This window comes from Tursiops truncatus, chromosome 1 (assembly GCF_011762595.2).
Source record: "Tursiops truncatus isolate mTurTru1 chromosome 1, mTurTru1.mat.Y, whole genome shotgun sequence".
In the NCBI taxonomy this organism is placed as follows: domain Eukaryota; kingdom Metazoa; phylum Chordata; class Mammalia; order Artiodactyla; family Delphinidae; genus Tursiops; species Tursiops truncatus.
Window position 1 is genome coordinate 69,414,532 of NC_047034.1, and position 70,258 is coordinate 69,484,789.

A 70,258-nucleotide genomic window follows, 5' to 3' on the forward strand; every position below is an offset into this window, starting at 1 on the left:
GCCAGCTCAGTCCTCCTCCCTTCTGCCTGGATCCTCACCTCCCCACTCTTCTCACCTAGCTAGTCTTTATCTGCCCTTAGGTAACAGACGTATCCATTTCACTCTCTCCAGGTTGCTTCCAACCATCAACTGAGTACAGGTTCTTGAACTCCTCACCCAATGGACTGTGACAGAGGAAAATTCAAAGCAATCCTTTCACCCCCTCCTTAAGTGATCAGAGAGTTTCTAAAGATTTGAAGTGTCCAAGAGCTTTGCTTGGGTGAGAATCCTCAGTATTGCTGGATGTACTGCATTGACTGAAGAACTGTGGATGGCCTCTCTGAGGCAGAGACAGATTGCATGCAGTGACTCTGAGTACCCAGAGAGCAAGAATGGTCAGGGCTCTAGATGTAGATGGCCAGCTACTCTTGCAGGAGGATTGTCCCCAGCAGCCACTGCTGGAGTGGTCCTCTATGTAGGTGCTACATCCAGGCAGCCTGCTCTCTTGTCCACCAACCCTGGCCTTTCCTGGCCCAGTATCTCGCCTCTATAAACTGCTCTCTCAGGGACTTAGGACCCTGACACTTTTCTCTCCTGTGTCTCCCCCAGGTCCTCTCACCTTTTCTCTCAGATCTTCTCCAACAAGGGGTGATTCCACCATCTTTACATAATAGGGGTGTTGACCCATCAGGACCCATACATTTTCTTAAAAGCCTATTTAGCAGGTTATGATCTGGGCCATCTGGCAATTTTTCCTGTCCAGTCTTTAAACCCAAAGGTTGATCATTTTCCCAATGAGGGCAAGAAGGTGTTTATTTTGTGCCACAATATTATCTCTCTAGTTAGAAAGAAATTGGTGACATTTATTTACAACAGGGCATTTTGCTAAGTTTTGAGACTTAGTTCAACATCACCACTGACCAGAAGTCACTCTAACAAGCAGTATTTTCTCCCCTCCCCTCCCGCTGGGCTGGGTGCCTCTCCTCTGTGTCCCTTAATAGGCAGAACAATATCTCTCTCGTTGCACTTATTGCACTGTGTTGCAATAATCTGTTTATATGCCTATCTCCATAATGTCTATGAGTTTCTGAGATAAGACGAACATGTCTTATTTGTATTCTTTATCCCAACACGTGTCTGACACATAGTAGATGCTTAATAAATGATTGTTGTTGTTTCACTGACCTCCTTTGCTAATTGGAGTAAATCAGAGAGCTGGCCCCTGCCCTCAAGGAACTTACCTCCCATTTAACATTGATTATTACTGCTATGAATGATGATCTCTTCCTGATAAGAGGGGTAGCTGAGACACCAAGAATTACTATGAAGAAGGGAGACACATAGAAATACATTTAGCTAACCAACAACCATCAGATCAGCTGAATGGCTAGCTGTGATGATTCAGCATCAGTCAGAGGCCTATGATAAGAAGTCCACCAGGAGCCCAGGTATCTTACATTCTCTGCAGGGTTCTGGATGAGATATACACTTTGTGGAGGGGTGGCGGGGGCTCTGACCCACAGAGCACAGAGTCAGATACCAAAGGGGTATTTAACAGATACTTCTTCCAAAGAAGCTCCATGTCGAGGAAAAATCCTAAAGTCTGGAGAAGAGCTGATGAAAAAAAATAAATAAATCTAGCAGAGTCTTAGGAATGCATGAAGGGTGCTTAGAATAGGAAGTCTTATGGGAACTTTCATTCTTACAGAGGAGATGAGGCAGGTCCTTGTGCAAATGGCATATAGATATCTTTCTAACCTCTTTTCTCCGAATGGCAAAAATTGGCAGAGAAGCAAGATCTAGTGGTGATGAGGGACTTCAGCTAGCAGGACATCTGCTGGAGGTCTCATGCAGAACAGCTGATGAATTCTTCCCTTGCCTTGCTGACAACTTAATCTCTCAGTAGGTAGAAAAAGCAATGAGGGGGAACTGCTACTCAGGACTTAATTATGACCAGTAAGAAAGACCTGGATCATGATGTATATGTTGTAGGAAACTGGGGGAAAGTGACTATGGCATTTCTGAAAACTAATAATAAATGATAGGGTATCCTCTTATTATAATAAAATATGGCAACCATCTCAATACCTTTTGGGAAGCATTATATGAATACATTTGTTCAAATATTCAGATCAGTGTACCCCAGACACCAAGAGAGCAGATTTTTGAAAGTTCAGAGCAAAGGATTATAATCTTATGATCCATGATGCAAAATAAGAATGGAGCTCCACTCTCTAATGGGATGGGCACTTCTAAGAAATGAAATTCAAATAATATAACCATGAGTCATCCTGATAAAAAAAGGAGAAGGCAGCTAACAAAACCCATGGGGCTTCATAAAGAGTTCTTTGATGAGCTCAGATTGAATAAAGCCCTGCACAAAAGATATAAGGAAGAATGTGTAACTCATAACAAATCCAAAAGTTCATGTGGTCCTATAAAGACAGTAATAATATTAATGCCCAATATTTACTGAGGATTTGCTGTTGTGCCAAGTATTGTTCTAAGCACTTTACATATATCAACTCATGGATTCCTTGGAAGAACATTATGAAGTAGGTGTAAAATTTATCTTGCTTTTACAGAGGAAGGTTCTAAGACAACAAAGTGATTAAATTACTGACCCAGGGTCAGAACACCAAAAAGTTGGGATTTGAATCCAAGCAAGCTGGCTCCGGAGTCGGCACTCTTCACCCCTATGCTCTACTTTTATCTACTTCACAACTCTTCTCAGGCCATTGTAGGCAGGTTCAAGAGCAGAATGCATAGGTCTTTGGCAAAATAATAATTTGATATGGCTTTTAAAGGGGATACTCATGTAACAGGAAGAAGAAGGAAATATAGACTTAATGGAGGAGACAAAATGGGAACAGATGTCAGAGGAAAAGCAGTCTTATTAAACTCTTCTTTTGTTGCCATTTAATTTGAAGCGAGGATTTTTTTAAGTCGGAAAAGGTAGATTAAACATGGTTGTAATATGGAAGCCAAAATAAAAAGGAAAAAGTTTCTCGTTGCTCCAAAATAATAGCTGTCCTGGATTCTGGGGATTTTAGCTGGCCAGAAAGGAAACAAGACCCATTTGTGCTGTGATGGCATACAGGATTCCCCTGTCAGGAGGGGTAAAGGGGTGATAGGCATGGAACCCAGGACCCTAAAGACCACCCAATTCAGCTCTTTGTCTCATTTCACTCCATATAGTTGACTAGATTTTGCTCAGTTCTGGGCAGACTATTCTGTGGGAAGCATTCATCAACCATTCCATCCATGTCCAGAGGAGGAAAAGCTGATGGTAAAGAGTAGATGCTGTGCTGTACGAAGATCTCCTGATGGAAATGGGGCCCCCTGTGACTATAGATGTAACGTTTGCATGGTATATCACCATTCCGAAAGTGCTTTCAGGTGCATTATCTTCCTTGATCCGCACAATATTCTTCAGCAGTAGATGCTCCTGGCCTATTTGATAAGAAGGTTAGAGGAGGAACCCAACACTCTTGTAGAATTGGAAATTAGTTTACACCAAAAGCTCTGCCCACTATCCCAGACTCCTTCGTGGTTGCTGTCTTCAATCATCTGAAGGGCAGTTGTGTAGAACAGGGGTTATATTTGTTCTCTTATCTCTATCTGGGATCCAAAGGCAAAGGAATTTCCCAGCAGGGTGGCACCCTGATCCTTGAAGTGTTCAAATGGAACCCAGAGATTGGCTTATAAGGTTATGCTACTGGTTGGAGTTTGGTCTGATACCATAGTGGTCCTCAGGTTTAAATTTCATGAACAAAACAGCAACAACAACAACAACAGTGATAATAAATGGAGGACCGACATAGGATTAACACTCTTACCATCTGCCTTTTATCAGCTCGTTAAAAAAAGGAAACTGAACACAGAGAGAATAGTCTACTGTTACATTGCTTTCTTTGTTTTCTCATTTTGCTGTAGACTGGTAAAAAATTTGTCACAAATTGGCAACAGTCCACAGCCCATTATTTGGGAAACATTGGATTAGAGGGTTTTTAAGGTTCTTTCTAATTCCAAAAATTGTACACCTCCAAATCATACATTTTGTTACCTAATTATGCCTCTCTTATATTTTAGCTAACATCCTGAAAGCATTCTCAGTGCCGAGAAATGTGTTAAGTTCTTTACATGTCAGGCAACTTAATCCTCTAAATAACCCTATGTCATCGGTAGTTGCTGGTCCACTTTCAATGGAGACCGACTCACAGAAGTTCTATGACTTATCCCAGGTCACACAACTGTGAATTGAACTTTGGTCTCTGCCTTCAATGCCTCTGCTCTCAACGACAATATTACATGTTTTATTATTAAATACAAACAAAGTATTTCAAATATCATCCTAGACTCTGAGTTACTAGATGGCAGGGTGTGTACATTTTAGCTTCCAAATCCCATGATTGATGTTAGCACAGTACCTCTACTGCATTCAAAAAAATTAGAAGTATTTATTAAATACCTACTGTAGGTATTTAATAAATACCTTCCTGAGGTGCACAGAAGATATTTGTTGATTAGCTGATCAGCAAATTAGTATAGGAGAATGTTGAATCTATGAAATTGGTGAAACAGTTCTCTCATTTCACTTATATGCTGTCTGAGTATTCAATTTCACAGAAATCACCAGCAAGGAGAGTCTTTTCTCTGACTTACCAACTCAAAGGAGGAAAGTCCTGATGTTCTATTGCTTCTCAAACTCTCCTCCCATGCCAAGGAGAACAGCAAGGACCCTGTCCTTTATTTCCTGTGTTCTCCAAGCAGCACCAGCTGCCTGCCTTGCAGCCTGAAAGACCAAATAGACTCCCTTCTGGGTCTTTTTGAGCCTCTGCACTGTTAAAAGGCTGTTGGGAAGAACCCACTGTGAGCCAAATAGTGGGAAAGGCTGGTTCTCTGAGAAAAGGGGAGAGGACTTGGGATAATATGGTGAAGAGGAAAGATTCTAAAGGGACCAAGAGCCCGATGGTTGACTTCACAGTTTATATTCATATAATGTTCATGATGTGCCCACTGTCCTGTGTACAGAAGGGGTTTTATTGTATTGCACTGCCACCAGAACAGTGAGAAACCATGTAACTTGCCAAGAACGTCCAATCAGCATAGTTGTTATCTTCGTCTGAGTACAGCAGATGTGACTGAGCAGCCTCCCCTAGCTTGTCCTGAGGACAGGGACTCAGGAGAGGCTGCTGGAGCTGCCCTTGCTGCCCCTCTCTCTGCCACCAAGCTGGAGCTGGATGTTCCTGTCCCCCTGTCAGCACTGCCCTTCCCACAACACCTGTACACAGTCACCCGGTGTCAAGGCTCGGGGATTGTGAACAGATGAGAAGGAAAGTGAGAAGAGCAAAATCTATCCATGACAACCTGAAGGTGGCAATAATCATATTTACTTGAAAATTGCCTAAGAATGAACTATGCATTCTTGGGTGGGTATGCAAATGTATGCAAATGAACCCAAATGAGAGACCCTCTTAACTAGTTTCTACATCTGGATGTGACCCTTGTGGTGAAGCCAGAAGGAAGTGGGCTCTAAGTGATATATTCTGCCCAGTTCTCCCTTTGGGCTGGGGGGCAGGGGTGGCTGGATAAACATATTCTTTGTTCTCTAGGCCACCTTTTTCCCATAGCTGGGATTTGGGATTTGAGATTTGGGCACGTAGCTCTTGATCAATCAATATATATTGCTTTGCTTCAGTGTGATCTGATCTGGAGAAGATGGGCTTTGTGTTCTCTGGCCCCTTCCTCATTCCCCAGCCCCTCCCATCCCAACCTGGCCCAGACCATTATGTGATAATATGACAACATTATCATGTTGCTCTCAGTACCAGAATAAAAAGGAAACATTCTATACCCCTGAGACTCAACCTAGAAAACAAGAAGGCAGAACCTGATTCACTTTAAGGTCCCTCCCAGAAGGTCAGATCTGAATGTCTGGAATCGCTGATGGAAAATATAGCTACAGGGCTGTGCTGTGATGACTCATCACCAGCTGGATGCAAGAGAGGAAGAAGCAAGGGCTTTAAAGTTGAAGTCATTCTGAAGCACAGACCCGGGTTCAAATCTTAGATTTTTCTGGTTCCTAACCATTTATGCTTGAACAAGTTGCATAATTTCTGATTAGATATTCCCTTTTGGTACTTAACCTCTGTCCTCCGTACATGCATTAATACACACAACAGACATTTCACATTTAAAATGCATACTTTGGGGCTTCCCTGGTGGCGCAGTGGTTGAGAGTCCGCCTGCCAATGCAGGGAACACGGGTTCGGGCCCCGGTCTGGGAAGATCCCACGTGGCGCGGAGCGGCTGGGCCCATGGGCCATGGCTGCTGAGCCTGCGCATCCGGAGCCTGTGCTCCGCAACGGGAGAGGCCACAACGGTGAGAGGTCCGCGTACCGCAAAAAAAAAAAAATAAATAAATAAATAAATAAATAAATAAAATAAATAAAATAAAATGCATACTTTGTGTCCAGTACTGGGCTGGGTTATAGAAATTGAAAGATAAGGAAGCCATATACTCTGTTCTTAAGACACCTAGTCTAGTGGCAGCAACACACAGGGACAGAGACTAAATAACACAGGGTAAAGTAACTATTGTGCCCAAGATGCTTTGGGAGCACAGAATAGGTGCACTTAATTCACCAACCCAACCTATGAGGATAAAGAGGATAGTTACAGGTTAGGGGACACTTGAGTCAAATCTTGAAAGACAAGTTTAGGCATTGACCAGACAAAGGGGAGATGTAGAGAGCTTTTCAGTCCAATGGAGCATTCCCATGCAAAGGCATGGGGTCCCGAGAGAAGGTGATTTGATTTTGGGGAGCTGTGCGTCATGTCTGGAACTCAGGATGCTTGGCGAGGCTGGAGAGGTGGGTTAGGGGAAGCTTAGGGAGGACTGTAGGTGCCAAGCTAAAGCTTGGCTTTCCTCTAGGATGGTGGGCCCATCAGAAGGCTGGAAATGCTAGTTCCTCCACTTGCTCCAAGGAGCTGGATCTGTGTAATCCCAGCCCACATCCTACACCGTGGACCAGAGCTACTCCTTGGCACAATTGTGAGGCTGGGAGAGTCTATCTGGGCTCCCCCACCTCTGCTCCTCCTTGCATTTGGTTCTTTGTTTCTCCTCAGCTGCCTGATTTTCTGCTGTTGCCCTCGACCCTCCTTGCAGCAACATTTCTGATAAATTAACTTGCACTTAGTGTCTGTTTCTTAATTCGTTGCCCCTCTTAAGGGAATATATATGTTAAAAGAGGAACCCGGTTGAGGACAATGTTTACCAGTGAGAGAGAGCTTTCTAACAGCAGTCATTTCGGGAATCAGCAGAGTGGACATGGGTGGCAGGGATTAGACTATGAGGCCTTCCCCACACCATCCCGTCCCATCCCCTTCCCATCCCCGACACTCTCAGACCACACAGTAGATCCGAGACAGCCTGCTGGGGTTACGTCTGTGCCACCAAATGCAGACAAGCCCTGGCCAGTGAGGATGGGGCAGCACGGCCTTTGCCTAAAGGGCATGGTGCCCAGACAGCATCTGGAATGGGAATGTGATGTGTGGCTGTGCCCACAGGCAAGTGTGCCCTGCCTCTGTGTATGGTGTGACCCTGTGCGGTCCCCTCACTACCTAGAGGGAGTGATCTTTTTCCATTCTGTGGCTGGCAACCCCATCAACACGTGGTCACTTCTTATCCTCTCTTACCTCATATCTGACTTACTGACAGTTTCCCACTGTTGCCCTTCCTAGAGATCCCGCTCACCCAGAGTAAGAGGAGAAAATAAAGGTAGAAAGACTGTATTCCCCATTGCCCCACAGCCCTCAAACCTGTGCCATTTGGGGCAAGACTTGAGGAAGATCTATCCTTCTGGGGCAGAGGGAGCCTGGGAAGGAACCTGGGTGTGGTTTTTATCTCACTTTGTCTAAAGCATGGAAACAGTCTGTGCAGGACCTCCCCCCCGACCCCGCCCTGCATGATAATTCCTGAATTTTGGAGTGGAGTCTGGAAGGCAGGGAGACTGGAGAAGTGAAAGGTTCAGGGAACCAGGTCTCCTACCTGCTGGGGGTGGGGTGGTAGTTGGGGGATGCTGGATGAAAACAGAGCCCAGGTTGAATATGCAACAAATTGTGCGGTGCTCCCCAGACTTCCATGAGCCAACAAATCACCTGGGATCTTGTTAAAGTGCAGATTCTGATTCAGCCGTGGTTCTGGGGTGGAGCCTGAGAGTCTGCATTTACTACAAGCTCCCAGGTCTTGCCAATATTGTGAACCTTGACCCACACTTTGAGTGGCAAGGGTGTAGAATATGTAGCATTAATCTTTCCCAAAGAGTTGGGGGAAGCTCACCGTGGGCTGCTGAGCAGGCAAGTTCTCCCACAGTAAGGAGCCTCCAAAAGATGCCATATTCCAAGGGACAGAAACTATAGGAGAGAACATGTGAGAAGAGCTGGAATGTGGCCATTTTAGGGTCCCTGGGGAAAGGTTGGGTATCATAAACGGCATTTAGGTGATATCACTTTTTGGCAGTCCAGGAACACTTTGTGCTCTGCCCTAAATAATACTGTAATGCAGCAAAAGCCAGCCCAAATGCCAGCAAGATGCCTGTAACAGTCCCTATTATTACCACCACCATCATCCCCACTGGCTCAGCCTCTCTTTTAAAGGCACACTTCCTGGGAGCTTCCTATTAAACTGTCTCAGACAGATTCTGTTAGCCCTTTGGTCACAGGGTTAAGTGGAGACAGAAGGACAGAGGTGGAGGTGAGTCTCAGCAGTCCAGCTCGTTCTATGTACTATTGCCTTTGTAAAAACGTTTCAGGGGAATTGCCCAGAAGGCAATGGACAATTTAACCAATTGCCTGCCCGGCAAACTTTAATACTAATTGCATTGTATTTCCTCCTAGCTGTAACTCATTTTACAGCTTCCACATCTGCCAGTTCATTTACTCTTTATGTCAGATCTGTAAGCTAGGCAGGCCAATGTCATTACCTGCCTTTTCTCAGGTGGGAAAACTAAACCTCGAAAAGCTGGTAAATGACATGTTTCAGAATGCCATGATCCCTGTCTTCCAACTCAACCCAATGCTCTATCCAAATACCCATTTCTCATATTTTGTATGTTCCCAGGGAATTGAAAGGACCCGTGGAGTCCCTAATTGATGGCCTGGTGTCCTGGGGAGTTGTCAACTCTGGTTTTTAGAAGTTACCTAAATTGAGATCATCTAAGACATGGCAAGGGGCAGGAGGAATTTGGTAAGCGATTTCTTAGTTTTACCATTTCTATTTATTAACGTTAATTCTAGTGAATAACTTTCTAAAATATGTGTTTAGGCTTCTCTGCTTTATTTTCGTAAGGCTCCTCATCATCATAGAGCCTGTGTCAGAAAATAATTCTCTGGCTAAACGGGGGTCTGGAGAAGTGGAGCCGAAGTGATAATTTCTGACCACTAGAGGGACCCCAGGCACCAGCTACAATTTTTCTGCAGCAGCTGGTGCCTGGAATGGTACCCACCGCCTGGAAAAATTCAGGTCAGGTGCATATCTGGCTAAGAATCCCTTTATTGTTCTACAAACCAGGTCTGGAAGAGACCAAAGCATCCCAGCTCTGAGCCAGAGGACTTTAATTCGAGGATCCAAGCAAAGAGATTAAAATGGTCACAAGTGAGACCCAGACACCAGAATCAAAGACTATGCATTTTAGTCTATAGCTCTTTCATTTAACATATCACCTTAGGGTTTTCAGAGTCTTCTAGTCCCAACTATTCGGGTTCAGAATATCCTGACTTGAGTCAAGGGCTGTTGAAAAAAATCGCTTCCCGGGAGATTCTGACGCACTGCCAATTTGGGGAAAAGCTGCTGGACTTGTCCTGGCTCTATCCCAAAGCATGGGATATCCCTCGACTATATTCTGATGATTTGTTACTGTCCAGCCTCAGCTTGAGTCCTTTCTGTTACTGTGAAATCCTGACTCAAATCAGTTCTATCCTCTTATTCTTTTCCATGGCACCAGTTCTTTTCTCTTATAACAGCATTTGTAATTTATCTGTGTGTTTAGTGTCTAATCTCTGCCTCTCTTATGGTCTCTAAAATTGACAAAAGCAAGGCCCTCATCCTCTATGCCCATCACTGTGAAACAAGAACACAGAGCAGTATAGAGCACATAGTGTGTGTGTGTGTGTGTGTGTGTGTGTGTGTGTGTGTGTGTATTATTTTTTTACATTATCAAAAAAAAAAAATGCCACAGCCCATCCCTGTAAACTGCAACCTTGTTGAGGAAAGCCTTTCCTAACATTCAGTCAAAATCAATCTCTGTTATTTCTCCACATCCCGTGTTTCTAGTTCTAAAGCTCCAGCTACATATATGTTTAATGCTTCTCTCAAGGACAACTCTTCAGTTATACAAAGATAGCTGTGTATTTTTCTACATTTTCCCAGTGTCAATGCCCCACCCACACTCAACCCTGCTCTTCCAGCCCCTGCTTATAGAAGAGGCATGGTCTCTGGAGTGGCATCATTTTGGCAACACCCCTTGGAAGACCTCTGATTTGTTAGTGGCCAACATTTGGTACCCAGAGCTGAGCCGTTTATTCCCCAAATGGCCTGTCCTGGGCAGGAGAGGACAGTGTAGTGCCCTCCCTTGTCCTGTACACCACATCTCTTAATGCAGCTGGAGTCTGCATTAGCTTTTCAGTCTGCTACACACACTATTGAATCATCTTTAGCCTGTGCCCAAGCGAAACCTCTAAATTTTTTTTTTTTCATAAGAACTTTTGTTGAGCCAGGCCTCTTCCATCCTGCTTTTATGCAACTGATTTTTTTTTTTTTTCTTGCGGTACGCGGACCTCTCACTGCTGTGGCCTCTCCCATTGCGGAGCACAGGCTCCGGACGTGCAGGCTCAGCGGCCATGGCTCAGGGGCCCAGCCGCTCTGCGGCATGTGGGATCCTCCCAGACCGGGGCACGAACCTGCATCCCCTGCATCGGCAGGCGGACTCTCAACCACTGCGCCACCAGGGAAGCCCATATGCAACTGATTTTTTAAAACACACGTTTTGTATTAATCTCTCAAACTTTATTTAATTTCTGCAAAAGTTTTTTCTATCTCAGTGACCTTCCCTCCAACTTACTCCTTTCACACTTCCAGAGTTTCCATAGATCTCCCTGTCAATCAGTCAAGAATGTGAAGTGAGCAGCCCTCTTCTGGGGCCTGAAGGAGTAGGTGTAGAGGAGGAGAAACATGGTCATATTTTTGGAAGCTTCCAGGCTGATAGTCAAGAGAGTCCACTTCTTCCTCACCTCTTTCTCAGGTCACAGACAGAAAAGGGCCAACTGATTTGTTAACAGCTTCCTTTTCCAATGCTCCACACCCATCCCCTCTTTTCTGAGTAATTGGCCTTCACTGCACTGGCTTCCAGAATCCACCACATCTACCTTATAAGAGTGTGAAAGGAAAAATGTCCTTTATTCTTGTATCTTCTCTGTATCTGTACATAAAGAACATTCTGGATGTGACAGAGAGACAGAACTACCCATTGGCCAGGGGCTTTATGGTTTGCTAAGGGTCTGTAGTTGTGAAACAGAGGCCTGGACGGAGCGGTCTACATGACAGAGGGCCTTGTAGATTTCCAGTGTGTCCTGGGATCTGGATATGTCCAGGGTTATTAGGGAGAGGCTTGGGAAAGCCTGCGAACCAAGGAAGGAAGGGGACAGGAGGGGACCAGATGAGTCCAGAGAGATGCTGATGTCCAGAATTGTGTCTGATTCACTTCTGTGTCTTCTGGGACCTCTCACAGTGTCTTGAACTTAGAAGGCACTCAATACATCCTTTAAATGAAATGAATTATACACCCTTAAGTGCCTTAAAGGGTTAACCCGACCAAGTACCTAGAACTGCAGAGAGATGAATGCCATATTCTGGCTACAGGGGCCAGAATGGGAAAGAAGGAACCAGAGTTCAGAGGTTGGGAAGGGCTAGGGGGCAGGGGCACTAAGCTGGAACTAAAGAAGAGGAGGAGGGAGAACAGAGAAGAAAAAAATCATCAAGGAGACGGAAATGACTTTTAGATCCAAGGAGGGTGTGGGCTCTCCCGCTGAGTGTGATGAAATGTGAGGAGGTGGCTAGGCTCCAAATTTGGTTCTGAGCCAATGGAAAACTGTCTCCCAGAACTCTGGTGAGTCTCCTGGGACTCACTTTTCCGCAAATAAAGATGAAGAATGACAGCCCTTCCCAGCTCTCCCCTGCTGTCCAAAGCTCGCAGCTTTGTCCCAAAGGAAAGCACGCATTATTCCTCCGACATGGCTGGGGAACTGAAGTGGTGAAGTCCCCCAGCTTCAGCCACCTGAAAGTTGATCCAGAAATCAGGTTCCCAGAAATCGTGTGCTGACAGCCCTCCAGTCTCTTCAGCCCCCAGATGCTTGCATGGTGCGGGAGAGATGGCCTATAGGACTTAGGGAGAGGAGTTCCGTTTTCTGGCAGTTCTTCTGTGCTAATTCTTTGCTTACTTGTTCCTCTTCCCCATGGGACTATAAACCCTCCGGGGTGGGGATCATGCTTTATTCATATAAAATTAACTAATTCCCATATTTAGCACATGTTTACTGAGCTCTGACTATGCTCCAGTCACAAAAGGGGAAAAGTTCTTGCACTCTTGGTGCTAGTTTTCTAGTGGTGGGGGAGGAAGGGTAGATTAGAAATAAGCTGGTAAGCAGACAAATGAAGAAAGAGACGATTTCAGTGTGTGATACACGGTACACTGGAAACATCTCAGGTGAATTGGTGGGGAATCAGTGGGTGCGTGAGGTGGCCGGGGGCTATAGCCCATTGGATGTCAGGGAAGGTCATTCTTGGAGGAGGCGAGATTCGCATTGAGATCTCAAGTATGGGAAGGTGTCAGTCACAAAAAGCACAGGAAAGAACATTCTGGGCAGAAGAGATGTCAAGGGCAAAGACTCTTAGAGTGGAAAAAGGACTTGCCCATTCAAAGAACAGAAAGTCCCCTGGGTCACTGGGCCTCTGGCTTAGTGAGCAGGGAGGAGACTTATGGAAGTCCCAACAGGCAGTGCAAAAGCATGTGAGTTTAGCTCTGGGTACAGCAGGGGAGAACTAAATACCAAATTTGGGCTGTAATATTATATTTTCCTGAAAAGAGACTTCACAACGTTCATCAGATTTTCCAAGAGACCTGCGATCTCCCCTCCCCCATACGTTGATGATACCTGATGTAGAGGGAGAAGAGAAGGCCCAGGCCCTTCAGAAACATCCAGTTTGGAGCCACATGCAGTGAATTCTTCCAGGATGCAGAGAATTACCCAGGAGAAAAAGTACAAAGAATGATCCTTGAGGAGGTCAAGGGTGGAACTTGGGACATTATCTGTGACATCTTAGGGAGTAAACAACATCTAAGTGTCCCCCAAATATGGTAGGAACATACCCCAAAATATGGGGAGAAATGGCAGGGTTAGGAATTTTGGGGATCTCATGGAAGACATCAAATTTGCAAACAACTGGACAATGAATCAGAGATATTTGAGCATTACAAGGACCTCTTTCTCTTGTTTCTACAACTGTGTCTAAAAGGTTTCTAAAAGTCTAAGGGTGATGTAAAGATGCCTAAAATCCCCCCAATACTATGCCCCTAAATTTCCCTAAGTCAATTTTTTTCAAGGACCCCTTTCTCCTGGAGATTCTCTCTTCCCTCCACCAGATAGTTATAGGGAAGATGAAAGCTGACACACATTTTGGCTGAATGGACTTCTAACCGCCCTGCACACCCCGCGTGCCCCACGCCTCTCCTGCCCAAATCATTAGAAGATGTGCAGAGATGATTTGGAAGGGCTTGGACTTGTTTATTAACCTAAACAGTCACATTCGTCTGCAAGGTGCGCTATTGTTAATTAAAACTGCGATTCTTCTTGTGCCCAGAGAGTAATTGGATAGCATACAGTGGTTTTCAAGCAAATCCCTGGCAATTAGAGTTGGCAGTGAATGGGGTTTGAAACTCCAGTGAAGTTTTCAATCAGAATTCTCTGAGGGTGGTTTCTGGAGGAAGGTGATGAAGGAGCTGGGGGTTTACACAAATAGGAGTAGATAAAAGGGTGTGAGGACCAGGTATTTGCTTCCTAAATCCTTTGGGAGGAGCTGCAGTTTGAAATCAATGAACTATGGGCGTCCATGTGATCTTCCACCTTCCCTTAGGAAATAAGTCTCTCTCCATAAGGAGGCAGTGCAGACTGACCGTACCCAGGGCGTGGAGTGCTCCCAAGAGCTTGCTCCCTGGCTGTCATCTTTCTGAGAGGGTATTTTTCTTTAGACCCAATAACTCATACACAGCTAAAGTCTCTGCCTTCCCTGAGATTAAATTCTGAAGGGTTCAAAGGAAATAGGATTTGTATTCCTGAAGGGTTTCAGAAAACATGCCAGAGTTAGACTAGTTTGGGAGTGGTTGGTGGCATTCAGTGGGTTAAATGGACTGGTGTGACAGGACCCCAGGAAAACCTTAAAGAAATGACTGAGGCCAGGGTTAGACTTACAGAGGAACTCTCCAAATGCAGTGTAGATAACACAGGGAAAGGCCAGCCCCCTAGGGGACTGGGGCAAAGCTGTGGAGATGGAATGGGGAGGAGATAGCCATGGGGAGGCGTCTCCAACCCATCCTGACCTCTTATCAGCTGCAAGCTTCTGCCTCTGCCTTTCTTTTGTGAAAGATGTGAGAGCTGTGGAGCTATCTGAGGGTCTCTCTAACAGGACTGAGCAAAGAGGGATTTCTATCTGGAGGCATGGCTTGGGGTGTAGATAAGACAACCCCAGTGGTCTTAAATTAAGCCTCCCTTGCATCAGGTTGACACTGGAAGATTCAGCAAGTCGAAAGTGCCCTCTCCTCCCCCTTAACTAGGTCAGCCTCTGAATCCAATAGCTTGTAAAGGAGTTGGCCAATGTCTGAAGGATTGAGAGTGGTCAGGTGCTGGAGGGGGCAAACTACGAGAATAGGCGGGAAAGGGAGTAAGAAAAAAGAGAACACTGGGACACATGCATAAACTGTGGTTGGAGACCTTAGCATAATTTAGGTTTGTAAATTATGTCTTTTTTCTTCATTTTCTCTGCCTTCCTTTCTGTTTCAGAATGTCTCCCGCCTCTCAATAGGTCCCTAAATCCCGCCTTTCAATTTAGGTTACACCAATCGGCAGCTAAGCTGGTGGTTGCTAAGAGACAGGAGGTGGGGGACTGAGAGGATTTGTCACTGCACCCACCCAGGAAAATTCCCCAAGCCTAGGATGCTCTAACTCACCTCTGCTCCTCTCCTGCACTCTCCTACTTAGCTCCAAAGTCCAGAGTCAAGCAGAAACGGTTTAGGGGAGAAACCAGTTATAGCACATCTTTTTTTTTTTTTTTTTTTGAGGTGCGCGGGCCCCTCACTGTTGTGGCCTCTCCCGTTGCGGAGCACAGGCTCCGGACGCGCAGGCTCAGCGGCCATGGCTCACGGGCCCAGCCGCTCCGCGGCATGTGGGATCTTCCCGGACCGGGGCACGAACCCGTGTCCCCTGCATCGGCAGGCGGACTCTCAACCACTGCACCACCAGGGAAGCCCTATAGCACATCTTTGAAAAACGAAAGACCATACCTAGATTCAGACAGATATAAGGTACCTCTCAAGTCTCCCCAGCTTTTTAACTGGGTTGGAGGGAGAAACTCATTTGTGTGTGTGTGGCATCTTGGGTAGACGGTGAATTTGTTGGTGCAAGTAGAAGTTGTTCCCCTTATGAAGTGGGGCTTATTCATGGTCCTTCCCATCATCACCTGAACTTGGCTGAGAAATAGCCCTCAGGATCATGACTAAGCATCCAGAGAAAGGGGGGGCGGGGGGGGGGGGCGCCCAGAGTGAAAGGGTACAGCGTGGAAAGCGGAAGGGTATGTTTGTGTAGCAAACAAAAAAAGGTTTATTTTGAGAGCTGAAAGGTGTTTGAAAGGGAAATTTGGGATCCAAATTCTTGGCATCCAAGAAGATGACCCAGCCAGATCAGGCCCTTCCCCATTAAGTATCTCAGGCTTCACAACTTCTTGGTTTGTTTAGTTCCCTCTACACATCCTTCACGGAGAAGACTAGATACAGAAACCGGAGTAAGGAAAACTCATTTGGTAAGGAGTGAATTACAAATCCTGATTCCATATCCTGAGAACAAGGAAGGAGAACAGAATGAGGTGAAGGGAGAGGCCTGAGAGAGATCGGAGCATACACAAATGCAAATCAGACACTGACGGAGAGGCAAGTATACACGTAGACATCTGTTATTACATGCATTCATCTAACGTGGATGTGGGTTCTAACAGATTGAGGACAGACAGATGCACACATGCACACACACACACAGGGATGAGGATTATGCTGAGAAATAAACCTGGGAGAGATGACTCCTGGGAAGTGGCTTTAGAATTATCTTGATTTGTTCCCTGGACTAAGCAAGGTCCCTCAGGATGCTTCTCTCCACCTTCCCGATCTCTAAGCAAAGCCAACAGGGAGACAGACGGCAGGGAGGAAGGCTGGACAGGCTGAGCCGGGAGGAGGAGTCATGCTCTGGCCTCATCTTCAGTCTTCTCTGTTTTTCTCTCTCTGGCTTCTACTCTGATTTCATTTGCTTTCTGCAACAGCTTCTCTTCTTTCTTTACTAGCTAAGCCATCTCTTCTAGTTTAGGTTTAGCTGCTCTCCTCATAGTCTGATCCCCCTGCTCTTCCCCCTTGAGATGGCAGTAACCCCACACTTCAAGAGAACATCTGTGTGCCCCGAGGATATTTGCACATCATTCATTTTCTCCCCAGGCCAGCCAGACACTGCCAGGAAAGTCTGCTGTGAAATCTCTCTCTCTCTCTCTCTCTCTCTCTCTCTCTCTCTCTCTCTCTCCATTCTCCTCCCTCTCTTCTACATCCCCAGACAAAACAAGAAACCACCAGCTTCATAAAAACAGCGTACACTTTAATTCAAGTTGACAGGTGGGAAGAGAGCTAGGATTTGCATCCAAGGATGTCCAGATGAGAAGACTGTGTTGCTGAGAGGGGCAGGGAGGGCAGAGAAGTTTGAATGGCCTGGTAGCAGACCTGGGCGAGGAGCAGGGGTGTAGCCACACAGTGCAATATTGTCAGGGCTTCTGCCAGGTCCAGCAGCACGTCCAGGGTCTGCTGGGCCAGACATGTTGACACCACCATGGCCCTGGACCTCACCAGGGAGTCCAATCCCAGAACCATGCCCTGAGGCCACCAGAAAATGAACCAGACATATAGGATATCAACCCAGGGACATGGCCCCCTGCCCAATGCCTTCTTCAGCCCCTTGGCTCCCAACAAACCCAGTGGCAACAAGACGAAGATGGCAAAACAGGCTGCAGCATGTATGTACCGCAAAATTTCCCATTCCCCGCTGAAGGTCACTGTGCAGAGTCCATGGGAAGTGTCACTGCCCAGCGTGATTGGCAGTGACAATAGGGCAGCCACTCCCCAAAGTCCCACACTGATCCGCAGCCTGAGGCCTGGGACGTGACCTCTACCCAGTTTGGGGCCCAGGCAGGCATGGCACCCTATCAGCAGAGCTTGGGCAAAGGCTGAGCCATACGAGACCAAGTGAGCTAGGTGGCACAGGGAGGCGATGAGGGCCCCACTCAGCCCCCGTGCCAGGACGGGCACCATAATGCTGAAGAGAGCACTGCCCACAGCCAACTGCACCAGGATAGACCAGTTCTGGTAGACCTGACGGGGGAACAGAGGTCTGAGAAACGCGTAGAGGACAGCTCCACTAATCAGGATGCCCAGGACGCTGGCGAGGATGAAGAAGGGCAGCGAGGAGTCGTCGAGCAGGATACAGGAGTGGCAGGGCGCAGCTGCTTCCACATCGGTGAAGTTATAGTCTGCATCGTACATCTCAAGAAATTCACTCCAAATCTTGTCTTCAGCGGCCAGTTTAGTAGAGTTGTCATCAGCCACCTGGAGGACATTCTCAGAAGGGGCAATCAGAACATCTAGTTACCTCACTGAAGGGTATCCTGGGAACTGAGGGCAAGAGGTGGGGAGAGAGAGACAGTGGGGAAGTGGGGGCTGGAAGAGCCGGATGGAGTGGGGATGGCGGGAGAGGACAAGGCAGGGCGACTCAAGAGGAGCAAAGAGTCGTAGAAAAGCAAGGGAAGGGCCTCCCCTGGTGGTCCAGTGCAGGGGGTGCGGGTTCGATCCCTGGTCGGGGAGCTAAAATCCCACATGCCTCGCGGCCAAAAAACCAAAACATAAAACAGAAGCAATATTGTAACAAATTCAATAAAGAGTTTAAAAAATGGTCCGCGTCAAAAAAAATCTTTAAAAAAAAAAGAAAAGAAAAACAAGGGAAGGGGAGTGGACAGGACTGGGAGAGCGGGGAGGGGGGAGGTCTGGATGGAACAGACAAAGATGAATGAGGAGGACCTAGGACACTGAGGTAAAAAGGGGAGAAGGAAAACGAGGGAAGGGACAAGAGATGAGAGAAGGATAGAGGTATACAGACCCGAGGGGCAGACAGAAGGAGTGGGGGGGCAGAGAGGGAGGGGCTGTGGGCTCAGACCCACACTCACCGGGTGCAGACAGTTCCCCATGACACTGCTGGGCTCAGGGCAGGCAGAGAGATGGGCTGGGATAGTTCTGTCAGTGGCTGTGGTTCCCAGATAAGTGCCAGGGACTAATGAAGGCCATCGGCTCTGGGCAGGGCTATGGGGCGGGCAGTGCAGGATGGGGATGCATTCAGGAAGCCTTTACCCCACGCCCACTGCCTTCCTGAACCTCAGGACCACTTGAGGCCCTGGCCCAGGGCTTCCTGTTTTGAGGGTGGATTCCGTTGGTGGGGACCTGCGCTCAGGAAAGGAAAAAGGTGGGGACCAGAAGGTGGGTATTTTCCCGAAGATGGAAAGGGAGACTTACTGAAGGTGGAGAAGCCAGGGGGTTCCCAGCATAAAGGGATTCTTCAAGCACAAGGAAGGAAGAGGGGGCCAGAGGTGAAGTGTGAGACAGAGATAAGAGATGTGCTGGGAAGTTGGAGGGAAAGGGCAGCTGATGGCTCTCACTGCTTCTCTGTCCCCTTGAACTTGATCCAAGGAAAGATAGTTCAAAAGGGACGTGTTTGTGGGAGGTGGTGTTAGTGGTGCTTGTGGCTGGATCCACGTGATGCTGGCAGCCTGAGCCACATGTGTGCGAGCAGGGGCTCTTTGTGTATCCGTCTGGGTGTAGGAATGTACTTACTTATCTGTTCTCGTCTGTGTGTGTGGCTGTGTACCCTGTGTATCATATCTTAGTGCTAGGTTTTAGGCAGGTGTCTTGGTGTGTGTACTGCTATCTCCAGGTCTCGGTGTTTCAGTGTGCGAGGAGGGAGGGCTTGGGGGCAGCTGTCAAGGTTGCATAATGAAGCTACTTCAGGGAGCGACTGGGCACTTGCCCAGCCACCTATGGGCACAGCGAATGCATCTTCCATACCGAGCAGAACACATGACGTGACAAGTTAAAGCAGGCTCTGGGGGACAATGGGACAGCATATTTTAATATGGGACTGTTGCCTATGGGGTAATCTCTATTCATATTTCTGTTGGGGGACATAAAAGCTCTGGAAATGCTACACTGGCCTGGCATCTTAGCAAGATGTAACGTTTCTTGTGGCGGGGGAGAGCTATTTCTCTCCAGTTGGCACAGGGAGAAAAGGCGTGCACCCTGCAGGAGGATGCCCCTAAACCGACACCTCTGCTCCTTGGTACCCCCTCTCCCCACCATCCCACTGCTTTCACGTGATCTCTGCTCTTTTGTTCCCTCCACCCCTACCATGCATTTTATTTCCTCACTTGGGGACACTTAGCCTGGACATTGGGAGGGGTGAGTCATGGAGTGTCCGAGCTGGAACGATGAGATAAACAGGGTTGGTTAGGCGACACTGTTTCATTTGTCCAAGAAAGCGCGGGATGTGGTAGTCAGTTCTGACCAGTGGTCTTTCCCACTCACACAGCGCCGCCTGGAGGTGGAAGCAAAGGTGCAGAGGGATGGCCATCTTGCTAAGACGGTCCCCTTTCTCCCAGGACTCTAGCTTCAGTTTCAGGTTCAACATGAGGTGGGCTAGAAAGGGAGTTTGGGGGGTCTGCTGAAGTAGTCCCGGAATGGTGTTGGGAGGTCTTCTTCTCCAGCACAGCCTGGCACAGGACATGGGGAGCAGTCAGGTGCTGTGGAGTGAAAGGACCTGGCCAAAGGGGATGAACACACTTCTCTCCCTTGGAGAGTTATATCCATTCCATACAAGATGCCCTGGGGCGAGCAGCACGGCAAGGCACACGCCACCCCTGGAGGCGCCACGTGCGGGGGGACCAGCAGAACAGCCCTTACACACACGCATCCCAACAGGAGCAAGGGCGGCAAGAAGGAGGCAGCCGAAGGACACGGATAATCCAGATATATTGAGGGTGGCCCCTCTGAGATTAGCACAGGAGAGTTAGAAAGATTATAAAGATACACGATGCCCTCCCTGCTCCCTGCCCCGCCCCCCCCCCACCGACAGACACACACACACACACAGCACAACGGCCCCTCCCCCTCCCCCCGTACAAATATGGCTTCTGTGTAATATGGACAGAGTGGTTCAGCTCGAAGAGGAAAAGTCATTTTCCCAAAAGCGAGTGCTGGGAGGCAGGGAGCCCACAGGCCTGGGGCCCTAGGCTGCCTTGCTGCTGTAAGAGGAGGGGACCCCGGGCTCTAACCAGCGGCTGGAAGATTCACAACGGTATTACCTGAACGGAAAGGGGTGGCAGATCTGCTGGCTGCAGCTGCCCCCACTTCGCACGCCCCTGGGTTGTCAGGGCAGGAGGACATGCTGGAGGAGGGGCAGAGCAGTGCCCAGGGGCACCCTGGGTCTGAGGCAGGGCGGCCGGCTGGCGGGGAGGGCGAGCAGTCTCGTCTCCACGGCAACCGGCTCGGCCACAAGTAAGACAGAAAATCAAAAGCAGGGGTGGAGATGGGAAGGAGACAGGCAGCATCACTCCCAGCCCTCAACGCGCCGGGTACAGACTATGGGAACAAGAAGTGACAGTGGTCATTCCAGGGTCAGCGCCAGGGAGAGGCCTGGGGGATGCATAGCAAAGGCTGTGGCACTGACTCCTTGGCTGTGAGAGGGGAAATGGAGGCGGGGGTTGAATGCCCTGTGTTTTAGGGAGAGATGAGGTGGACGACTGAGCAAAAACACACGCTGGGACTGTTTTCTCCATGACAGATGGGCGCTGGGGATGGCATGGAAAATACCAGGGTGGAGCAGCGTCCCAGGTGAGGTACACAGCCTGCCTAGGGACCGTCAGCTCCCAAAGCCCTCCTTTACAGGAGCCGTCCTCCCACAGCCCGCCCACATGCCCAGGAGCCCCTCTGCCTCTCACTCACACACATATGTGCACAGACACACACAGACACGCACTCACATTATTCCCTTCGTTTGGGCAGGAAACAGCTCAGTGCAGAGAAGCTCCTTTTAGTATTTTTGTTGTTATGTCTGCCTGGCTGCTGAGGGAGGGAGGGAGGACTAGGGACAGCTTCGGGAACAGGAAGGGCCACAGGGCAGCACAAGACGGGGAGGAGTTGCTGAGCAAGGCCATAAGATGAGTGGTTGCCGTGCAACAGGCCAGGGGCTCGGGTGAGAGTGAAGGGCCCCTCGGCGGGGAAGCGGATGCAGTTTAGGGCCCAGAGCAGTGCCTCTCCCACAGCTGCTGGAGCAAGGAGGGGCAGCCTTGCTCTGCTATTCCCCCCCCCCCACAAGGGCGGTTCCTGGGAAAAGGGCCTGGCTTCCTTCATTGTGGGGAGCCATCTCCGCCATCCTTCCTCTCCAAATCTGCCCCTCCTGCAAGGACCTGTGTCCTCCCCCATGGGGAAGCCCTGCCCCCCCCACACACGTGTGGCTGCATGCCACCTGCAGGTCACATCCCCTCGGGGACCGCTGTTCACTCCTTTCCTGTTGGGGTGGAGAAGTGGTGTCAGGTGGTACCTGCTCCTGTGTCCAGAGCTCGAGGTGTGCGACTAACAGAGGAAAAGCCACCTCCAGCTCCTGGTCACAACCTCCCCGTCCCTGGAGAAGTCCGGGAAGAGCCCCTGCTGCAGAAGATGGAGGGCTGGTGAGAGCCCCCCACCAAACTGACCCCGCTTCTTTCCTGCCCTTACCCTTTCCTCATTCTCCTCCTAACACTCTGGGTTCTTTTTTATTTTGTTTTTGTTTTTTTTGTTGTTGTTTGCTTTCCTCACCCCAGGACCCCCTGCCCCTCCAGCCTGGAGACGGATTTGATTTGGGATTGTTACAAAAATAATAATAACCCAAACGCAGAGAAGCCACGGAAAGGGCTGAGGGCAACCCTCCCTCCCCCCGCCCTCCTCCCTCCCCATTCCAAACCGAGTACAAAACCGCACCCAAAGCAGACATTCTGTACAGGGGGGGGGGGGGGCTGGGGAGCAAGCGGGAGGGGCGGCCCTGGGGTCGCTCTGTACAAGTCCAGGTTGGTGATGACCCCAGCAGTCCCCACGGGGTCCCTGGGGGGCTGCCCCTAGATGAAATATTCCTTCTTGTCGTCCCCGCCCGACTGCCCGCCTTCTGCGTTGATGATGGCTGTGTCTGCATCTGGGGCATCGTCAGAGCCTTTCGCCTCGTGTGTCAGGTAGGTTCCTGGGGAGAGAGAGAGAGGCTCCTTCTTTTAGGAGCAGCTTCCAAACCTCTGAAGCCCCTCTGTCCACTTTCCCACCACCCACCCACACCTTGCTTCTGTAATTTTTCTCCTGCCTAGAGCTTTATTCTTCCTCCCCACCCGCCCTAATTTGCATCTTGCTGCCAACATCCGTCACCTGACCACACCCCCAAGAATTAACGAATCCTGCCTTTAACTAGAGTCTGATCTATAATACAGGCCAAAAAAAAATGGTGTGTGTATGTGTATATGTGTGTGTATATGTGTGTATATACGTGCGTGTGCATGTAAGGTGGTGATAGGGAAACTGCTAGGTCAGCTCCATGACAACGAACCTAAGATCTGGCTAGCATTTGCCCAGTCCACGTAAGTCCAGCTGCTGGCTAGAAGGAATAACAGAGGGGGAGGTCTGAGAGGAAGGCATGTGAGAAGAGGGGAGGGAGAGATGGCAGGGATACAGGAGAGGAGAGAAAAGTAAAGGGGTGGTGCAAGGACAAAGCACAGGGAGACCAAAGGACAAAAAAACATGAGGCTGAACAGAAAGGAGGAAAGTGCAGGAAGGAATGGGAAGAAGAGGCAGAGTTTCGGCAGTTCTCTGTCTTATGGCAGGAGACCCTGGAGGCAGAGCAGCACGGGAGCAGCAGCTGACTGAGTGGGAAGGTTTGATTTTACTTGGATGGCCACCAAGGGATCAGGCTCTACTGTGGGGTTGGAGGTGCTCAGTTATCACAGGGTTGGCTGTGTTCTTTCTTCCTCAAACTCTCCAAGGGGCTGACTGAGTCTCCAAAGGCCCTTCCTGCAGCCTTCCCTTCACTGATCTCCCTACCCACTCCCAATCCCTCCTGATGCTTCCCTCATGCCTCTGACCTTTGTGCCGGATCAAGTAGTGGCCAAGGAAGATAAGCAGGACGAGCAGCAGGAAGACGATGAAAGCTACGATCCCACCAATGATGGCGTGGTAGGTGCTGGAGGATGAGGGCACCGGACTGGGATCTGGAGGGAGGTGGGATGCACACAGTCAGATGTGGGAAGAACTTTTATCTCACAGCATTTCTGACCTGGCCATGGGTCATCTTACACAGCAGACAACATGGACTAACATCAGGAGAATGGAGTGGCATCTTCCAGCAAAAAGGGATATGTCTTCTTTTGTACCTAGTTTCTTACAGACTATCTGGAACATAGTAATTGCTTTAAAAGAATGCAATCATGAATAAATAGATACATCTGCTCACACTCAACCTCTTAAGTTGAGTTTGTGAACCTGAAGCTTGACCTTGGTCAAAGATCATCACTTTAATGTCTAAATCATCTCTTGTTCTGTGTGTGTGTGTGTGTGTGTGTGTGTGTGTGTGTGTGGTGTCTGTGTGTGTGGTGTGTCTGTGTGTGTGGTGTGTCTCTCTCTTTCTTTCAATTTCTGGGTTAGCAGAGTATTTCTTCCCTATCACCCATGCCCTCATACTCTCCCATCTGATTTATATTCTGAGCTGGCCTTTCTAGGGGAGCTTCTCACCATATTCACCCATTGTCCTGATATCAGATAGGGAAGGAGAAGTGAAAAACTGATGGAGCCAGGAATAGGCACTTTGAGAGCACCTTACAAAAGACGATGGGCTGTGACTCCCTGTATAAAGAACAGTGTTCCTTCTTGGCAGGGGAACTTAGAGTTCCAGCAAGATGCAATCCTCCAGCAGGTCTCATCAGAGAGGTCTGGGACTCCATCTTCACTTCCCCACCAACCAGAGGTTTGTGGGAAGGACAAAGACTGAACTGCTTCCTCCCATGATGGCAAGGTCTCGGCCACTGGATATAGAGAACCTGTCCTCCATAGCAGCATCGATAGAGGATAGATTCCCAAGCACAGGCTTGGCCAGGCATGTGAAGGAGAGCCGCAGCCTTAGTCAGGGTTCCGCAGATCTCAGGAGACAGTGCACGGGCCCAGGGCACAGTTCTGATGTGTCCCAAATTACATGAGCTCTCGTTGCGGCTCTCCCACCCCTGGGAGAGCTACTGTTGTTTCATAGACTCAGCTTGAGCCTTGATGCCTCATTGACTCCTCATACATTTTGTCTCTCCTACCTTCTGTCTCCTCAGCCTTGACTGGACCAGCTTTTTAGTTCCTTGCCTGTCTCCGCCTTATTTGGAAAAAAAAAAACTTATGCTCTGGTTTTTATGCTCTGCTTGGGAGGGAGGGAGAAGAGGGTCCGCGGGGCTCTATGATAGGAGGGGTGGGTGTGATGTTGTAATCTGGAGGGAGCACAGTGAGGTTATCCACTGTTCTTCCTTTTCTCTCCCCTCTCCCCCAGTCCCTGGGAGAATGTGAGACACAATCCACATTAAAAATCAGTCCTGGATAATTATCCCAGAGGCTATGGGAATGTAAATTCCCTAGAAGAGCATAGGTCTGCACGACCAAAATGAACTCTGGGGTCATCAATTACATGTCACTGTCTCTAGGTAGAGCTCCATTTAATTTCACTCCAGGTAGTTGGGAGTCAACTCGGTTTAGGATGATTTCTGGAAGGAGATGCAGTAACTCATTCTACCACCAGGCGTCAGCACTGGCAGAAGATGCAGTCAAACAGGACGGCGCTTTCTAGCACAGGGTGGCGGGGGATCAGCAAGAAACCAACCACAAGGGCACAGGAATTTTCTCTCACTGCCAATCATCGTCAGAGATCTGGGGGCAGACACAGGACCTCAGTGCATTGTCCTCGCTCCTGGCACCCTACAATAGCTTTGTTTGTTGTGCTGAGGCAGCTCCCACATGCTGAGGTCTGCTCCTGGAGTTGGAATCTCCCCATCTAGACACTTTGGTCCCAAGATCTCCAATCTCTTATTCCTGGGAGGCCTGGCTGCTATCCCTACACTGCTTTAATGGGCATTTCACATAAGGGAGTCTCTGATGTTCCCCTGACGATGCATTTCCCCTGTTCTGAGGAAAGGCTTATGAAGGCTTTCTGGCAGGACCCCACTGCTGTTGGGGTCTTCAAAAAACCTCCTGCCAACTCTGCATAAAGAGGCCTCTGTCCTAGCCTATCACTTCTCCTGAAGCTGGATTGTGTGGTCACACCTTTGGGAAGAACTTCAGAGAAGGAGCATCATCTAGTCTCTCTAGAAAATATGGCATCTGAGAAAAGATTCTGACTGTCTCTCAGCACAGTATGAACTTAGCTCTATTTTCCACCTGAATTCTGTATAAGGGGTCCAAGGTCTGCAGAAAAGGAGATGACAGCAGCAGCATGTATCCTGTACTAGTCACAGGAGAAGCAACTCTGAGGACAGCCTGTTGCAAAGGGAGACGCATCTACACTCACACTTGAGCAGCTCGGGGGCCTCTACACACAGAATTCTTATTCTTGTTGCCAGGTGAGTGCAGGGGCTGGAGGATGGTGTTGCCTGGGTCACCACTGCTAAACAAAGGCAGATGAAAGTCCACCATTCCACTGGTTTTTCCTTATTCCACATTCTAGAATGGACCTGGAGCCTAAGTCCTCGGGCCCTCTGGTGGTGGGCTGTTGCCCTACTAGCCCACTCCCAACTATGGTCTGGGGATGCTATCGGGAGATGGAAAGACCGGGGCACCAGATGTGAGAGGGGAGGAGAAGGGGTTTGCTGGAGGAGAGCTGCGGAGGGCTCACCGTTCACATTGAGGGTGTAGTAAGCCTTGTAGCTGCCCATGTTGCTGGTGGCTGTGCAGCCATAGGTGCCGCTGTCACTCTTGTTGAGGAAGGGGAAGATCAGGGCGCTCTCCTGGGTCATCTTTAGCGGTGGCACACTGCCCTCCTTCTCCCATAGGTACTGCTGGGGGCTGTTGAGGCAGAGAAATCGAAGGGTTCAGAAAAGAGTAGGGCAAGGAGCTAAAGAAGGACAAAACAAAACAAAACAAAACTGGGAGCAAGGAAGTCAAGGACAGTTTGATGAAGGCTTGAGCAGTTATAGGGGCCAGAGACACTGAGCTGCTCAGAGGCAGGAGGAGAGGGACTCCTTGGGGTTCAGTCTGGGGACGAGGAAGATTGCCTAGCTCATATCTAACTGTGACTTGGTTCCTTACAGGAACCTCAGAGGCTCAGCCAGGGGGCGGCCCCTCCCCACTTCTGCTGCTTTGCAGGAGAAGCAGTCAGAGTTTGGGTGTTGTTAGACAGTGTCAGGGAAAACGAGAGGCTCAGACAGTACGAAGGAGATGGGAAGACTTCAGGCAAAGTCTCCGTCTGTAGAGGTGCATTACAATCCAGGAAGTGGATCTCCTTACGCGGGGTTGCCACGCCCCTCGCAGTGGAGCAACAGCTTCTGGCCCTCGCGGGGATGCGGAGGGTCTGGCCTAATCTTCGCTGTTGGTGTGTCTGTGGAGAAGGAAATGGGGTCAACGTGAAACTCAAGGTCACCTCGATCTCAGAATCATCCAGGTATGCATTTCAGCCGCCACCCCTAAAGGCCTAGGAGCCCAAGAGGCTGTGAACAAAGACCACCCCCCAACCTCTGTGAGCAAAGACCACTCTTGCTGTTGGATGTGTGAGGGAGTCACATGGCAACCTTGCAGCGGTAGGATTATGGAAGGTCTGTCCTTGCTGGGGACCCAAGGGGTGTCTTAACAGAGAGCTGAGAAGAGAGATCACTGGATCATCTGTGCCTAGCACATAAATGGAACTTAATACATATTTCTGAGGGAACAAATAAACTTGAATTTGATCACTGATTGAGTTCACAACCTCTCCATCCTCTCTGCAAGGGAGCTTAAATGGGAGGCAATGCTTTAATGCAGAACATCATTTTTAGTAGCTGGTCCAAAAATGAAGTGAGAGCTTTGAAACAGCAAGAGATGGAGGTCATATTTTGGCTGCAAAAAGGCCCTGACACAATATAGATGGGTTCTGGGAAGGAATGATGGCATCTGCCACCGATGCCGAAGGGCTGCTTAGGAGGCTGGGTCCAGATGGCCGCACAGAACAATACAACCAGATGCCGGTTTAGAACAACAGATAAAGAGGCCGAGCTTCCCCTAAGGAAAGAGCCAACCTGAACATCCGGTTAATGAACATGTTTCAGTCCAATCAAACGGGACGAAGAGAATCAGGCCAGGTGAGAGAACGGGTGTTCCAAGGCCTCACAGCCAGAGAAGCCTCTAGTGCAGCACCTGTAGTATAGCATTTGTTGACTGACTGCTGATCACAGTTGGGCCAAAATGATCCCTGGAGAGTAACTGCCAGATGGTCCAGTACCTAATGAAGGAGTCTTTGGGGCTCAGACAGGGAAGGGCCTTCTTTAGCCCTGGCCAGGGACCAGGCCCTGGACAAGGAGACCAAGGCCAGGGGCTTTACATTCAGAACTAGTTATCAGAGAAACACCTTATAGCAATACAGAACTTTGAAGTTTACAAAGTTCTTTCATTATATAGTGTTTCTTTTACCCTCATGAAAATTCACTGAAGTAAGAAGGGACTGCTACGAAATTGAATGCTTTGGTGAAAGTGACAAAGCTAGTAAGCAGTGGCTCACTGTGGCTAGAATCCAGGTTGTCTGTTTCCAGATTGAGAGTCTGCTAAACGGACAGTGACACCACCCCAAGCCTACCTCATGGTCAAGTTTCAGCAATGGGTCTAGCAATTGATTTAAAGAGCATTGAAGTCAGGCCTGGATTTTCCATAAGGAAGAGATGAAAGGTTTGAGTCATTTTAGAAAAACACCCAGCCTTTAGATAAGTTAGGACAAGAAGTACATTCTTTTATAACTCATTATCTTCTCCCTTTCTACTTTATTTTTTTCCCCTTGACTTTTTTTTTTTTTTTTTTTTTTGCGGTACGCGGGCCTCTCACTGTTGTGGCCTCTCCCGTTGCAGAGCACAGGCTCCAGACGCGCAGGCTCAGCGGCCATGGCTCATGGGCCCAGCCGCTCCGCGGCATGTGGGATCTTCCCGGACTGGGGCACGAACCCGTGTCCCCTGCATCGGCAGGCGGACTCTCAACCACTGCGCCACCAGGGAAGCCCTCCCCTTGACTTTTCTACTCAGAAAAGTTCTTTTTGAAAATTTGTCAATTTCCTCAGGTGAGTGGGTCGTTTCCCACCCATATTCAAGGCAGATTCCATAGAGGGATGAGGCTCCTTGGAAAGGTTGGGAGTAGTGATTTTGACAGTGGCCATTTCAGGTCAGAATCCCAAGAAAAATCATAGACCTGGGGCACACTAGTGGGGGGTACTGTAGGAAGAAATCTGGGAATAATGATGCCAGACAGAGAGAGCATGTTTTCCTGCCACCTCTTTTCTTGAACTCATAGTATGTTAGACCAAGAAGAAGCCTTTGTGATTCCATGTCCATCTTCTCATTTAGCAAATAAAGAACCAAGCTCAGTGGGGTAATTTCCTTAACATCACTCAGCTAGTAAGCGGTGAAGGGCAGACTAGAATCTGTCTTCTAATTCTCGATTTGCTACAGTTACTGCTACAATTTACAATCTAGGTGCATAACACTGGCCTAGCCCAGGAGATGGTAAATTTACCTATCGGGCCAAATCCTGCCAGCTACATTCTGTAAATAAAGTCTTATTGGAACACAGCTACGTTCATTTGTTTACATGTGATCTATGGCTACATTCCTGCAGCAACTGCAGAGTTAAGTAGTTGAGACAGAGACCACATGGCCCTCAAAACCTAAAATGTTGACTATTGGGCCATTCATAGAAAAAGTTTGCTGACCCTTGGCCTCACCCCGGCAATTCTTGTCTTATTTTTTTTCACCTATTTACTTATCTGTGCCTGGTCCTTCATATGCAGTAACCCGCACGTTTCTCTTCCCCACTCCCCATCTCACACCAGATCCTCTTCACTCACAAGCCCATGACATACATAAAACTTCGATGCGTTGAGCGGTGGATCTGTCAGCTCCCTTGAGAGATTCGTGGTTCACAGAGCATACAATGTCTGCCCCATCGTCCTCCCGGGTGACCTGGAAGGTGACTGAGCTGCTCACGGTGAAGGTTTTGCCATTGGGATCTTCCTGTATTCGGGTTGGTTCCCCTAGAGAGCAGAAACAGACACACACTCGCACACACACATAGACACAGAGTGAGCCCTAACATGCAGAGATTGTGTGGGCCCCACTGTAGACATACAGATGGTGCGTCTCAACTTAGGCAGACTTAGGAAGTTGTGAAATGGATATGTACACACAAGGAGGATGGAGTCCCCGACGGGCGCGCGCACACACACACACACACACACACACGACTGTACACAGAATATCTGTCATCCCCCTTTCTTCTTCCACACCATGCCTTATGTGCACATACACAGGCATATAGACATGTGCCCCTCACTCCCTCTCTTCTCCCCGCTGTCCCAGCACCACTTCCTTCTGTCACCCCCAAAGCAGGAGGAACTTACCATGAAGCTCTTGGTCACCCTTCCTCCAGGTGAGCTGGGCTGCAGGTTTGCTCCCAGAAGACTGACAGTTTAGGGTAGTTGTATCCTTTTCCCGTAACGATGACTTGTAGCCAGTGATTATGGGCTTCTGTGGGATTCCTGCCATGGATAGGGGATGGCCAGGATAGGAAAGAGAAGCACCCTGAGGTCACACCTCATCTCTCCCTGCCGAGGTAGACTCTCTGAGGGTTAGGATATCTGAGTTCTAGTTTGGTTTATGCTGGGTAGAAGGCTAGAGAAATTATCTTTCTCTTTGATAAGAGAAAGACCACCCCAGGGGGAGGAGATATGGTGGTGGGAGATTTACCATACCTGAGATGATACATGACCCAACAACCAAAAAGCACAGCTGGGTGGCCACAGATATATGTGAGGCTCAGGGGAGCAAAGAAGGAAATTAAAATGTAGGATCAAGATGAGAGCATGCAAACCACGGGGGTACTCATCTTGGAAATTATAATCATACACTGCACATACTTCTCGTGTTTCCCTTACACAATCTTGGGAGGTAAGTGGAACAGACACCATCATCCTTTTGTTACAGGTTAGGAAAGTCAGGCTCAAGGAGAGTAAGAGATTTGTCCCAGAGCAAACAGTAAGTAAAGGAGAAAAGATTAGACCCCAGCACTCTTTGCATTTCATTCCATTGCAACGGAAACGCACGCTGAACTTTCCCCAAATGCTTGGAGACTTGCTTGGCTCTAGGCTGCTTCAGGGGCCCATGCAGGGAGATTTGTTTGCAAGGAATCACGCTGTGGAGACACTGGGGTTTAGGAGCCTCACCGAGCACGGTGACGAGGGACTTGGCAGTTCTCACGGGCATAGTGAAGATGGAGCAAGTGTATTCACCCTCGTCGGCCAGGGCCACGTTGCTGATGCTGATGCTGAGCTCATGGGGCGTCGATCTAACCAGCTGAATCCGATTATCTCGAAGGGCTGGGGGAAATTGGGAGAATTGGAAGCAAGGCTTTAACTGGTGACTTTCATCTTTATCTTCCAATCCCGGGCCAGCTTTTTTTTCAAGAGAGGGTCTAGTGTGGTTTTGGGGCAGGGGAAAAAAAAAAAAAAAACTGCTCCTGAGTTTGATTAGTCTTTAGTTTATTCAGTTACTTTCCTGGGCCACTGGGCTCAGTAGCCTCAGAGATACTCAGAAAAGTAGGTTGGATTTGTGGGCCACATTGGGGCAACACTGACATCAGCTGTCTCTTAGGGCTCCTTTGGGGTGAGTCACTCCAGGACCCTATAAAACCATGCATGGCCTAGGTCAGAGCCGTAATTATGAAGTTTTCCTGGAACCAGCTGAGGAGCCCATGGCCTGTTGCTTCCCCAAATAGCATCCCTTCACGTTTCTCAGCCTCTGGACTACAGGGACATTTCCTCTCAGCTCTGCAGCCCCCTTCCCTAGCCCACGTTTCCTATGGAGGCAGATAACTCGTGGGACACTACCTCTCTTCTCCCCAAAGTAGAGAGTCTGCTGGGCAGGGTTAGACCATTGCAGGGATGAATCCTCATGATCTTTGACTTGGCACTTGAGCACCACGGTGCCACCAGCCACCACTGTCTCATCAGATGTCCAGGGCTGACTGTCTGCAGGAGTAGAATTGGGTTAGTTTCCTAAGGCAGCACTAGCCCCTCCACCCATTTCTGGGCCACAGTCCACCTCATCTAATTCAGACCATCCAAGGCCCATGTCTCTGTATTCTCTTAACACATCATGGGGGAAGGAACAGAGGTGGGGTGAGGCAGGGGAAGACAGACCTTACTTCCTCTTGCTTTGAATGCACAGAAAAAGAGTCACTTGTTGACTATTTGCTGAGTGAACTGACAGGGCCACAAACATTTAGAGGGATAAAGGCACCCCAAATCTACACATACCACTCCCCATGTATCTTTTCTGAGAAGAGTTCTACCATTCACCTTTGAAAACACACATACGAGTCTGTCATTCTGTTTTACCTTCTTGCCACCACCTGCATATAAGGGCAAGAACAGAAGAGGTTGTAATAATGTCCAAACTAAAAGCGAAGAAAAGGCCAACCCCCAAGAATGTGGGTTGCACATTCGTTTACACAAGAGGTAGCTGATAAAACTGCAAAATAAACAAAAAAGACTTTTAAAAAAACCTAAAACGTTTTGACACAGACTTTTCAATTCCTCCAACAATAACTTGCCTTCAATCATCAGCTCCCTTAACATATTCCTTTCAGTATCAGTACTACCCGCCTCCCAAATCAACACACAAACCCAAATCACTATCCTGACGTTACTTTAAAGAATAATGGATTAAAGTTTTCCCTTCGATGTGATAGAAATATGGTTTCTAATCCCTCTCTACTTAGTCAAGTTAAACAAAAGAAGGACTAGTAAGATAGCGTGAGGATGACTCATTTGAATCCCAAACGTGCCTTCTAATCAGGCCTAGCTGTGAGCCCCTCAGTCTGTGTGACACTTGCTTCCTCCACCCAATGTTGTCCCATGTTCCCCAAAGCATGGATTCTGATTCCTAACATTGATTCCCTCATCTTCAGGTCTGACTTCCTGTGACCCGATGGCACTGACCCCTGCAGAGCTAAAATAACACATTCTAGCTCTGATTCCTGAAACATCCACACAATTTCTTCTACGGTACTAAATTACTTAACCAGCATTGTCGCCTCTGAATCAGAAACCAAGAAACGTACTTCCGACACTCCCTGATGGAGCAATTTAAAACAATCCCCATGCTCCCTATGGAACCAACCTTACCCCTGCCCTCTCTGTTTATTCCTGTCTTTCCTGGTCACCAGAGCTCCATTTCCAAGGAATATTCAATGAGCGTTGCTAGCAGAGAAGGGGCCCTGAAGAGTGAAGGTGGCACCTGCCAGAGCTGACACCAAACACCAATGCTTCTGAGTGGCTGTCTCCAAATGGGAGCCCAAAGCCTTGCTGCTAGTTTTAGTGTTTAGAATCCTAAAAATTAGAACTGACAGGGACCTTAGGGATCATGGAATCCAATTCCCTCATTTTACAGATGTAGACAATGAGGCAATGGAGGCGAAGTGATTGCTTAAGATCATTCTACCCATCAGTGACCCTAGTTAGGACTAGAATCCTGACTCTCATGGCAGTGCTCTTTTCACTGGAATGCGCCTCAGGTAATCATCTAACTGGAGAATCAAAACCACGACTTCAATGTTAGCAAGCCAGAGACCGAGCCGGCCGAATACAGGTGGAAGTGATATCTTCCTTAAATATCTCAACGAAAGGTTTGGGAAACCTATCATTTACTGCTAGCCATATGCCGATTTTTGACTGGTAATCCCATTTTCCCTGGTTCCTTTTGAAGAATTCTATCTTGATTGTGTCTTTCCAGAACCTCTTTATTCTGAGTAATACACTCCTCCTGGCATCATTTTATTTTTGGAAAAAGGTGTAAGGGATACAGAGGTCCCTGTACCGGAGTGAGGGAAGGAGGAGTAGGTGCCAAAGGAGTTGGTGGTGTAGAACTAAGTACTAAAATGTCAAATGGAGATGGGGAAGAGTTGTGTGGTAATGAGTGGAGTTGAGAACACAGCGTGGAAGCAACATGAGTGGGGGATGATGTGAGGATGGCGGAGGGAACTGCGGGACATTGAGATGAGGGGGCCTGGATTCTCACCTTGACTGGCCAGCATGTCAGGGCTGCTCCAGACTGTGGAGCTCATGGCCTCTTCGAGTGGAGCCAGAGTCCCCAGCTCCAAATTCTGCTCTTGCCAGTAGCCTGGGGAGAGAGTCTCCATGAAGGATGAGCCCTACATGTAAGCTGCTACCGTTTGGGATCTGTACTTTCATTGTTGAGGATGGGGGAGAGGACTGGCCCCTGTGAAAAGCAGGTTCACCAGGGTACCTAAGAGAAGGTGGCTTTCTCACAAAAGGGGGAGATAAACTCAAGTCCTGAAAAAGGAAGTGAAGTCTTCCTCCGAAGGGGTGAATTAAAGGAGGATGCTAAGCTTTGGCAGTCAATCACATAATGTTAGAGCCAACAGAGATCTTAGAGGTCATCTGGTCCAGTTCTCCCAGTTCACAGGTGAGGACACTGATGCCCACTAGGGTTAAAAGTGACTTGGCGAAGGTCATACAGAAACAGGAAAGATAACCCAAGACTTTTCATTCCTGATCCGGGATTCTTTCTGCTACACCAAATTATCTACTAAAATAATGACAGGTTTAATAATTAAAAAGTACGTTCCCATTTAATCCTTTTAATAAACCAGTTAAATAAGTACGTTGGTATTATCACTTCTACCTTGAAGAGAGGAAACAATGAAGTGACTTGCCCAAGGTCCTACAAACAGAAGAAGAAAGACTAGAAATTAAATGCCTGATTCTAAATCCAAAGCTCTGTTTCATGGTGACACCCTTAGCACTGAAGACAGAGGCCACAGCTGGGGTTGAAAGTTACCCCACGCCTTCCTAGATTGTTACCTTCTATCCGGTGCTACGACTCTCAAGCTTTCCTCCTCCACTCTCAGTCCCACTCACCATTTTATATCACTGACTCTGCTCCCTCATCTGGCACAACACACGCCCAAGACTTGAGTCACCGGCTCTCTTCCTAGTAGGTAGCCCCTAAACCCTTTTGTGAAGTACTGTATAGTTTCCATGGTCTATTTTCCCCAACTCAACCTGAGAGACGGAGGGACAAAGAAACCGGCCCTGAGAATCTTTACAGGATCTCCCATTGCAAAGGCAGTAGCCAATCACACGCGCAAAATTCAGTAACGTCATCGGCTGCTGAGCAGAGTCCGGAACTGCTCCTTGTCCCGGGCCTGGAGTCAGGCAGAACTTCGCCAATTGTCCCAGCGCGCCAGCTCCAGAGGCAGCGGGGGAGGGGAGTGGGAGAGAACAGGACGAGAAGGGGGCGATGGGACCGAGGAGGATGGGTAGGGGAGGTGGGGAGGGTACGGGGTGGCAGGGGTGTGAGACTAAAAAGATAAGTGGGACGTGGTCTTAGGGTCCACGAGAAGAAAGGGGACGAGGAAGAGAGTTGCAGAATCAAAGGGAAAGAAGGGTGAGGGAGAGGAGAGAGTGGGGGAGGGAGGGAAGGGAGTACCGGGGAAGGGAGAGGGATGGGGGAAGGGAGAGGGTGTTAGAAAGAGTCCTAGCCTCGGGACAGGGCTCTAAGATAGCTTCAGAGGTTCACTGGCCTTCAAGGAGACGCCTCCCCTCTCCACTGTTCCTCAGACATGCTCCAGGAGGTTTGAGAAATGACTCTGTTCCCGAACAGGAGAAGCGCTAATGCCCAAATGGGGAGGGGGAGTAAAGCAGTGGAAAAAAAAAAGAGTATCTGTAACAGGTAGAAGTAGGCAAGAAAGCGAACAAGGAAAGTGTTGGTGAAGAGAGGCAAGAGGATGGGAGAAGGAAAGGCGGCCAGGAAGAGGACAAGGGCGCTCAGATCCAACAGAGAGTCCCCCTGGGTGCCCTCGCCCTGCTGCCTTCTGTGGACATCAAGAATGGAGGCAACCGGAAGATGGTGAGTGTTTCACGGTATTTTGCAGGTCGTCTGTTTGTGGGCGCTTCCACACACAGTGGGAAGCCAAACTGGTTGTGCTGAAGCTTGGAATGGTGGAGGGACAGGGAGAAGCCAGAGAGGGGTCAGTGCCCCACACCACAGTATTGGTACCTAGCGCGCAAAGTAAGCACTAAATAGACCTTTGCTCAAACGGATAAAATAGCCATCTCCTACGCTGGCATAGGGCTTTCAGTTGGCAGAGTGGATTTTCAATCATGAATTCATTTCATGTCAAAACAACCTTGAGGGAGAGGCAGCCAGATAGAATCACTTTTTAGAGATGAGGTTTAGAGAGGTTCAGTGACTTACCTAAAGGCACACAAGTAACACCCTCTCAAGGATCCTCTTTCTCCTGCTGGTGGTGCACTCAAAGCTTTTTCAACAGCTTCTGTTTCTTGTAGCATTTCAGTCCATTGTACTGCAATTTACTTGTTTAGTTATCAGCCTCCTCATCTAAACTCAGAGTTGCTGAAGAGAAGGAGCCTTCCCTTCTTCATCTTTGTATTTTCAGCACTTAGCCCAGAGTGGGCTCTCAGTGCATTTAATTGGCTCTGGTAAAATTCATTCAGTCACGACTGGCGCTCTGCTGTGTCCATTCTTATTCAGGCAGAGCATGTCTTCTGTCCAGATAGCATAGGTTTAGTCTTCATTCTCTTGCTCCTTATTTCATTTGTGCTGTTTTCTGCCTTCTTCTCAGTTGCTTTTCTCCTTGCTTATATTCCTTTCATCCCTCCCCTCCTCCTGCATTTTGCTGGCTTTTTTTTTTTTTTTCTGAATAGGATGAATAAGTGAAATGATGATGTCGGTCATTCAAACTAAACTGAATTGTTTAGATGAGGGGTCTGATAACTAAACAAATAATCTCCAATAAATGGCATATTGGGGATATGCTTGAGATACAGTATTGTCTCTGTAGGTTTACAAGGAACTCACTCCGGTTTGCTGTGTTTTAAGAAACTGATTAAGAAGTAGCTGGGTTTTTTTTTTTCCTCCTGGGGGTGATACTTTACCTTGTAATTCTCCAAAGTACTTATGATCTCATGTCTCCTCTTGAGAACTGTCTGTTAATATGCCTGAAAGTTATCTTGCTGGTTTTATAAAATTGTATACCTGTAATGATAAATTCCGAAGAGCCACTCCCCTGGGTGCAGATGAGCGATTATAATGTTATTCACAGAAACATGGATAAATGGCAGAAATTATAACCTGGAATGGAATGTGAAAGCCTTGTTCTTTGGATTTAGAGCTTGCCAATTGTTTGTGACATCAGCATAAATTCCCTCAATGGATTCAGACTCGAAAGGGAAACTTAAGAGCGCTCTGAAAAGGTGGCATGCACTTTGAAGTGGAAATAATGACAGTTCTGCTCAGGCAGGGTCATTGGAAGGAAATGCAGACTTTGAGTCCACAAGACCTTTAGTAAGGGGAGGCCCAGGTTAGTCACATTGAAAAACAGATAAAGAGAGAGAGCTCCAGTCATATGGGTCATATTGTTTCCCTGCTTAGAAACCCTCACTGACTTCCCATTGTCTGCAGATGATATCCAGATTTATTAGCCTGGCTAATAACATCCTGCATGGTCTGATGCCAATATGTCTTTCAGCTTTGTCTTTTCTTTACTTCACTCACCCCATATCCCAGACATATGACGCTGTTTGGAATTCTTTCTATAAACCCTTTCCCTTCCTGCATACATTCCCTTTCCCACAGTCATTCTGTTGATAATGCTTTTCACCCATCTTCACACATCTAAGCCCTAAAAAGCCTATTTTCTGTGGCACTTCCTTCAAGAAGGCTCCCCTGATTCCCTGATTGCCTCAGATGGAAATACTTTCTGATTTTTTTTGAGTCACAACACTTTATCTACTTTTCTTAAATTATGCATCACTCTTTACTTTTTGTACTGCAAGTTTCGCTTTCTTCCTAAATTTTGCTTTCTTCCTAACGATTCTGCAGGTAGGGTTGGTATCTGATTCGTCTCTGTATCTGGTACTGGCCCCAATACAGTACACTGCACTTAGAAGGTGCTTAATGAGTATTTATTTAATAAATGAATCAAAGATGCTTAACATCTTCAACTGTGAGAACTAGGTTCAAAATCTGCCAGTGAAGAGGAAATAGCAAACCAAAAAGGCTAGGAAGAAATGGGCCAAGGAAGAGGGTAGATCATCTAGGAGCTGAAGCTCTGTAAGTTTACAAGATGGGTGGAAATCTCTATTTATTGATTACCCTCTGTGTGTCATGATCCAAGCAAGGTGCTCTATATTCATTATTCCAGAGTAACCCTTTAATAGGTATTATGACGCACATGCTAAGGATGTGTTAACTAAGACTCAGAGACTAACTAAGACTCAGAAAAGTTAAGTAACTTGTCCATATGATGCATCCAATAAGTGTTGGGATAAACTTGGATCTCTCTGACCACAAAGCCCAGACTTTCTGCATATCTTCAGTACACTGCCTCCCTTTGCAGGAACATGTGCTTCGTGTGTGTGTGTGTGTGTGTGTGTGTGTGTGTGTGTGTGTGGTGGGGGAGGGCAGAGGTTATAGGTGGAAAGATTCCTTCTTGCATTGCTGGCCTGGGGGTGCTCACCTAAACAAAATTCACAACGCTAGCCTGCAATATGGTAAAAATAACAGTGCAGCGAGTTGGAAATGGGTGCTTGTGGTGGTGGTGTGATTTGTATCCACTGAATTGCATTTTTAATTGGATTTCCTGGTGTGTCTTCATCTTTATCTTTGGGGGCTCACCCCAAAGGCCTTATAATTTGGGATGATTCTTCAGTTAACCAAGCAATAGACGTGTCTGGTTAAAACTAACAGAATGCCCTCACGTGTTCCTAGCACTCTAGCACCTAGGCTACGAACTAAGATTGTCTTCTTATTTGCTCTCAGTTGTCTGGAGGGTTTCTTAATTCTTGGTCTATTTACTCATGGGTTCCAGTAGCTTTAAGACTCCCAGCATTTTAAAGGACAAAGTAGCCCTTTCACCCACTGATTTCCTTCTGATTAATTGTTCGTATTAAGAGTAGCAGAGGTGGGAACCAGGGACTTACTAATGTGCCCTTTAAAGCATCCATTGGCACCTCTGATTTCATTTTTCATCCACAGTACAGGACCTCACACATAGTAAGTGCTCAATATTTATTGGATAAATAAATGAGTAACTCAAATGAATAAAAATGTATTGTCTCCAATTTAAGTGATGCTAGTAAGGAAGTTTATATGTCAGTATAACCCCTTATTGCTTGGTTTATGTATCTTCCCTGCCCTGTCTGTTTCGGGAATCTGCATTGTATGGGCCTTAGGGCCATGTATAGGGTCACGGGTGCACATTTGGGATGGTGGGACAAGGGGACAGAGCTCCCCTGCATAACTGCTGCTGGCCTTGCCAGTGCTTGGGTCCAGAACTCCACTTCCCAGATTATAGAAAACACCAACTCCCCGAGTAGGAGTTGATGGTGATGGTGATGATGATGATGATGATGATGGTGATGATGATGATTCAGCATTTCTCTAACTCCAGAGTTAAAAATACTCTTCATCCCAGCCTACTTGTTATTCCTCACGACTACCATGACAGGTGGGTGGAGGAGTGTTATCTCCAAGGGAAAAACACATTGGGGGCTGTGGCCCAGAGTGCTGAAGGGACCCACTTTTAGAATGGTTTACCCACCCCCATCACTGGGCTCCCTGACCAGGTGATCTCACTCTGATTCTTCCCTAACACTAGCTATGCAGTGAATTCTTTTATGTATTTCGATCACACACTGAAGAGAATGGCCATGAAATCAGAATTAGAACTCAGCGCCTTAATCTTTTCTTTACGCGCAGAGCCACATTTGTCTTTAGCAGTGAACGTCTGCTTCCGCATTTGGAGGAAAGTGGACCAGTCTCATCTGAGGCCTGATTTAATAGATAATTCCAAGGTTTGGGAGGGGAGTTAATTTGACCTGAGTAACTTTAGAGCACAACACCGTGATCACAAAGGACTGTCTTTAAACTCAATTTTCTACATTTGCTCTTAGGTTGCCAGGAATTATGCTACTTCTGCGGAAGTTACTGTGTAGTTTCCTAGTCTAAGGCACTGAGGGCAGGAGTGTCAAAATATTCTCTCACTTCCTGCTCTACGTTCCTTTCTAACTTTGTCCTCCCCAAGCTCCCGATTCGCTTCCATTCCCAATGTTATAGTGCGGTCAGACGAAAGAAAGCTGGGGCCATAGAGGTAATAGTTATTCTGTCATGGGGGCTTGTCTGTCTTTTCAGGTGTACTTCCTTCCTTTCCTGTTGCTCTTCAGGGCAGGCCCCTGTCCCCTCACAGGCAGTAGGATCCCCTAAAGGATCTCCTTGCTCAGCTCAGATATGCTCCGGCTCACATCCACTTCAGAGCCTCACAGCTCAGTCACGCTTCAGCTGCCGGCCTCCCTGATCTAGGCCTTCTCTCCAGCTCGCTGGCGCCTCCACCCTTTCTGGCTTGAGCTGCTGAGGCCTTGCTCCTTTGTGTTCCCTCCCTCCATTATTTCTGTTGCTGTCTGGTTTTCCCTCCTGGAGTCTTGTTTATCTACTTTCTCTCCGGCTCCCAACAGCCTCTTGGGCCCGAAGTCACTACTCTCTGGGTGTAGCTTTACTCTCCCAGGAGGCGTACACGATATAAGTGAAACTGGAAGGTGAATAGGGTGGGGAAGGGAACCTTCCCTGTAAGAAGTTCCTACTATACTGATTAGCCTCATAGCTTGGTAAAGGGTGGCCAAGAGGTACAGATTTATAGAACCAGGGATCCTATTCTGTTAGATGATCCAAGAGATTTAGGTTTGGAAAGGACGGATCTGGGCTCAAACAGGTTTATTACTGCATGAAGGCAGATACGTTTTGGTTCCATCCTAAGCAGTTGTTGAAAATGAAAGGCTTTTGTTTCCTGGGTTTGGAATGGTGTGGGGCTTAGCTTTTCTAGGCTGAATGAAGAGGAGGGAATCTTTAGGGTACTTGGCCAGTTTGGCTAGCTTGCCTATGGTGGGCGTGAGGGTGGGGTTAAAACAAAAAGCACATCTTGATGTTAACCCTCTTTTCACTGAAAAGAAAGACCCAGTTATTCCAAATGTTTTCCTATATCCAAATGTTAAAAAAGTATACAAGTTTAAGATGCCGTGAGTAACTATGTTTGCTAAAACCCTGCAGTCCATTTGCATGTTCTAGTCATTTTCTACTGACCCCTAATGGCCAGAGGTGGTTATTCCTCAGATCTTTCTGAGTCTTCTAGACAGAGGATGGAACTGGATGTCCTTTCTGACTCCCTATTACCAAAGTTCAGTAATTCCTTGCCTTCTCTTTCTGCACCTCATTCTTCCTAAAATATTTTCCCGTCTAGGATTCTTAGAAGCATAGACTTTTAGAGTTGACAAGAATCTTAAGTAGCATCTAGCGCAAACTTCCCATTTAAAAGATGAAGAACCAAGGCTCAGAGAGGCTTAGAAACTTAAGCATGGTCACACAGGCAGCTAGTGGGAGCTGTGGTTACAACCCCAGTCTTCTGTTCTCGTTGCCATTTGATAGCAGTACTGTGAACTAGCTAATTTGGAAGTTAAGTTGCCATTTAGTGTTACTTTACTTCCAGTGACGTCCACTCTTCCTGCTTCCCATCTCCCTGTGCGTTGTAGTGTGGGACCCCAGGACCCTAGATCTCAAGGGAAGTAACTCTACTAAATGCCGGGCAGGTTACAGAAGTTGGGGTGAGATGAGGAAGGAGTCCCTGAAGGTGCGAAGAATGGCATCGTCAAATGTCAGGGTCTTCATGGCAGATTCCGGTTCTCACCAAAGAGGAGGCCATGGGGCAGAAGCTACTTCCATGCCCTTTAGGAGTTAAAAGGGTGATGAGAAGGACAGGCCGTGTGTACGTGTGCGTGCTAGCATCTGTGTGGTGGAGAGCTGGAGGATGCTACCCTGATTGTGATGTGGGAGACAGAGACTCGAAGAGAGAAGAACGCAGAGGAGCTTTTCTTATTCTTGAGCTAGTGAGAGAAGAAATCTGGAGGCAGAAGTGGGCTTGCAGTAGGCTGGGGGGGGGGCTCTCAGAGACTTAGTTAAGATTCTGAGGAGCAGAGACTGGGAAGTGGGTGGCAGAGAAGGAGGTGGGGACAGCTGTTGCTTTGATTTGCTATTGAGTCAGTGTTCTCGGTGCATTAGCACTGGGAGGGAGCCCTGGGCTGGCCCCCAACAAAAACAAGCCCCTCTGGAGCCAATACTGTGTTGTAGTAAGAACTGCAGTTGGGAGACAGAAAGGAAGGGGATCTAATCCCCAAAGAGCCCCTTCCTCGCCTTAGCACCTACCTTCTAGGACTGGGCTCTGTGCTCCAGACAAGTGTCTAGTGTTCTGTACTAAGAGGCTGGGGGGAGGTGATGAGACACAGCAGAACGGATCGGCTCAGTAAGGGCTGCTAGGAGCATGGGTTCTGTGCAGGGCTTTGACTTTCATCAGTTGTTTCTCAAGCAAGTCCCTAAGGTAGGGCATGAAATCACTCCAGTTGAAGACAGCCTGGAGCCATTTTAGAAGTGGCCTTTTACCCCTATCTCCTCATTCCCTTCCCACCATGCTCACATACTCAGAAATCACAACAGGTATGACCTGGAGTCTGTATTCTAATGCAATAGAGAGTCAGGAGTCTAGACTTTGAACTCTCAGATGTCCCTTGAACCAAGTGCAGGCACTTTTATACCCTTTCCCTAAATGTATCTAGCTGCTTTCACACGTATGTAATAGAACTGGGGAAAAAAATCACCCCATCTTAGGAAAGTACTTAGGAAAGGATACATAACAGAGTCAGCGTGGAGTAAATGAAAGCATAATTCAGTTTAACTTGTTGGAAAATATGTTTAGCGATGAGAAAATACGGACTGGGAATGGGAGGGAAAGCCCAGGGACCCTGGGGAGAAGTAAAGAGCAGATTCCCTGAGGAATCTCCAACCAGGTGCCAAAGCCTTGCTCCTAACACTCCAGAGCCTCCATACCTGTTCGAGTACATGGATGCATTCCCTTCTCAACAAGCTCTATCTTATTCTTTGCTCTTTAATGTGGCACTTTAGATATTTCAGGCTGATGGCTTGGTGTGGCGGGATAACAATGCTGTGAAAAAGTTTAATTTGTTAGAAGTCAGGCAAGAAAGTGTTCATCTCGGCCGGCTCTCATTTTACGGACTTGTTTCTCTTCACTGGGTCATCAGAATCAGGGTGTGGATGACAGGTTCGGGGCAGTGATCAGGAAGACCACATGGCGCAAAAGGTGGTCTGCCCTACACACCCACACTACTCTGGGCTCCCCTCTTCCGCCAGTCCTAGCTGAGATGTAGTCTCTGCCCTTCACTTTTCTCACCTAAAAATGTATTTTTCGGCAGGTTGTTGTTCAATTAGTTCAATTACTTTGGGCCTTCCTGGGAATTTAACCCTTCTGTGAGATAGACACATTCTTCCAAGTCTGCAGACCTCACAGTTCCCGATATGGCAAATAATTCCGTTCTGACACAAAGAGCTCCTCTCCTTAAATCTTCTTGAGAGTCTCTTCTTCAGTGTGGATATACATTTGATTTTGTTCCCCAAGATGCACATATATTCCAACCTGGTGACTCTCTTTTTCTCCTTCAGGATGTGTCCCTCACTACACACATGACAACTACAATTTTCACTATTTGTATCCCTGTTTTCATTATTTTTTGGTCATAAACATAGCATTTTCTTATGACCCAGATACAGAGCCCTTTTCACAAGCCCGTTATTAATCAAAATCCCTAATGTCCAGCAAACCATATGGTTTAAACTCAGAGATCCTCCCCAAAGCAGAATTCAGGCTCTCTCTCCTGCTCAAACTCCCCAGGAGAGGGCCAGAATCCTCTTCTCCCCAGGGCTGAGGCTCAGTCCATCTGTCACTGACACTGGACTCCGGGGCTTGGAAACCAGAAGAGAGTTGGCATGAAGCAGCAGTTGAGGATAAATGAGAATGTGTGAGGCCCATGGGTTTAGTGATGGTGGTTTTTATATTTGTTTGAGATTACAGGATGGAGATTAGAGGAGGGAATATATAATATGTGTTTGGAAATATCTCATCCTTAAGAACTAGAGTAAGAACTAGTAGGGCTTCCCTGGTGGCGCAGTGGTTGAGAGTCCGCCTGCCGATGCAGGGGACGCGGGTTCGTGCCCCAGTCCAGGAAGATCTCACGTGCCGCGGAGCAGCTGGGCCCCGTGAGCCATGGCCGCTGAGCCTGCGCGGCCGGAGCCTGTGCTCCGCAACGGGAGAGGCCACAACAGTGAGAGGCCCGCGTAACCGCAAAAACAAAACAAACAAACAAAAAGAACTAGTAAGAACAAGTGAGTATAACTGTCTCACTGTTAAGTTTACATTTGCTGAGGGACAAATGATTAGGAGCAGATGGTAAAACGGGCCCCTCATTTTATGATAATGAGAGAACTTGACTCTAGGCTCTTCAAAGACTGACCTAGGCTAGGCTAAGTCATAAGTTACTTGTCATCGATGTATTTGTTAGAGGTTTGCTGGGTTTCCAAGGAGTATCGGGTATTTAAGTCAGAGACTCAATAAACCAGTTCACCTTCTGGAGCTTTTTACTCTATCTGAGGCTTTGGCTGGAATTCTAGAATCCAAATTGGAAGCAAAGAGCCAGGTCCCAGAAGAAAAATGAACACAAGAAACAAGGATCTGCATCTTCCCAATGAAATCTGCTATTGGAAGTATAGTTCTCCATTCTATTTTGCTAACACCTGGGACTATATGAAGGAAATGGAGAACTAAGTAGTGGCTAGCTTAGAGATAAATGGCTGAGATGCCAGCCTTCATTTCTTTTTCTTTTTTTCCCTAGGGTGAGGTGATGCATCTGACCTTTCTGACCCTGAACTGGAAGTAAATGAGCCAAAGGTGCTTATCATTAGCAATCAATACACAATTAGTGTAGGTCTAGCTGGGGTAAGGAAAAATAAATCCTTAGAGAAAACAACATTTTAGTTCTTTTTATTATTTAGCTTTCTTATTCTCCTGGAGATGTCCAGGAGAAAGATGGAGAGAGATGAGAGGGCTAAAGAATCCCAGACGTAAGAGCTCACATAGAAAAATGATACACATATTGAAAACAATGTTGGAGTCTCTGCATTAGAATCCTTTCAGAAACATGTCTGCTCTTTATGGGAACGGGGTCTCAGGGAGATGAGTAGATGGGAGAAACTCCAGCTGTTACCATAACCCTAATTCTGTCTTCTTGAAGGCTCTCTCATGGAGATAAATCACTTCCATTACCTGTCCTTGAGGAATGAAGTTTCTCCTTGTATCAAAGAAGGAAATGGAAGAGGGGTCCTGGAAATTAATTCTGGAAACCTGTTTCCCCAGCCTCACTCTGGTGTAGGTCATTCATAAGTGTTAACTATTCTATGAACTATTATGCAAAACTGACGTGGGGAAATCAGCATTTAGGGGAAGAGAAGCTTGTGTAGCTTTGATGTGATGGGAGGAACATGTTGGCTGTCTAGTCTCAGACTGGCAGGGGCTGAGCATTCTCATTGGGATCATTGGCAGATACCCCAAAAGAGTTTAAAGATCCAGCTCCTGAGATCTGGCCAAGGACTTGGACTCTGGGATAGGATGGTTATATTTAAGGCCACGTAGTCTGTACTAGATGGTTATAATGATGAGGGACATGAGTCAGGGATTTGATATTTACCTTCTATGCCTCTCATATATCGAATTCCTCTATTATCTATTCTGATAACCTATCCTATATGTTGTCTTTACGTTTACTGCTAAGGCTGAGGGGACAGGAACAATGGGTACCATGACAGGACAATTAGAGTTGGTTGTCAGGCTCAGAATGGTGTTAAGAGGTACATGCTCATAAACTGAGTAGGACTCATTTTGCATTCCACATTTATAGTGTATATGTGGTTATAGTGTATGAGCAATGCTGTCTCGATCTAAACCACAACTATTTGTAGTTCTGTTTTAAATCTATGAGTCCATATATGGCAAAACATTCAGTTTTTTTGAGGCCATTTGAGGTCACTCTATGTCCTAGTCTCCTGAACACTGCAAACCACACTTCTTTTCAACCTCAGTATTATTTGCTCTTTCTGTCCCCTTCCTACAGGGGATTAGGTGGTTATGAAGACTCTCCAGAGCTGTATCTACAGGTCTTGTTTACCTCTTTCTGGTGGAGCAGGTCAGGGATCATAACCAAGATCATGTGTGTGTTTGTGGTAGGGGGAGGGAAGTTCCAGCCCTGTTCTGAGGGCTGCAGTGTAGAGAGTAAAGAGATTAGGAGCTTGGATGGGAGCAGGACCACGGAGAGCAGCAAGAAGAGCCTGGAGCATCCCTGTCAGGGGCTAGCACCATGGAGAGCTCAAAGCACCTGTGGTTTGTTCCACAAAGAACAGGGCGACCAGGATCATAGGTTAAGGCAGCCAGCTCTCAAGCCAGACATCAGGGCTTCTGCTAGGATCACACCACACACATCACTTGCTCTCAAAGGCCTCCTGAAGTACTCTGTTTGAACCTGCCACACATACAACCAAGAGACTGTGCTAAAAAGTGAGGACCGCCACCAGACTGAGTTTGTCAACATAAGCCTCAGTAATTATGAAAATTACATTAGTATCAGTGGTGGTGGAAGAGGTTTTGACTTGCTACAACCAATTATGCATGAAATTAATAGTATCTTTCAGTGTGGGAAAAAGAGCACCACAAAGCCTGTGTCCCCTCAGAGACACGCTAGGCATGAGGAAACCAAAATGTGTATTACAGTCAGATAGGGTATGAGGTGTATCAGAGTCCGGGTGCTCTAAGGCACCCCAAATTGCTGTGAATCGTCCAGTCTTGATCATACACAGAAAAATGGAATGGATTATGACTCTTAAAAAGGGTATTGTCCTCAGGACTTAGAGGCCTCTGTGTTAGTTGGGAAATTTGGCCACTCTCTTTAGACTTAGGGGAATTTCAGTAAAGGGACAGATAGTTCTCTCTTTCAGTACTTGTTGCTTCCATGAAGACTATGTAGCTTTAATGAGCTTATATTTTGTAAAAAATCTCAGCAGCTTCATGTGTTCAAGACTCTTGACAACTTGACTTCTCAGTGCTAGAATGGATGGATCTCCTTGTTATAACAGGATTGGATTGGGTTTTTACTTAGGTTATAAAACCTCTGAGCATCAGCTGGTTCTGACCCTGTAAAGAATCATCTCTGCTGCTGATCCTAGAGGAAGAAGCAGATCTTTGGCCCCAGAGACTTGTTCTCCTCTATTTTACAATTACGTGGAGTGTTTGTTCTTAATTTGACTGAGTTCTTAGAGACCCTGAATCTTTTTCTGATGGCTTGCTTTTCTGGTGGTTTGTTTCTCTCTATTTCTTATAAGCATTCCCATGAGGATGGCTATTCTCGGAATTTATGGATGGACTTCTAGGACATGACCTTATCCAGGAAACAAACTGTTCCAGTACGTTGACCTATGGCCGATGATTAAACAGGAAATATTAACTTTTAGCATGAAAAATGAAAGGAGAAGATATAATTAACAAAACTATCTAATACCCTGGCTTTTTCATTCAGTAGTCAGTAAGGAGCTGGTCCAGTCCACAGCTTGCTTTCATGGAGAACCTGGAGGCTAGATTACCACCCTTCAGTGAAATTCCATTACTGAGAAATAGATGACAAAAAAGGGATTGTTGGGCTGGTTCTGTTGGAGTAGGAAACAACAAAGAATGTGACTAGCCACAGCCCCAGGGGTTTTATTATTTCTCTGATGAGAACTGTGAGGATCTTTTCCTAGGTTATTTTTTTGTGACCTAAGGACAAGCAGCTTTTGATTCTATTGTATATATTATTTGGACTGCAAGAAAGTAGTAGTAATACCAAGGGGTACCAAAATCAGATCTAAGGATTTTCAGAGCAATGGCACAACTACTTAGTCTCCTGTTTCAAAGTGACCAGAGCACCAAAAAGATGCCATCTGTGGAATTTTATGGCTGCAGAACTATGAGTCATTCTTCAAGTGAATAGTGAATGTCTCCAACAAGGCGCTCTTGAAATTAGATTTGGCCCTCCTTTTCTCCTCAGCTGGAAGGAGAGAGAGAGAGAGAGAGAGAGAGAGAGAGAGAGAAGACACCTAAGGGTAGTGAGCTGTCTCATTTACTGTTAGTCTAGGGCAGAGGATTTCAAACTGTATGTGGCAGAACCTCTGTCTATGCCTTAAGGATTAGGGGGAGTGTAGGGGAAGCCAAGAAGAAGGGTGAGAGGGCTCCAGGTCTTATCTGTTTCAATAAGAGTAATTCTCCTTGGATCTGTTTTATTTATTTGATAAAGGAATTTCACATCTTTAAAGATAAAAGTGAGAAAACCACTGTACTAAAAGAAACTACTAAAACCAACAGTGCTGCCTAGCCCTAGGGAGAGCTTAGGACAGAATCTTTGGTGTAACTGCTGGATAGGCAGCTGACATGCCACAGCTTGGACCCCACATCAGACAGACTGTATGATACCAGTGTCTCTCTGACGGTTTCAGCTTCTTTGTGCCAGAAAGTGCACATGTCTGAGGGGAGAGCATCTCCTTCCCAGGGGTTCCCAGCTGCAACTGGGAAGAGAACAGGAGCAGAAACAGAACAGCTACAGCTGCAACTAGGAACAGAAACTGGATGGAGTAGGTCTGCCAAGCAGATCTGTGGGCAGCTCTAGAGTGAATGCCTGCTGGATTTCTCCGGCACACTGGGCATGATCTCTGCACTGGGCACCTGGCCAGGGGGCTGCAGAATGGATGGCAGTGGACAGAAGGTCATTGGGAAGGGAAAGATATTCATGTGTGAGGCAGTGCAGTCCAAAGTTAAACTGCTATATCCTGGTATAAAGCAAAGTGAGGCTGCCCACCTGTCTGTCTCTGCACTAGATCAGCTCACAGAGTGCTGGAAATAACTTGAAAAGGAAGAATCCAAGGAAGTCTGGTTGCAATGTTGAATGTTGAGCTGCTCACCAGAAAGACAACCACAGAATACATTAAGTTCACAGGCCTTGTATCCCCCAAAGCTGGAACTGCCAACTTCTACCAATACTAGTGGAGAAACGTGAGAAGGAAGGGGCAGGTGGCAAACTCTGAATATCTAAGCCATCCCTGAGTTTCTAGCCACAGCACTCATGGCCGGGTTCAGATAACAGTTGTTTGCCCTTCTCCAACCTCTCAATCCCTGTTCAGCCTTATGAAACCAAAAAAAAAAAAAAAATGTATGCTGTACTTCAGGGAGCTGTATACCCCAGCAGCATATGAAGTTTGTTTTCCTCATTCTAAATGGAAATACCCTCTCTGCCATACACCCTTGACCACTCCAGCATCCGTGTATTAGGATATCTTGTCCTTAAACTTTCACACCACGTCTCTTCTTGTTTTGGTCAAATGTTACCAGGTAAGCCATATACTGCCTAGCTCCCTGCCCAGGGACCTCAGGCCAAGTCAGGGGTACTAGACACACCTTCTTCATGATCCTGGGCAGAATGGCCTTAGGATCACCACCCATGAGCATTAAATCTATGCACCTACCTCCCCCGTCAGAGTGGGTCTTTTTTGATCCTGAAGCTAAGAAGTAGAATTAATTTAGATAGAAGATCACATGTGGTTGTGCCTCTTGTACATCAGTACATCCTGAGACATTACAACCAGACATATGTCCACTGTCTGCACAGATGATGCTCTACAAGGAAAATGATGCTTGATTTGACTCTGTCTTGGGAACAGATCTCCCTCCCCATCGCCAAATTCTCAACCCCTCCTCCGGACATTCTCCATTCAAAATGTACTGCCTTCCACTCTTCCCTCAAGCCACTGCTCTGATATATATATATATATATATATATATATATATATATATGGATAAAGCATTTCTCTTCCTCTAAACCTTAAAGCCTGAGTAGGGGCTGGAGCCCGAATTGAAGACCAGGAAAGAATAGTGCAGTTGGTGAAGAAAGACTTGGCTAGGGTATGGATTTTCTCTCTTCTCCAATGTTTACATCCTAGGATTGAGCTCACAGCTTTCTGGGATGACTTCATTCTGTTTAGGTCTCAGCCTGGCCCCATCAGTTCCCATGGCCGAACAGGGGCAGTTTGGGTCATGCTTGTCTCTCTTAAACCCAGCTACCAGGATGGGAAGGCCAGGGGCTGCAGCTGAAAGTCAAGGCTTAGTAGAGACTCGTTATTGTGGTCCATACACCCAGCAGCCTCTCCTTGCCTTGCACTTAGCCTGCCCTCCCTCAGGACTCTCTTCACCTCCTCAGCGAGTAGGGTCATCAGGACAGTCCTCTGGGGAAGGGGGATTCCACACAGGGGAGAGGAGGGGCTGCTGTCTCTATGGTGACTTGGGCAGGAACTCCCCTGGGGAGGGTTAATGGGTACAGAGTAGAAGGACTCAGCCAGCCAGCTGTAGGTAGGGGATCCCCAGTGTCCTCATACCAGCAGAAACTCCTTTATCATGATGGAGACAGGGCTAGGGGAGCAGGTCAGGCGAGATGGAGCAATTATTCCTCCAGCACCCGGGCTCTTCGCCTGTTTCCTTCAGATGAAATTCTCTACATCATCATCCCCAGTTTCAACCCCTCCCCTCTCCACCCCCGCCCCGCCCTGTGCCCATCCCTTCTGGCCACTGGGTCCATCACCCAGGAGCCGCCTCCCCTTTCTCCTCCCCTGCGGTTCTTTCTGTTTTCCGTTGGCATCTGGCCGGGCATAGCCACCACCCTCCCCTTCACTGTCCCCACATCCCTTGGCTCTGCAGAGGTCCCGGTCCCTCTTCCCCTCCCCCAGCCCAGCCTGCCTCACATAGGGGCGGAGGAGACCTAAGGATGCATTCCTTTAGTCCCTTCACAGCCTGCCCTCCCTCCTCCGGGAACCTGAGGCTCGAAGCTGTGGCTCCCTTCCTGGTCTCCCTACAAACTGCCCCCTGCCACCCCATTAATCGTCAGCAGCCTTTAAGAAAGCTGAGGTGCCCCGACAGAGCTGACCTACATAGCCCGGTCCAGGGCAGGAGGGGGCCCCAAGTCCCCTCACCCCTGGCCCCGCCTCCTTTCTCCCCCCCCCCACTCTCTTCCTTCATCTTTCTACCGTGACAAACCCAAGAAGGTTTGAGTTCCTGACTGAAGCAAAGGGGGCTAGGCAAGACACCCCACCCCAAATTTGGAAAATCAATCCTTAGCCCAGGAAAGCTTTGGGTTTTCTATGCATCCTCCTCCCCAAATACCTTCATCCTTCCCTTTGCCCAGCCTCTCCCCACTGCCCCCCCCATCCCCCTCCTCCGCTCTCGTCTGGGTTTCTTTTACCAGCTTCTGCCACCGCTAGGGATGTTGCCATCCCGGGGCCCTCTCCGCCCAGTGTTGTTGTTTTGCTCCAAGAAGAAGCCCCCCACTTCCTTGCCCACGCCCCCCTCAAGAGCCTCACCCAGGCTCCCTTCCCTGCCCACTCGGAGCTCCGCCGCCGGTGGTGGGGACGGGCTGGGGAGCAGAAATGTTTGCATACAGCAGTTTGGGGTATTGCACTGGCTACCCAACCCCTCCAGACATACATACACAAACACCCGACACACGCCCTGACTGAAACAGCGACAAATCTCACTCCGCCCCCAACACACACTGACACAGACATACACACAGATATTGACACAGAAACGCAGAACCAGACACCAACACAGACGCGCACACCCAGACACACACACGGACATCAACACATCCATACCCCGGGATGCTTATAACAGACCCAAACCCCGACTGCACACGCAGACACACTCGACGGTGTACAAGGAGGGGGCATACCCGGCACACCCCACGATCCACAGAGACACGGACGCTCAGAGACAGACACAGGGGTATCAGCAGCGACTGGCGACTTTAACCCCCGCTTCCAAACAAAGCCAACAGGCTCCCTCCGCCCCCGCAGCCGGTCGGAACCCCCGCCCCGGTCCCACCCCCCCTCCCCTGGCGCCGCCCCCTCCCTCACTCACCGTCCTGGGAGAGGTTGGCCCCGCCGGGCGCCCAGCAGCTGGCGAAAAGCAGGAGCAGGGGCAGGGCGGAAGGGGCCCCCATCGCGCTTCCCGGCCGGCTCCCTGGCTGGGCGCTGGCGAGCCTGGATCCCCAGGGGCTGGGGCTGGGGAGGGGGTAGACGACGACACTGACCGAAAGGGCGCCCCCGAGCCGCTTCGGAGCCCGGGGCCGAGGCGGGGACCGGGAGGGAGCCGGCGCTGCTGCAGTCGCGGGGATTAAATAGGGCGCTCGGAGCAAACCATTCGGTTGGAGGTGGAGGGGGGGTGACGGGGGCTGGGCTGGTCGCGGGGGGGACAGGTTGCCGCATTCCCCACGCCCCCCCCCCCCCCCGCCTCACGCACCCCCTGCGCGCAGTCGTGGTGCCTTCCACCTTCTCCCTCGGGAGCTCCACCAGCCCGGCTCGGGCGTGGAGCAGAGGGAGAGAGCTGGCTCAGCAGTGGGACCTGCCGCCCACCCCTCTTAGGCTTGGGGTGGAGGGAGGGAGGGAGGGGGGGGTCGGGCAGGGCCCTGGGCCAACTGGCGGGATCGGCCACTGCCCGCCTGGGCAAGGGTGTGCCCACTAGCCCGAGATCCTCCAGCCCCGCCCTCCCTCCTTTGGCAACCCGGGATCCCCAGGAGCCCTGGGGTTCCCCTATCAACAGTATGCCCAGGGACATCTCTTCCATGGGTAACCAGTTACCCTGGTCAATCTCCAAAGCACTAACATCCCTAGTTCCTCTGACCAAATGAGCCCCTAGTTATACGCCCAGTAACAACTTGTAGCCCCAGGCAATTTCCTTTGACAGGCATCTTCCAGCAAGCCCCCAGGCCATGGGAATCAACACTTCTCTCAATCCCTCCTCAAAGAAATTACTCCCCATCTAAAAACAGTGACTTCCCTTCAGACTCTGCCCAACCAAGCTGCCTACAAAGCAACTCAGTGGTTTCCCCCCTTAATCCTTCCTATTCCCCCACTTTACTCCCAGCCCTTACCCCCAATATTTTTCTTCTTAATATTTCAAAGGAGTTTGTCCTTCCTTCTCAAATTTTAGTGAGTAAGATTCCTGGGTGAACGATCTGATCTACAGACCCTCAGGAAGCTGCCCTCTTAAGGGCCAGTGCATCTGTGGCTAATGCAGTTCTTGCCCCTGAGGCCAGATATAAGATGAATGAGAGAGGTGGGGTGTCTGTACTTGCTCTTGGCTCCTGAGTGCCAAGCCCCCTGGGGTTTGGGTTTTTTTTTTTTTTGTGATTGAAGTTCTCTGGAAGAGTCTTGGTACGTCTCAGAAAGAGATCCTTCTGAGTCAGTTTTGCTCAAACTTAGCTTTTGGGAATACATTCCTAAATTTTAGAATCTCTGAATCAAAGAATTTTATGTATATAAGGATTCTTAGAAAATATTTGGTCCAATCCCTTATTACACAGGTGCAACTGAGACCCAAAGGGTATGAATTGATCTACCCAAGGTTATACTGACAATTAATAGTAGAAAACACAAGGAATCATATGATTTTTAAAGTGCCGTCCAATCTTGGGAGGCCAATTTTGTCCCTAGATGAGGGATTTGGGTGCCTGTCTTCTAAGCCCTGGACCAGTCCCCTCTCTGAACTGCTTGTACCTCACTGTGCTAATCTTCAACGTTTGGGTAATCTTTCCTCCTCTCAGATAGGCTTCACAGCTGTTTGTGATGGACTTAATGTCTCTGTCACCTAGTAACTCAAGGACAAGGATGTGGAAAGTACTTAGTAATCAGTAAAGCTCTGTATGAATGTTAGTCACTGGTGGAGAGGATGAGAGAGAATATTCTCCAGGAAGACCCTTGAGGATAGCCAGAAAGCTGCCCCTCTGTTTTTCTTCTCGCTGTGTGTGGAGTTTATCTATCGTTTCTGGGAGAAGAGCTCTGCCTACCTCTTGAACACTTACTGAATGTCTGGGTGTTTATTAAGAATTATTTGTAAGAGTTTTTGACCACCTTGGGTTGCCTGACTTGCCTACCTTGACACATCTTAGTGACTCCAAACCGTTCTACTGCTCTGGGGTTCTCTGCCTCCCTGGGGGTTCTCTGACACCTTGATATCTGTGAGAGGCAAAGCTAGAGGGAGGAGTGTGGTTGAGGGATACAGACACCTGGATGTAAGAGAGAGGTGAGACTGGACTATGGGGTGGGGCAGGAGGGGAGATAAGGGGAAAATTGGACCTTCCGACAGAGGTGGGATTAGGTCGGCATGAGTTTAGTCCTTCAGAGAAAAGGAACGAGTGGGTGTGTTTTCAAAGAGAGAATACGGCTTCGGAGAAGAAGGATCAGGCTATCCTAGTTAAAGAGTCTTGATGGATAAAGAGTATTATCTTTGGAGCTAGAAGAAGTTTTAGAGATCATCTAAGTGGGATTAAGAGAGGACAGGTTAGTGTTGGGGGGAATGAGAGTGGGCATGGGTGGGATTGGGATGGCAGGATGTGGAATTAGGTCCCAAGCTCCTGTCACTAATCACCTTTTCCATCTGCTACTCTGCCGTGATCCCCTTCTGCCTGTCCTTTAATTCTCTAACTACTCTGCTGGTCTGTCCCCACCCTCTACTGTAACTGCACTGGGATGAGAACCAAGGGTGGGAGGAGAGGGCGAGAGCTTTTGTGGAGAGAGAGTATTAAGAGCAAGCAAATAAGACTCTGGAATGCTCTTTTCCTACTGGCTCCTTCCCTTTTCTGCATCATTAGCATCAGTTTGGCAGTACTTTAGGCCCTGGGAATAGGAAGCAGTCATTGGCTTTTGGAATTATAGGATAAAAGAGTATTAGAATTGTAAGGGACCTTCAGGATTACCTAATTAATACCCCTTGTTGAACAGATGAGGAAAATGAAACTCAGAGAAGTTAGGTGACTTTCTGTGTTCACACGGGGATGTGGTAGAGGGCTTAAGGTATTGGATAAAGGAGGCAGATATACTCTCGGGGGCAGGAGGAATAAGGAGAATCATTACTCTCCAGCATTGTCCTCTTTGAGGAATTTCCACTTCTGCATATCTCAGAGTGAAAGGGTAGTGTCTCCTACAGAGGCAGATGTCTCCATTTGGAATAACTCATTACCTATAATCGCTCTAATGCCCTTTGTCTCTGTGCACCCAGCATCTTACAGGCACCCTTTTCACTAGGAAAAGAATTTTACAAAGAAAGCCTGACCTGCAAGGATTATCCTCATCCCGAAAACAGGTAAAATAAGAGTATCCATGTTGCTTTGTGATCTCTATGGTTACTTTGCACTCTAAAATGCTATGACATACAAGCTGTGTTTCCCAGAGACTTGCACAAAGTCTGGAGTAGGTTGTCTGTGGGATTAAAGAACTGGTCACCACAGTGAAAACTGGGGGGAACAGTGAAGGGGAGTGGAGAGAAGGCGAGTTCTGGCTCCTGGGTGCCCCTATCCACTCAGCAGCAGCCTGGGTGGCTAGGGTTGAGGAATGTGGCGCTGGCACCGGTGCTGGGCTGTGCAGCTGTGTGGGCCCTGGGCATTCCTTTCCCCACGCGCCTCCTCTCAGGGAGTGGGGAGGGCAGGAACTCGGCCTGAGTAGGGTGAATACTACATATTCATCTAGGAGGGGGATGACAGCACCTGAAGGAAAAATCTCAGAAGCCTGCCTCGGTTCTGCTTTGCCCTCTAACCCTTCGCCTCTGTATGACTTTTTCTTTATCAGTAAATTCTATACAGGTTTCCGTATTTGCTTTCCCCTTTAATTTTCCACCCAACTAAACCAGGATTCCTCATACTGCTTCTTGTTTCTATTATACAGTTTTAATTAACCCTATCCTTAATAATAACCTTTGTACGTGTTTTAATTCTAACCTTAATTGAATTCTAATTTCAACCCTAACCCTAAGCTATTACAGACTCTACTAATCCTAATACCAACCCCAATTTAATTGTTAATTTTAAGCCACATCTTAATTCTAACCTGTTATAAGCCACCAATTTAGGACAGCAACTTGCACATCATAAAAATGATCACAGGTACCATTTTTTGGGAATCCGTTGTATGCCAGACTTTGCACTGGGTCCTTTACATGCACAGTATGTCATTCAGGTACCGGAAAGTACCCTAATGTGGTTGGAATTATCAGCTGCCTTACAGATACGAGGAAATAAAGGTTTGATGAGATTATGTTATTTGTAAGTAGTGCATCCAAATCCACTGTTGATGTTCATCTCTCTTTCTGCTAACAAATACTTTCTGATCCATCTTTTCCTAAAATCCTAATTCTGACTAGAATAACTTCTAAAATACTGAGTTTCTTGAAAGTGTATTATTAGTTACGTTAAAAAAAAAATAGTGGTACAAGATAGAAACCAAACAGACCAACAAAAAGGCCCAAATTCTCCCTGCCCAGAAACCCCACTGCCACTTTAAAACATTAAAGTAATGTATTTATAGAGTTAAACTAATCAAACTGTGGAAAGAAACAAACCAAAAGGAAAAGCCTCCTTCTCCTCCCCAGGCTTGCGGTACCCCTGGGGGCATTGTTCCCATTGGAGTTTTGCAGCACAGCTGCCCTGCCTCCCACTGTGTATCAGGAAAGCACTTAGAGTCAAAATAAATACCTACCAATGAAATCACCGTATATATGCACGACTTAGGCTTGAGGCCCTCTAGACAATTTGAATTTACGATTAACAATGACTGTTAAAGGCTAAGGGTGTGCCAGGTTCTCTACTAAGCTCTTTACATTTATTATCCCTTTTTATATTCACTAGCTCCTGGTGCAGAGGATGCCTCACCCCTATTTTACAGGTGAGGACAGCAAGGCCTGGAGAAGCCAAATGACTGGCACAAAATCACAAAGATGGTGAATGAGAGACACAGGTTTCAAAGACAGATTTGTCTTACTACACAGCCTCAATGTTTAACCACTAGCCTTAGCCAGGGAGGCATGTTAGAGAAGAGGTCATTTGAGCTTTGTTCTAAAGGAGAGAAGGGAAGTTGCTTGACATTAGAAAGGAGGATGACCTATGAGACTGTAGATAGACTCAGATCGATATGGGAGGAGACAATACAAGGGGAAAAGGAGCAAGATAGCAAATGGAGGGAAGTGAGTAAAAGGTGAGAGCATAACAGGGAAATAGAACGAATATGAGCAGAGACCTGGGGGATTTTTTTGTGATGCATTCAGGCAAAAATAAAATCATGTAATAAATATGTGTGCCGCTACAGGCTGATTGATGTATTTTGGAAAGACAGTAGACACACATAATCATCTGCAAACAAAAATGCACATTTCAGTTACATGGGTATCTGTAGCCTTTCCAACAAAATATCTCCGCATCCCTTCCCTTACCTTCCGTGTTCCACCGACATCCAATGGCTTGTAATTTCCCAAACACAGTATGTCGTTTCATGCCTCAGTGTCTTTGCACATACTATTGTCTATACCTGGATTGCCCATGTCATTAAGCTTGATGAAACTTTTGTGTTTATTCATCCAAACTTTGATTAGGTGTCGTTGCCTCTGTGAAGCCTTCTGCACAGAGTTAATCACTCCTTGCTAGGTGCTATCATGATATTGTATATATCCTTCCACTGTTACACTGTTTTCACTGTGTTACGATAGTTTGTCTACATGGTTTTCTCTTCTAACTGTGAGCTCATTGAGGGCAGGAATAATATTTTATGAATGTTGTTATTCCCGGTGCTTAGTGTAGAAACAGAAAAATAGTAGATTCTCAGTTAATTCTGCTGAATTAAACTGAAATGATATGTTTACAAACACATAGGCTTAATCAACCGATTTTTTTTTCCAGAAGCATGGGCACACTGATTTCATTGGTATACTTCCTGTACGTTTGTATGTGTTCATATAGATACATTGTGTCCCAAATTAGGTGAATGAGTCTAATACACATGTACACATATTTTCATCCACTTATTCAAGATACATTTTGTAATTCTTGGAGTTGACTAAGAGCCTTCCACTTCCTTTTGCATATCTTCAATTGTGGAAAATTTTTATCCTTGGAGGTTAGCTTTTAATTTTGAAAATAGCCAAAGTCTTTGGGATCCAAGCCTTTTCGATAAGTGGTGGTTCATGTTGGGTAATGCAAAAACAAGATTTGGCTGTAAAGTAATAGTAAATGGCTTATAGGTTGACTAATATGTTGGTTCTTAGGGCAGTTTCTGAAGAGGAGTTCTAGAAAATTTCTGAGCAGTGGCATTCTGATCAGTTTGTTAATACAAACAAAGTCAAACAGGAGTTTTGTCATTTTATAGTCACACTCGAGTATAAGAACACAAAAAATCATTTGTCCAGAATAGATCCCTGATCTTTCATTCATTCATTCATTTATAGTTTATTGAGTTTTTATGTGCAGTGCACAATGCTAGTTGAAAGTGGGTGTTTTGACACAGCTGTTTTGTTGCAATCTATCAAAAAAATCTATAAGCCCAGGTTTTATTTTTATAATGACAAAACAAGATGATCAGTGGATGCTCTTACCCCATCCCCAATCCCACCCTGTTTGTTGAGCCTCACTTTATCTGCAAGGAATAATGCAAGGGTCAGGATAACATTCAGGGATGCAAAGTTCATGATGACGAAGACCAATCTGGCAGTAATAGCTTACTTTTTAGAATCATAAAGTAGGAGCGAATGTTAAAAAATGTTATGTCTAGTGTTGGCCTCTAGAGAATACAAAGATAAGTCATGAAATTTACCTTCAAGGAACTCATAGTCCAGTAGGAAAGATAGGCAAACATGTAATTACTACACCATGTGATAAACGCTACAGTACAATTATATATAAGGCATCATAGAATCAGGGAAGGGGCAGGGATTAAATTTATGGAAAACCTTAAGGAATGACTAGGAGTTGGTCACGTATAAAAAGGATGAAAGGTATTGCAAAAGGGAACAGCATGTACAAAAGCAGGAAAGCAGGCGAAGCAGACTATAGTCTGTTGTGGCTAGATTGTGAAGGGAATTTATGCTCGAGATTGCTCTTTATTCTGCAGACGAGCAGTCATTGAAGGGTTTGAAGCAGGGAAATGTCACTGCCACATTTGCATTTTAGAGCGATAACTCTGGCAGTGGTGGATGGATGTACTGGAAGAGGCACATCATTTGATTCAGAAGCCTGACCCTTCTGGGGACCACACATCCAGTTCCATGACATTGACTAGGACCCACCACCGAGTGTGGTCTTGTCTGATCCTATGGGTAGGGTGAAGATAACCCCAGGATACTGTTGTAGGACCCAGACATCAATATATAGTGTAGACGGTGCTGTGGAGCACATACAGACCCAAACAGTGGTGCACAGCAATGTAAAGTTGTATAGAGAAAGGGGTTAGGTACCATGACCAACTGTCCCTGCTTGCCAGAGGCAATTGCCAGGACTTTCAGTGTTAAAATTGGAAAAGTTCCAGACAAACTCAGATGAGGTTGGTCTCCTTAGGCAGTTCCTGGCAGAAATAGCCTGCATTCAGGGGCACCTGTTACTTAGACCATCTCCCTGGCAAGGAGCTGGGATCATCTCCAGGGCAGGCTGGAGTGGGAGGAAAGCTGAGCGTGCTCTTTTCTGTTTTAGGGGAGGGTAGCAGTGGGAAGGGGTAGAGGTGGCGATGAGTCAGAATAGCTAGGCCAGTTGAACGAGAGGGAAGAAGAAAGGCTAGGCAGGAGGCAGAGGGTGGACGTTGGTTTCTGGTCCAGGATCTCACCTCCATTCTCTCTGAGATCCTGGGCTCTCTGCTGGTGGTAAGGAGTACTGCAGACTCGAAACAGAAAGGATTGCAAAAAATGAATTGAATGTATATATTTAGCTTTTCATTCATGCATGTGGTTCATATACAGTTGACTCTTGAGCAACACGAGTTTGAACTGCACTGGTCCACTTACACGTGGATTTTTTTCAATACGTGTAGTCAGCCCTCTTTGTTGGAGGATGTGGGACCTGATGATACAGAGCGCCAATTGTAAGGGACTCGAGCATCTGCAGATTTGGTATCCTGGGGGTGGGGATGGGGGCCTGGAACCAATTCCTTATGGTTGCTGAAGGGTGACATATTCACACATGTATTTATGCCTTCAGCATTCATGGAGTGCTTACGATGTGCTTGGCACTTTGCTCATGCTATGTCATTCAGCCTTCACACACGGCCCCGTGTCTTGTCGGTATTATTATTCCCAGTTTACAGATGAAGAAAATGAGGCTCAGGAGATGTGGTAACTTCCTACAAGGCACACATTAACTGGTGGAGTCCTTGGTCATCCAGAAACCCAGTATATCCATCTGTGCCTGATCGTAGGAATTATATGGGGGCAGTGGTTAAAAATAATACAGGTACCCAGGAGATTCTTGTTCCATAGGGTAATAATGAAGATTCCTGACCTCACTGTTAATAAGTGCTTCCAGATGATGCCTAGGTCCCGACATTCCTGAGAAGCAACACACCACAGCTTGTGTCTCCTCATAAGGGGCTGACTGACTCCTGAGAGAACTGTGTCTGTAAATAGTCTTTTGTGTTAAGTTTTAAAACCAAAAAATATCACTGAGTCTTTCAACACAGAATTTCCTTGACTCTTCCTCTCCAGCGATTGCTAACCTTTTTCATAAAACCCTATGCAGTCTGGCCCTTGCCTATGCCTCTGACCTCATGTTACTTTTTGGCCACACTACCCCTCCCACACTATTCTTCCTTTTGTATCTCTAACACACCAAGCTCGTGCCCACCCTAATCCTTTGCACTGGCTGGCCTTCCTGATCTGGAATCTTTCCTCTCTGCTCTATGCAAAGCTGGCCTTTCTTGCACATCTCAGCTTAAAATGTCGCCTCCTCAGAGAAGCCTTCTCATTCCCTTGTAATCAGTTAGCATTTTCTGCTATCTTCTTAATAATTTATCTTTGGTTTATTTGTTGTCTGTACTCCTTCTCCCAGTAGATGTAAACTTCGCGAGGAAAGAAACCCTGTCAATTTTTCTGTCAAGTTGTGTTGTCAGAAACAGAAGGGATATTGCACATAAGAATGCTTGGCACATAATCGGTGCTTTTTAAGTGTTGTTTGAATGAACGCATGAAAGAGAACTCTATCCATCACATTTGGAGAAGAGTGTCCACATTCTTTGATTCTACATGTTGATTTTACAATCAAGAACCTCCCACTGTCATTTAAGGCTTTTCCCTCTGGTTCACGAAAGAAGACATCTCTTTCTCTTTCCTAGCATCTGTGTAATGTCCCTCTAGAGCCTTCAAGACTGTTATTAAATTGCCCCTCAGCCTCCTATATATCAGGTGGAGTGTCCTAATTCTTAACCTTCTACCAGTTCCTTTCTCATTTCAGAACGTCTTCTCCGATTTCTCTTAGATAATTGAGTTCAGAACAGGTCCCAGTAGGTAAGGCCATGGCTGATGGTTATGAGTTGGACATGAAGATACTATTCCAGGCTCTCTTGTATGTTTTTCTGCTATCCTTGATTTTAAATCTGTCTTCTTGGCTAACTCACGATCACTTGTGGTCCATGTTGGTCCTAAGACCTTTTTAAGCCCTAAAATTCCAGAGCTTGCTACCACTCGAGGAGTATTCCCTTGCCAGGTGACACTTGATGAGATTCGCCCCCAGAGAGTCCAGTCCCAGGGCTTCCTTGTGGACTACTGTCCCCACTACCTCTTACCACCTGTCAGGCTGACCATTGCTGCTGCTCTTCTTGTGGCGAATGAAGCCAGATGCCGAGGCAGGTACATTAGGATGTTCTTTCTACAGTCACATGGAGCCCTGGCTAGTGCTGGTGTGGACGAAGGAGGCCAGGAAAGGCTGCGTGTCCGGCTCTAAGGAAGTTAAACAGGCTCTAGGGTCCAGCTGCAAGGAGCTATTCCTGACTCCTTGCAGAAACAGTGCAGGACGAAGGATGGCTTTTGAAGTTGGACTGTCCTGGGCTTATATACCAACCATGCCACTTCTTTTATTTGAGATCAGTCTTTTCACTTGTTGAATATTCCACATTGTTGTTTTCCACCTGTTGTGAAGATTAAATGAAGACATTTCTGCAAAACTCCTAGCTAAGAACTCAATCCATGTTAGTTACCTTTCTCTGTGCCCCTTCACCTTAGAGCAGATGTGAGGGATGTTTCTCTGTTCTGCCTGTGTGTACCATACAATTTTTCTCTGTGCTCATTGTCTGAATAGAAAGTACTTCTTGGGTCTAGATGTTCGGTTCCAATAACTTGTTCACTCTTACCCAGAGCGTTTCTGTTTAGCCTGCTCTCTGCTACCCTCGTGTGGCCACCCTGACCCCTCACCATTCCTGGTGCTCTGCTCCCTCGCTGTGGTTGCTTTGCTGTAATGCAGCCTCTTCCCAGCTTCTCAGCTGAACTGGCTCCCAACTCCTCTGAGTTTTGAACACATACATACAGCATTTTTCAGGTTAACTTCAGTCTTTTCTCTTCAGGTAGTATTATCTCAGTTCTTCTAACCTCTCCTGATTCCTTTCTAATATTCATCTCATCAGTCAGAGATTGTGTAAGAAATGTATGCTGAATGTTATGAGTTTGGATGCCAGTAAGGCTTCTTCAAGTTTCAGATCCCATTATCTGTTGCCTTGTTTAACACCAAGTTCTCTGGCCTAGGAATGCTGAAAGAGCGGTATGTTGCCATAGGTTATTTAATCATAGAAATCCCCTCTTTTTTACCCTCAACGTCAGAGCTTTTTAAGTTAATAAGAGAAAATACACCCATTCTTGCCTTGCCAAAGGGTAGTGATGGACCTTGGATAGACCCACAATGCCAGTGCTTCAGACTAAAGATGTGTAGACAAAGGATGTATCTGCTTTCGTTCTCTCCTAATTGCAAAGCATGCCTAGCAAAGGTAATGAAGGATTATTTAGGATACAGTCAAGTACACTAGTTTGTTTGAAAAACTTTGTGGATAAGAATAAAGGGAAATAAATTTGTTGAGGTGGCTTTAAACCAAATTTGAGAAGGTAGGACGTGAAAACCAGACACTGAAAAGTTTTATCTTTAGCCCAATGTCAGTGGGAAAAATTTTTGTAGCAGAATGTTATGTGATTGAATAACCAAAGTGATTCGGTTATATATATACATATATCTATTCTTTTTCAAATTCTTTTCCCATTTAGGTTATTACAGAATATTGAGGAGAGTTCCTTGTGCTATACAGCAGGTTACTGTAAGATTTTTGAAAATTGATATAATTGTAGACACTGTAGGCAAAATTTAAAAGTAAGTTACAGATTGGGATAATTTTATTTACAACATATATAACAAAGTATTAAATTGATAATATGTAGAATATTTAATAAACACACGTAAAAGACAAACAATTCAATAGAAAATTGGACAAAGGGCATGAGTAGGAATTTTCAGAACAAGTATAGCTGTCCAATAAACATCTGAAAAGATGGTCTACTGCATGTGAATTTTGAGAAATGCAAGTTAAAGCAACAAAGAGACCCTAGATTGTTAAAAATTAAAATGATGGATAATATCCAACTTGCCAAGCGTTTGGAAGAACGGGCACCTTTATATATTGTTAATGAGAATGTAAATCGGTGCAGTTTTTTTTGGAGATATTTTGGCAGAATGTATCCAAATTAAAAATGGAAATACCAGCAGTGCTATTTCCACCAATCTGTGCTATAAATCTATTCACATGAGTACCATGATTTATGTACATAGGAATCACGTCATTGTTTACAGTAGTGAAAAATGGAAAACAGCCTGAATATCCATCAACAGTGAATTGGTCAAATAAATTATGCTATAGCCATACTTTGTAATAACATATAGCAAAGAATGAGGTGAATTTATACGTACCAACATGGAAAGATAACCAGGATGCACTGTTAAGAGCAAATACAAAGAAAATACACATACTGTTATCCCTTTTGTGTAAAATAAGAGAAAGGACTAAAACGATATTTTTGCATATGTTATATTTCATATATAACATATGTGAAAATGTGTTTAAGTAAATGAATAGCTACTTGCTGGCTGTGTGACCTCGGGCAAGATGCTTAACCTCTCAATATTTCATTCTCCTTGAATGGAAAATAGAGATAATAAGAGTACATGTGTCCTAGGGTTGTGTGATGTGAGGCTTAAATAAATTAATCTATTTAAAGTGCTTTGAATAGTGCCTGGCACATAGGACATACTTGATGAGTGATCCTATTATTCAGACACATATAAAACTTGGAAAATTATTATTTTTGGGGTGGGAGTGAGATTTTCAGATTTAAGATAATTTTAAAAGCTTATTTTAAAGAGGTTATCCAAAGATGATTACAGAAATCCAAGAGCAAAGTCACAGTCCTGAGCTAGGGTGATGGCGCTGGGAACGGAAAGGAGGCTCTGTGTTTGGTGTTGATGATGGAAAGGCCGAGAGGGAGAAGGCAGGGGCCGCTCTCAGTTTGCGGGTTTGAGTGATTGACTTGGAAAATGCTGAACCCTGGAAAGAAATAGTGGAGGCAGGAGAATCTTTCTGTGGGGTGTAGTATTTTGGGATGAGGGAGGTTAGTTTTGTATAAACTATGTTGTTTAAGCTTCTGGAAACCCATCTAATAAATATTCAGTAGACTGAATATAAAAACTGGAGCTCTGGAGAAAGTTCCAACTACCACTTTGAGGTAGAACAGAAGAAAAAGTCTCCAGTTCTTAGGACTCATTTTAAGGGTTTCCATCTAATATTTCCATTATAAAAAAAATTATAGTAGTATTATGGGATAATTTCTGGGTGGGACAGAGACCAGTTCTAGTCAGTTTGTTTGTCTATTCTTTTTTTTTTTTTTTTTACCCAGCAAACATATGTTGAGCAACTCCCATGTGCCAGACACTGCTGGACTGACGAAGTAGAAGGAACTCAGTTGCTCACCATCTGGTCGGAGAGAGACCTGCACAAAATTGATTGCAGTACAGTGTGCTTGGTGCTCCAGTAGCCATCTGCACAGGGTTGTGTGAAGATGGATGTGATCCAGTCTGCTTAGGGCTATGGGGGAGGTCAGGGAAGATATGATAGAAAATGAGGTGATGGAGTTGAATCTTCAAGCAGGAGGAGCAGTTCTCCAGGCAGAGGTGAGGGTGGGGAGAAGGGAAGGGCCTTCCAGAAAGAGGAAGCATTGCATCCCAAAGCATGTTAGCATGGGATTGGAACAGGTTTTTCATTCTGGTTTATTTTGTTTCTATTTTAGGGAACTGGAAGTACTTTGGCATGGCACAACATGAGGGTAGGGGTAGGGAATATTAGTAAATGCATTGAAAAGGGGAGGAGAGATCAGATCATAAATGGCCTTTAGGCTCTTCTCTAGGCCATGGAGAAACATTGAGGGGTTTCGCCTTCCAGAAAAATCACAATTGCTCTTGGTGGTGGTATGGCAGATGGGTAGAAGGGGCACAGGGAGGGTTGCAGGTAGACAAGAGATGGGTTATTAAAATTTTTAAATTGCCCTGGTTACAAAGGATGAACTAAAAGTAATGAGAATGGAAAGTGAGGGATAGATTTGAGAGCTAGAGAAGAAGCAGAATTGCTAGAACTCAGTAGCTGATTAAATTTGGAGGATAAAGGTGAGGGAAGGAGCCTTGACAGACTCCATGTTTCCAGCTTAAGTGAGTGGATGACCAGTTCTTTCTCCTCAGTACTCTTTATGGCAAATCAGTCTTCTCCTGTCAATTTGCTGTTGTGTAATCTCTTCTATTACTGGGGTCCAGATCTCCATCATAACTTACCTTGATGACTGCCAAAGCCTCCTCACTGTGACCTCTTGAAATTATCCACCATGCCGCATCCCGAATGATCTATCTTAAATGCAAATCAAATCATAGTTCTCCCTCACTTAAAACTTGTCCGTCACTGCCTCTGCATCTGCTGCAGGATGAAAATCGAAGGCCTTTAACATGACATATGAATGTCTCCAGGATGTGGTCTTTCTGGCCACGTTCTTTGTAACTCCCTGCCTGAGACTTTGGACTTAAGCAACCCCTCATTTCTTGTAGTATCTTACACAGAGCTATATCATTGCTTGTGCTGTCCCCTCTCCTTAGAATGCCTTTCTTTCTCTGTTTCCCCAACACACACATACACACACACGCACACACATATGCATGCGCTCTTCCCACTCTAACCTCTTTGGCTCAGATTCACAACTGTTCTTACTTTAAACCTCAGGTTAGGTCTGCAGCTCTAGAAAACTTTCTCAGGTTCTGCAGCCTGGATTAGTTTGCCCATATTCTTTGATATTGTAGGACGCTGGACCTACTTCTACAGTTGGGCAACATTTTTTTTTTTTTTTGCGGTACGCGGGCCTCTCACTGTTGTGGCCTCTCCCGTCGTGGAGCACAGGCTCCGGACGCGCAGCCTCAGCGGCCATGGCTCACGGGCCCAGCCGCTCTGCGGCATGTGGGATATTCCCGGACCAGGGCATGAACCTGTGTCCCCTGCATCGGCAGGCGGACTCTCAACCACTGCCCCACCCAGGAAGCCCTGGGCAACTTTTTTGTTTTATGATTCTGTTTATTTTGTTTCTGACTGTGACTCTATCCAGGGCAGGTATGGTATCTCCATGATCTCTGTGTCTCAAATGCTTAGCACTTTCTTGGTATATAGTACATGTTTGTGGGTTTGCGAAATCAATAAATGGATAAATGAGTAGCTGGATGGCACTAACATTAGCTAGACTGGTGGATTATGAAGAGCAGGAGATTTATGGGGAACTGTAAGTTCAGATTTGTACATTTTACGATTGAGATGCCTGTGAGTCACATAGGGATGGCTGTTTCAAGGCAGCCAAATACACCAATCTGGCTTTCAGGTGAGATGTCTGGCTTTAAGATATGGGTATGGGAATTTTTAGCTCGTAGTTGGTAGTATGTGGTATGGTGCTATTTAAGATCATTCAGGGTGAAAGTATGAGAAGAGAGCAAGGCACACTTTGGGAGAGTATTTTTGACCACAGCTCACAGAAAAAGTTAATTTTTATTGTGCCCCAGAACATACAAGCCCACACAAATCCATGTACATGTAACTAAAACAAAATTTTATGAACCAGTACATGGTCTTATTAGAAGGTGATGCCCTCTGATATTTTCTTTCTTATTTTGTCCTGTCTCTTCCTGTCCCATCATTTCTTTTCTCTTCTATTTAATAATATGAAAACGCTGCTAACATTCTGACTAGCACTCTGATAAACGCTGCTCTGTGGCACACTGATATTTAAGAAGGAAGAGGAGGGGCTAGTGAAGGAGACTGAAAAGGGGTGGGGGGCAAGAAGTAGGAGGCAAATTAGAAGAGAGTAGCGTGTGTCACAGAAACCAGAGGAGTGAACATTTTCGAGAACAGAGGTGTGGTCACTAGCGTGAAATACTGCAGAAAGGTGAAGTGAGACTATTGAATCTGGCGATTAGGGAGCCATTAGTGACTCTAGTGAGAACATTTTCGCATTAGCTACATTGAAGTCAATCGTGGCATGGGTCGGGGATACGGGAAAAACCCTGGGTATAAGCTCTTCTCTGTAAAAATGGAGACTACCTGGCACTAGTCTACTAAGGATTTTCTCATCCTTTATCTCATTTATTCCTTATAATGACCTTACATGGCATTATTACTTGTGCGCATCTAAAAAATCAAATGAGTAATGCAAACCTCAGAGAGGTACATTTAGGTGCCCTTCGGTGCCCATCATCCCATAGTAAGTTGCAGAACTGAGATTCAAACCTTGGTCAATCCTGACTTTAAAGTCTGTAGTTTTCCAATTAGACCGTTATGGTGAGTCTATTTTTGTAATTTTGGGTGAGTAATTTAATTTCTATGGTCATGAGTTTACTAATCTATGTAATTACGGATGGAGAGGGTTGACAAAAATTACAGACTACAGAAATAGAGAAAATAAAGAGCAAGCATGCGCCCACTTAGCATTATCAATTTAATCTTCAAATCAGTTTTTTTTTAAATTTATTCGTGTCATAAGAGCATGTGGTAAAAATTCAACTGATGCATAAGGTTAAAAATGGAGACAATTATTTTAAACTCTTTTTCTATTTTGAGCCTTCAGTAATTCTGGGAAGAGTTTATCCAATACTTTTGATTTTTTAATTTATCAGTTAAGACGGAATACTAAGCATGTTGGTCTTCCCTCCCCTTCCCCACACGCACTGCACAGGGATGATATTGAAGACTCAAGAGTGAATTGGTGACACTGTAATAGAATAAAAAGGGCACTGAAGTTTATCACTGCTGTGCGTTATCTAAGAAAGTTGTTAAGAGAGCAAATCCTGAGAGTTCTCAGCACAAGGAAAAACATTAAAAAAAAAAATTGTATCTGATGAATGAGCGCTGTATTTGATCTAAGGATTGAATCTGTTAAAATGCTTTTCTCGCTTACCTGTTATTTGATGTATTTCATTAAAAGGTGTTTGATGTTTTCTGACTCCTACATTTTTGCACTAAAGTAGGAGTCAGAAAACCTAGAATTGAGTGCCAGCTTTGTGAATGACTAGTTGACTGATCTTGGGCAGGTTATTTTATTTATCTGGATATCAGGTAAATGTTTCCTGTGTTTTCACTTAAAGTAACTGAAAGGGGAGTGAGCCACTAAAGGGGAGCCCGTAGAGAGCTGCCTTACCCAATGCTGCTGTCTGTTTTCTAAGCACCATAGCCTCTTCCTCCGCCCTGTGGCTCTTTCCAGACCTGCCTGGCCCTTCTGTCCTTCCCTGGGCCACCACCCTGTGTATGCAAAGGCGGGGAAAGGTCTCAGAATCTCACTTCCTGGGACAAATCTTACGGGCAGCCCGTGCCTATCAGCAGATCTCTTCTGTGGACAGCTGGCTGGAGCAGTGGCAGAAGTCAGAACACGGCACTGGTGGCTCTTCTGCCCCACCGCTTCTGAGCTGAGTGACTTTGGGCAAGCCACTTAATGTCTTTTTGTTTTAAAAGGTTGTGTTATTTATTTTTGGCTGCATTGGGTCTTTGTTGCTGTGTGTGGGGCTATGCTTCGTTGCAGTGCGCAGGCTTCTCACTATGGTGGCTTCTTTTGCGGAGCACGGGCTCTAGGCACGCTGGCTTCAGTAGCTGTGGCACGCAGTCTCAGTAGTTGTGGTGCACGGGCTTAGTTGCTCCATGGCATGTGGGATCTTCCTGAACTAGGGCTCGAGCCCTTGTCCTCTGCGTTGGCAGGCGGATTCTTAACCACTGCACCACCAGGGAAGTCCCAAGCCACTTAATGTCTTTGATCAAAGTTTTTCTTTGTAAAAGAAGGATAACGATAATCACTTTTTCCACAATCTAGGGTCTGTTCTGATGATAAAATGAGATAAAGAATTCCAAAACCTTTTATCATCATTATGACTACTGTTAATAATGTTTCGTAGAATCGTAGACAGGTAGCATGAGGAAGGACCTTGAAAATTCAGCTACCACCTTTTAAAGGAGGAGAAGCTGATCCTGAAGGAGATTAACTGGCTTACTCAAGGTAAAATGCTTTCCCTTAACCTTGCTTTCATTGTGGGGACTAAACACTCTTTAGGACAGACTTTAGAAGGCCCAATCCTCTGTAGGCAGTGATGAACTGCTGTGTAAGGATAAACTGTATATAGATGTTGCTATGGTTTGTCAAACAGAAGGTCCTTATGTAAGAACAAGTTTAGTTCCTGGGATTGAAACTTTCATGGTTGTACTTTTTTGTTTAATTAAACCGATGCATTGTAAAAGATGAATGCCTTTTTTGTCTGGCCATTGTGGAGCCTGCTTTATTGTGTTCACCTCAAGGTTCCTTCCAGGCTGAAAGGGAAGTGGAGCTGAGGTAGGTGAAAGAGAAAGGAAGCTCAGTTTACTCCTAGTATTAGGCAAATCCAAGGTTCTTGAATCCCTTGGCCAATGACTACAGAATAATTGGCCTTTTAAGGATCCATCTTCTAATTCTTCAGCCTCTGTCCTAGAGCATCTGCCCCTTTAAGGACCAAGGGCCCCATGGTCACTGTGAAGATTAAGGATCCTGGTTGCCAGCCCATCCCTCTGGTAACTCAATGCTGTGGGGATTAGCAGGGCCCTCTTCAGGGTCTCTCAGTTTTAAAGCCAGTGGTGCACGGAGTCCCAGGCAAAGAAGTAAAAGAGACACAGGTGTGTTGTAGAGACTGGAAGATTCCAGGATGTCTGGAGGTGAACATGGTGAAGAAGGGAAGGACCAGCAAGTCATTCTGGACAACCCTCAGAAATCTGGCACTGTATGGACTGGGTAGGAAGAGATTCAGAACAGGTACTATAGACTGAAGATTTAAGAAGGAGAAGAGATCTGGGCTGAAAAGATGGGAGGGAAATAAAGAGATCTGGGGAATGAAATCTAGAGGAAAGAAAAAGCCTGAGGATGATGGAAAGACAATACCAAGACTCTGGAGCCAAGTGACAGAGTATTATGATTGAGGGTGAGGGTCGAGGAGCTTGGGGGCCTGCGAAACTCAGAAAGTCTTCAGGGTGGTGGCTACGGGGACAGAGACAGAGAGGAGCAGTGGGCTGAATCTGGGAGAGCCCAGGCACAGTGAGTTTGGGCAATAGTTCTTAGGATAGATGAATCCAAGTGCAGATGAGAACAGGTAGGAAAATGGCCAAGAAATTGAGCCTTGCAGGGCATAGGGACTGGGTGGGAAA

The 70,258-nt window shown here is 46.6% G+C and overlaps 2 protein-coding genes and 1 long non-coding RNA gene across 11 annotated transcripts; 1 reads left to right on the forward strand and 2 right to left on the reverse strand.

Moving 5' to 3' along the window:
* Positions 1-16,920: 16,920 nt before the first annotated feature.
* On the reverse strand, positions 16,921-21,732 carry ACKR1 (atypical chemokine receptor 1 (Duffy blood group)). 4 transcript variants are annotated; one of them, XM_073805709.1, is made up of 5 exons: positions 21,419-21,727; positions 20,741-21,017; positions 19,808-19,974; positions 18,557-18,689; positions 16,921-17,954 (listed from the first exon to the last, which is right to left on the reverse strand). In XM_073805709.1, the coding sequence occupies exons 2-5, from the start codon at positions 20,984-20,986 to the stop codon at positions 16,971-16,973; spliced, it is 1,530 nt and encodes a 509-aa protein (XP_073661810.1). In that variant the 5' UTR covers positions 20,987-21,017; positions 21,419-21,727; the 3' UTR covers positions 16,921-16,970. The 4 variants fall into 4 exon arrangements, with proteins under 4 accessions (XP_073661810.1, XP_033712627.2, XP_073661807.1 ...); XM_033856736.2 differs by having other exon boundaries at positions 16,921-17,942; positions 20,741-21,732; XM_073805706.1 differs by having other exon boundaries at positions 20,741-21,727.
* Positions 21,733-22,152: 420 nt separating this feature from the next.
* CADM3 (cell adhesion molecule 3) lies at positions 22,153-51,866 on the reverse strand. Of its 4 annotated transcripts, XM_033856748.2 has the most exons (10): positions 51,618-51,864; positions 33,719-33,820; positions 31,528-31,668; positions 30,865-31,017; positions 30,043-30,180; positions 29,506-29,676; positions 26,919-27,009; positions 26,308-26,477; positions 23,534-23,659; positions 22,153-22,647 (listed from the first exon to the last, which is right to left on the reverse strand). In XM_033856748.2, exons 1-10 carry the CDS (start codon positions 51,697-51,699, stop codon positions 22,529-22,531), a joined length of 1,293 nt encoding a protein of 430 aa, XP_033712639.1. In that variant the 5' UTR covers positions 51,700-51,864; the 3' UTR covers positions 22,153-22,528. The 4 variants fall into 4 exon arrangements, with proteins under 4 accessions (XP_033712639.1, XP_033712649.1, XP_033712643.1 ...); XM_033856758.2 differs by lacking the exon at positions 23,534-23,659 and having other exon boundaries at positions 51,618-51,866; XM_033856752.2 differs by lacking the exon at positions 33,719-33,820 and having other exon boundaries at positions 51,618-51,862.
* LOC117312379 (uncharacterized) lies at positions 22,503-29,610 on the forward strand. Of its 3 annotated transcripts, none has more exons than XR_012332337.1 (4): positions 22,503-22,639; positions 23,435-23,624; positions 25,870-28,707; positions 29,476-29,610. It is a non-coding gene; the product is annotated as an uncharacterized lncRNA (long non-coding RNA). The 3 variants fall into 3 exon arrangements; XR_012332336.1 differs by lacking the exon at positions 29,476-29,610 and having other exon boundaries at positions 25,870-27,072; positions 28,502-29,457; XR_012332335.1 differs by lacking the exons at positions 25,870-28,707; positions 29,476-29,610 and adding an exon at positions 23,749-24,847.
* Positions 51,867-70,258: the final 18,392 nt, after the last annotated feature.

Excerpts from the sequence above, each read along its gene's own strand:
- CADM3 (XM_033856748.2), bottom strand. The coding sequence starts at position 51,699 with ATGGGGGCCCCTTCCGCCCTGCCCCTGCTCCTGCTTTTCGCCAGCTGC. Across the intron at positions 31,018-31,527 it reads CTACTTTGGGGAGAAGAGAG|CCCTTCGAGATAATCGGATT; the intron begins GTAGTGTCCCAC and ends AATTTCCCCCAG. Across the intron at positions 29,677-30,042 it reads GGGTGACCAAGAGCTTCATG|GGGAACCAACCCGAATACAG; the intron begins GTAAGTTCCTCC and ends TCTGCTCTCTAG.
- ACKR1 (XM_073805709.1), bottom strand. The coding sequence starts at position 20,986 with ATGCTGCCTGTCTCCTTCCCATCTCCACCCCTGCTTTTGATTTTCTGT. Across the intron at positions 19,975-20,740 it reads TGCCACCCCTTTCCGTTCAG|GCGGCGCTGTGTGAGTGGGA; the intron begins GTAATACCGTTG and ends TTCCACCTCCAG. Across the intron at positions 17,955-18,556 it reads TGGGGAACTGTCTGCACCCG|AATGTCCTCCAGGTGGCTGA; the intron begins GTGAGTGTGGGT and ends GCCCCTTCTGAG.